The following is a 60948-nucleotide window of genomic DNA, read 5'->3' on the forward strand; positions in this document are numbered from 1 at the left end:
CTTGGCAAGAATGAAGACAGAGGACTAAGAGGGGCCACATACCTGAAAGAAGTCTATATAGATGTGTATGGTGTACGAATCACCCTTCAGAAAAACCAAGGAATCCTGGTAGGTGGTGGTGCTTTTTATTCTGGCAAGAAGTATCTCAAAATTAGTTTACTACAGTAGCTATAGGAAAGAGGATCTTCATGTTTCCTAAGGAATATGTGTGCATATGCTTGTGGGCTCAATGAACTGGGTATCATGGGGAAATATAATTTCTCACTAGTTGCCAAGGCTTCTGGTTTGGTTTTACTGTTCTATTGGCCATATCTTGGAGATGGAGCCCAGACCCTCCAGATCGGAGAATTGTTGCCTGAACTAAAGAATGGGGCTCCCCACTTCAATAGCTGTTGTCAACCTAATCACCTTTAGCTAGCTAAAAAGAGCAGAGGAAAAGCAAGTCATACTGTATTGGTCTAGAATAGCACGTGGCAGTACCAGAGGCAGGGAATCCTATGGGTGGGTGGGTGAGTAAGAGCTTGCTCACTACCAGGGATCTTTTGAGTTCCCCGTTAAAGGCACAGGCTATGAGTCCTGCCCAGCTCTCCTCAGCTAAAAGGCCGATTCCTGCAACCCATAGTTGGAATATGCAATAGCGGAGGAATAGTAAAGGAGCTAAAACTGTCATAGAGATATCTTCAACACTGCAAGGAATATAGATTGAGCAGAAAAGCTTTCATGGAAGAAAGTCCATACTGACAAATGACATGTCTCTCCAGTTGAACAATGAGAGAGTCTACACTCCAATGGAGAACCGGTTGCGAGGTGTGTCCATTGGAAACGTTGGCAGATTCATAGTAGTGGAAACTGACTTTGGTATGATAGTGAAATATGATGGCGATCACCATCTGGAAATCACCCTCCCACACTCTTACTTCTCAAAGGTAAGATTTAGCATGACTGTTTCAAAACCTCTGCTTTGTGCATTGACTTCTAATTTCTTTTAATCCTGTGTTTTGCTATTGCATCTTTCTTTGCAGCTGTGTAGTAACACAGGTAATTTTTTTCCTTTCTATTTTTTTCTCTTCACAGCAATTTCCTTGTGTTCCAAGAGGGTAGTTAGAGAAAATAACCTGGCTAGGGGAACACATCCAACTTATAGAATTAAATGCCTTGAAGCCTTAGGGAACCACAGATTTAGCGCAGTTTTTATTTTATTTCTCTATGGATACAGTCAGACACTAGTGAGCATGTCTGAAATTTCTGGTACAAGATTTGTTGGTGGTGGTGATTTGGTCACATCATTTCATAGGCAATGAATAAGAAGTTATTGGGGAAGCTGATGTAGAACAGATTGTGCTTAGAATATGGTTCTTCTTCATTTGCAGGTACAGGGCATGTGTGGTAACTTCAATGATAATCGTGAAGATGATCTGTCCTTGCCCAATGGTACGCTCGTCAGTGTTTCACAGTTTGGAAATAGCTGGAAAGTGGAGGAAGACAGTGATGAAGGGTAAATATAACTTCTTTTCTTACCTTCTGTTTTCCTTCAGTAAACAGTCTCCGTTCGATTGTTTTGACTGTTTGCTACTCTGTTACATATAAGCAGTGTATATGAGACTTTTCTCTTCCTCAATTTGAAGCTCAAGAAAAAGCCATCACCACAGGAAATTGGGGTGATTCACCACTTGGGGAATTAGGCTCTGGGGCAGTCTGGCATAGCCTCTGTTTATTTTACACTGAAGAAACCTGGAGCAGGACAATGGTGTTGGGGAACAGTGAGGGCCAGCTGCTCCCCAAGGGACAGGGAGCCAAGTGTGACAACACAGCCGAGGGAACAGTGGCCTCATCAGCCAGGGCCCATCCCACACTACCTGAGCAAGGCAAAGCAAGCCCAAGGTTGGAAGCCAGGGTCAGCAAAGAGTCCAGATCACCACACAAGTTTGCAGTGACAAGACAGTTCCGAGGTAAAGCTGAGAAGCCAGTCCTCTAGTCAGGGGAAGATCAGTGACAGTAACGAGGGTCAGATGCAGCATGGTGATTGGCAGGCAGGTCTAATTCTGCCTAATCTTTAACTCATAGACAGGAAGAAGACTAGTCTCTGGCATTATTTGTTTAATACCTTGCAGTAGAAACAACTTTTCAGTTTCGGTCTCCATCTTGTATATGCTTTTGAAACTTAAATGCAGCTATGTCTGTGTTTTCATGCAGCTGTTTATCAGACTTAAGAGAAGATGATGTTCCTCCTTGCACTGCAGAGAATAAACCAGTCATGGAAAGCCAGTGCAATGTCCTAAAATCGGACAAATTCAAAGCGTGTCATAATCTAGTCAAGCCTGAAGACTTCATACAGATCTGCATCTATGACATGTGCCGGTATGATGGCATGAAATCTGCCCTCTGCGACATAGTTCAATTCTATGTGGACACCTGCAGGAATCATGGAATCATCATTAAATGGAGGAATAGCACATTCTGCCGTAAGTGTCCAAGCAAGTGAAAACACCGAAAATTCGATGGCTGATAGCACGAAAACAAATTAGCAGTATTAGGTGTACAAGTTGTGTAAATGAAAATTAACCCCAAATTATCACAAAATGCAGTTCTATTATCATGACTTTATGACTTCATGTTGCACTGAACTGTGTTCAGGTTGAGCTAAACCCAGTGATAACTCAGGGCTAGACTAATTATGGGTAGTAGTGTGGAGTTAGAATTGCCTTTAGTAGCCAAATGAGTGCCATGAGTTATTGCAATGAGCCTAAAATGGAGAAATAATATAATCAGTAGACTAAACAAAGTGGGATACTGTGTTAGGACACAGGGCTCAATGCCACTCACAATGTTTTGAATGAGAACTGCTATTTTGGCCAGTTCCCTATTAAAGTCCACATTCTCGGATTAGTTTCTGGTGTATGTGCCTCACTCCACCCATTCAACAAAGCTACAAATTATGTAAAAATGAGTAAAGATCACATAGTGTGTTTCTTTTTGTTGTTTTGTTTGTTTGTTTTTTCACAACTTAGTATTACATTGTGGGATTAATTATCACATAATGTTGTGGAGGACAAGATAATTAACTGGTTAAAAACCAAGCCAGATGAACGTTGAATAGGTCCATCAGAAATTCCTAGTTGCCCCCTTGCCACAAGTGGAGGAAAATACTGGACAAATGAACCCTTTGTCCTGCTACCCTGTTTCTTGAACTGTCCCCTTGTGCAACTATAGTCATTGGCTGAAATAGGGTATAGAGCTAGAGGAATCTTCACTTTGAAAATGCATATCTTGTTCTTGCATGTGTTTATGCCTGTGATTAAGCTAGATATACACCTGTTTATCGTCACTGGAGGGTTGAACATTCTAAGGAATTTGCCCTAAAGATTCTCATTTCTAGCAGTGCCCATTTGCAGCTGAACTGGAACACTGAATCTGAATGCCAGCATACTTGTAGTAGAACTGAATGAGCAGCTCCAGAGAGGGTTCTCTGTTTTGTTTTTTAAAATAAAATATAAAAAATCAAAACTGGTTGATGATCAAAATCACCTATTAAAAGGCAATTCTATACTGACATTTTATAGCCCAAGTTGTAGCTTCCAGGTAGGCACATGTGTTTGCAGTGCACTTTCGAAATGTATTTAATAACACTGGTTCTATTCTCTTCACCCACACAGCATTGCCCTGTCCACCCCACAGCTATTACACGGACTGTGTCTCCACCTGCCCATCAACGTGCAATGACATTTTTGCCTCTTCCCTTTGTGAGAAGACAGAAGAGTGCACAGAGGGCTGTGAGTGTGATAATAACTATGTGCTCAGTAATGGCAAGTGTGTACCTCTGAGCAATTGTGGCTGCAGGGATGATGACAACAATTACTACAGTGTAAGTAGTTTGTCTGGGAAGCAAATCTCTGGCTGCAGAACTTGTAGAAAGTTGGTCCCCTGTCCATCTGAATGAGAGTGAGAGAGAGAGAAATCTTCACGGTCTACCTCTTAAATATCTTTTGGCTGATCAGTAAAAACTGCAGGCTCAGGTATTAGGAGCTTGGTACTTTGCACCTGAGGCCAAAATTGAGGTATATTCCAAACTAGTCAATTGATCAGAGTTATTCAGGCAGTCTGTCCTAGTCCTGCTTTGTGTTCACATTCTCATGTCAAAGACAGTAAGATAAATGGACTGAGATCCCCCCTCCCAGGCTCTTGGTGAGAATACTCCTGGATTGAGCAGTTGTGGAACTGCCAACTAGACAGGCTGCACCTAGCCAGCCCCCATACCCTTTGCTATTGAACTTCTATTGCACGGCAAAACTGAGCACTTTGGTAATGTATTATTAACACAACTTGCATCCAGGCTGGGGAGACATGGATAACTGCACACTGCACCAAAAGATGCCAGTGTCAGAAGAATGGTGTCATCAAATGTACGAGCTACAGCTGTGACTCTAAAGAAACCTGCGTGATCAAAAATGGAAAACACAAGTGCAATCCAACAGGTATGTGTAGGCAAGTCTTTGCCTGGTGAGGGATGGTGAAGGAGGAAGGATGTGGGTCTCCATTCTTTCTTCCACGGCACTTCCAGGATTTTCCACAGAAAAGAAGGAAGCTCTGACAGTGCTATTGATGACACATTATTGAACACAAAAAGGCCTCAGTTCTCAGAATTGAACGTTCCAGTACAAAACAAAATTTGTAGAGGGAAGTGGAACAAGAGTTTGAAAATTTACTTACATCTAGAAATTTGACAGCTCAGTCTGACTACTTTAAAGGAAAAAAAAAAAAAAGGAAAAAAGATTTGCACTGCATCTTCCAAAACCAAAACCCAGCTATATCTGTGAATCCTTTGGCAATGATCCTGTTTTTTCCATTGTATATTGATTTGAAATCAGAAAAAATAAAGGCAAAACAGGACAGAGCAAATCTGAACAGATACATAATAGGCCAGTCACAGAACCTTGGTTCCCATATTCTCTAGATAAGCTGGATTGTTTAGGAGGTAGCTTGTTGCCTAGTGACTCTACAGTTTTGAAGAGTGGTATGGCATAGGTCCTACTGTATTGATGATCAGTACAAGAGCATAATGCAAATCCAGCTTTCTCCTGCTCCATTTTGGCAAAATTGAATCATGGAATCATCGAATTGTCTAGGTTGGAAGGGACCTTTAAGATCACCAAGTGCAAGCATCAACCTAACATTGCCAAAACCACCACTAAACCATGTCCCCAAGCACCACATTTACCTGTCTTTTAAATACTTCTAGGGTTGGCGACTCCACCGCTTTCCCGGGCAGCCTGTTCTAATGCTTAACAACCCTTTCTGTGAAGAACTTTTTCCTACTATCCATCCTAAACCTACCCTGGCGTAACTTGAGGCCATTTCCTCTTGTCTTATCGCTCGTTACTAGCGAGACAAGGTTGACCCCCACCTCTACAACCTCCTATCAGGTAGTTGTAAAGAGCGATAAGGTCTCCCCTCAGCCTCCTCTTCTCCAGGTTAAATAACCCCAGTTCCCCCAGCTGCTCCTCATAAGACTTGTTCTCCAGACCCCTCACCAGCTTTGTTGCCCTTCTCTGGACACACTCCAGCACCTCTATGTCTTTCTTGTAGTGATACCACATCAGAGGCACCCAAGCAGTCTTAAGGAGAGCCTTGGTCCTGGGATGATGGTTTGCTCTGTGCTCAATGGTTAAGGAGAATACTTAAATGATAGTCATTGCATCTGATTGTTAGGTCTGGTGCACCCAATGATCAATTTAGTAACCTCAGAAGAAATCAGTATGACAGCAGTGAGCCAGCCAAAATTAGACATTGCATTTCCTGCTGCAATAATTTTGTAGTAACATGTTGCTGAGGATTATGAAACCGACGTCTTTAAGAGCCCACTGCAAGCCGTGCTGTGTGGCAGAGTCATTCCTCTGCAGAGGACCATTGTGCACAGCTTAGTCTCTATGAAGCCTATAAACCCTAATATTCTGCTTCAGTTCAGTTGGCTTGTGCTGGTTCCAGGCAGATGAATGAGTTTCTCTGGCTGACTCTCCATTTGAGTGCCAAATCACTAGGGTGATGCCTGAGCACCCAACTTTATTTTAAGAAACCTGCATGCTACCAGCAATCATTTTTATCTAACTTATGTTAAAGTGCTTGGGATCTGGCACATACGCATTCAGACTGGAGAGTAATGAAGCTCTTCTTCTTTAGGTTTTGGGAAATGCCGGGTCATGGGCGATCCACACTACATCACCTTCGATGGTCTGGTGCACCACTTTCAAGGGAAATACACGTATATTCTGACTCAGACCATCCCTGACCTACCTGATACTCTGACACAGTTCAGCATTGAAGGCATGAACTATCCTTTCCGTCGAAGTCGACGCATTACTTACCTGAAAGAGATTCTCATCAATGTTTACAATCACACAGTGCGATTCAGGCAGAACAAGCAGCTAGTGGTAAGTCTCTCACTGACTGCAGAGCACCGAGAAAGGCTCTCTGTTAGAGTAAAACACCTTTGAGTAATAAATGTCTGTTCTGAAGAATTTAAGAATTAAAGTTAACAGTTATTACAGCAGTGCTATGGAGTAACCACAAATATGATTTTCAGTTGTGTTGAGTCTTTTTTCTCTATAGCTATGAAGGATATAATTCTACTTCAAACAAATAAATGAAAAAATAGAGATTTAGCAATAAAACCCCAAATGTCCCAATATTTACAATAAAGCCATACAAATTGTTATCAGTGGTAGGGAAAAGAGGAGTGTGAATTATGCTAGGAAAACTTCATTTCCTTGCTCTTTATTGGTGCGTAAGAGTATACATAGCTCATATATACATTTTTAGCTCAGTAATAGAAATGCCTTAGGATGATATGAAAATACTGTGTCCAGATCACTTTCCTCAATGCATGATTTTGTTAAATTAAAAAATTTGAATACTGAGTTTTTTACCTGGCTAAATTATCTGATATATTTTTCATAAAACCAAAGAAGAGGAGTGTTCATTTGTAGCATTGACTTGTACTGAAGCCAGATTTTAATTTGGCCTATATGTTATGAATTTTAACTTATTCTTTCCCTATTAGTTGGATGGTGTGAGGGTGAGAACCCCTGCTCATCCTCATGAAGGTATTCGTATATATCAGAGGACAACAAGAATTTACCTGGAGACAGATTTTGGCTTATACGTGAGCTTTGATGGCAATCAAAATGCAGGTAAGTGATCCTAAGACAATGTACAGGAATATTTATGCACTGTCTCAAAAAATGTTCTCATTCCAAAGGAGGTCTAAACCCAAGGCAAAATTGGAAACCTTAACCCTTTGAGCCTATGGTCCTTTGTGATACGAACTTCCAGAAAATTCAAACAAAAAGTGTTTCCCAGGAATCAGAAAAAAACATAAAACTGTCATTTCTTTATCTGGATCCACCTGAACTTAGGAGAAATGAGATGTAGAGTCAGACTGTTCTACTTTTTTCATGTTAAGTATGGCCTGAGTGATAGAAATGAAAGCAAATCACTTAAAATTGCTGATCAGGATGATGTGGTGAAGTCTGGATCTGCCCCTTTGCCAGCTTCACTCAGTCATAGGACTGAGGTCTTCAAGCTATACAGCTGTGAATGCATCCCTTTCCATGCCTCCTCTCAAGCCTATTCCAGATAATCCCATTCTTTAGTATTTCTCAGGAGGACTCTTCTATCACATATACACAACTTACTCATGTTACTTCCTCTGTTCAAAGCAGAGTTACTTCTGATTTACAACTGAACATGGCCGTGTTATTTCTGAGTATATGGCAAAAGTGCCAGGCCATTTATACACGACCATCATTCCAAACCCTAAAATTCCAACTGCAGAAAGAAAAGGTCTATTTTATAGGACTTCGGTTTCTCAACAAGCAAGTGGATTGTAAGTGAAGGGCAAAAAGTCGGCGGTGCAGTCAGTTTGTTGCAGAGCAGTAAGCATTATGCACTGAGAGCACTCAGGTGGTGATGTCATATTATGTAATAACTTATTGGCTACAAGAAATTACTTTTTTTCATGATCTGTATTGCAGAGCACAGAAACAGTCCTGTGAATACATGTACGAACATGTACGTTCGGGGCTGTGTTCATACCCTGTGTATGAGGCCCCTGTCACATGACCAACTCCAGTCTGAATCGTGAAATGCAGTACTTGGCATTGCTTTCCACCTCTTCCATGCACTCAGAAGCAAAGATTTCTGTGTAATGGTTTGTGGTTTTTTTTTTCTTCTGAACTTCCCTAGATATAAAGCTGGCCAACACCTACAGAAACAGAGTGGAAGGATTGTGTGGTGACTTTGATGGGAGATATAGAAATGACTTCACAAAATCAGATGGTGTTTGGGTGAAGAATGTGAATGCATTTGGTGAGAGCTGGAAAGTTCCCCTAAAAAGAACAACTTCTCGTGTCAGGTACTTAATTTTCTACTTAATAACCATGGCAAGCACAGCCAGCGGAAGCAAGTGAATTAAGCCATAGTTAATATCCAGGAATAACTACAGTCTCTCATTTCTGGTCTGTCTTCATCCTTTGGTCCGTGCGTAGAGACTTTTCCTGTTCATCACTAAGGTGAACTATCCTTCTATCTAGCCAAGAGAGGCCTGAACTCTCCCTGCATTGCTCCAGTTCAGTATCCCTCTTTGGAATCACAGCCATTACAACTGCTAGGGCAGGGGAATGAATAAGATCTTTGGCAAGCTCATGGTTCCCATCAAAGATAAATACACCATGTTGTGCTGGATAGGCCTGAGGGAGAACAAATCCTGGTTCGGTGTCATCCCTCCCTCTGGAACATCAGGGTAGCTTTGAAATCCATCCAGATGAATTCACAATTCCTCACAGAACAGGTTCTGGGAGAGTCTGACTTCCTTACTTTCATGGCTATCTGGTGTTGTCTGCCAGTACACAAAAAGTAAGGACATTCTTTTGTGAATAAATAAACATGATATTTGTAATCAGGAAAATTCTGTGCTAATTAGTCCATACCAAACATTGAAACAGGTAGGGAAAGAGGTTTCCTTCCTTCCTTCCTTCTCCATTTGCTTTGAAAGACCTCTGGAGGTTGCTTAGCCACTAACAGAGAACAACTTCAACAAGTAAATGGAATTGTATTCTCTGTCAGGACATAATTTGGCTGCAAAAACTTGCCTGCCAGAATAGTAGAAAGCAGTATGTAGGCTAGTGTTGAGCATAAAGGGGCTCCAGAGGCTATGCCTACAGGATGATTCTGGCACTTCAGGCATGCAGTCAGCTGTTCAGTGAAAGTGAGCATACACCCCAGAAATAGCGGCCTATTCTGGCTGCATCATTCTTACTAACATTCAAGCTTTACTGAATAGACTGGATGAAGGAGGCATTGGATTAAGCCTGTGTCATGTAGAATTTCCAAAGAGATAATTACAGCTATCCATTCTGATTTAAACACCCATAAATCTCGGTAGGAAGAGACGGTAGGAAGTGTTCCAGTGCATCTTTGATTTGCTTCGTCTATGTCCTTCCCATTCAGGATAAATCATGAGTGAGAAATAAGCTTACACTTACACCACAAGGCAGAATTACTCTTGTGGTGTTACTTAGAGAGTAGTACCAGGAATGCTGGGTGTACAGAGAACCGATGGTTTCATAATGACTTTGTTTCCAGGCGAGATGTCAATTCAACAGATGAGACTGAGGAGGAACCAGATCCAGGGCTTTTCCAAGGCTGCAATGAAAATCAGCTGGGGCAAGAAAACAGAACTTCTAGATGTCAAATCCTGATTGACTCGAGTGGTCCTTTCGTAAATTGTCATTCTGTGGTCTCACCAAATTTCTATTTCACGTAAGTGTCTTCTGCAGACAGTTGTTCTCCCCATTTGCAAAAGCATTTTGGCGCTAGTTTCTGACAAGAACTTTGCATCTTCAGTCTCCAAGGTATTAACAGGAACTGAGGATAGGAAGTGCCTTTGGAGAACAGGGCCCAGTGATATATTGATATATTATTGATATATAATATTGATCTATTTAAATCCCTTTATTTTTTTTTAAATAATTGTGATGACCTATCCTTCCATCTATTTAGAGTTTGACTTTTCTGTTAGCTCTAGAAAGTAACTCTCCTCTTTTCCTACACAGAAAAAGCAGCAGTGTTAAGCATTATACTTGTAAGCTGGGATTTCCAGTGTGCTTACAGTTCTCATCCACATTCAGGGAGAAGTTGGTATCTGGCTCAGGTACCTTTTAGCAATTCTAGCTTCATAAAATCTAGCCTTCAGGCTATAGCCGCAAAGGCTGAAGCTGGCAGTGCCACTTCTTCAGTCTTTCATGGAGAAGTGCAAAAAACAGATTAGTGAAGAGTAACCCACTGTCTTCAAGAAAGTTCCCCCTGCTGTGTTTCAAAGCTGCTCTGGCCTCCTACATATACAATTCCTACACACCTCGGTTTGAGCTGTATGAAACCTGTTGATTTATCCCCACATTCACCATTCATCCATCATCAGTCACAAAATTGCCAAATAGCTGCCAGTTTTCTTTAGTCATATAGTTGTAACTAATGTTTAAATGTAGCTAATGCTCACTTCAAAGTCCCTCATAGCTGTGACAAGAGTGTGAAGCTATCTTAAGCCAAATAAACTGGACCAGTGGCTTCAATATATATATATCCTGATTCTTAATATACTTTTTGTCCTCACTCCAGAATTTGGTTGGGCAGCCTGTTTTACCTTTTTAGTAGGTTGCCTGTTTTTTCTGAGGTGCTGCATACTTGCAGATTCCGTTCGTCTCAGATCTCAATGCCTCTGAGAATCAGACCATGGATATTCAGATGATAAGCAAAGCTGAGATGGTACCACTGGTAAATAAAACACTGGGTAAAACAGAATTCCGTGTCAATATTCAAGGCATATGGACATGGCCAGGGCACTCATGTATTGAAAGAAGTGTGTAGTCCAGCTATAAGACGTAGCAGCACTAAGAAGTGCTCTATAAGCAAGATACAGCCAGGCTAGCCCAAACCAGGAGCAGACAGCAAAGAATAACTTACTGTGACGAGCAGTCAGGTACCTGTTTATTGCTTTTTCATATATGAATGCCTCGCGTGTTAGCAGCAGCTGCACAACAGACCACCTGATCTTCGCAATCACGTGGCTGGCTTCGGTGGTTTTTCTTTTTAGTCCTCTGTTTTCCTATCAGCAAGATACAGGAAAACGAAAGTAATTCAGAGTCAGGCAGAAAAGCAGCTGAAAATAATAACAAATGTGTTGGGAATGAACACTTTCTCATGTTGCACGTAGGAGCTGCCTGTTTGATATGTGCGTGGAAGGAGATGAGAATGCTACCTTATGTCACAGTCTGGAGGAATACGTGCTGGCTTGTCAGCAGCAAGGAGTCAATATGAAAGGCTGGAGGCAACAGACCCACTGTGGTAAGCGCAGGAAGAACCAGAAAGTATGGTTTCTGCCTAAAGCACTCTCAAAATCTGAGATTTGAGGCTTTTTCTAGACGCATCATGTAACAAAGCTTCTCAGGGAGTAGAAGCATGTTGATTCACGCTTCAATCACTGCTCACGCTTTAGCATGCACACTCACTTTTGCCCTTTCTTCTGTGTCCTATGCCAGCTTTTGCATTTAGACCCCCACTTAGAAAGCTACTTAGGAAAGCAGAGCAATCGGCTCCCCTGTCATCAGAAGGGTCCCCATTGCCAACTGGGCAAAAAAGTTAAAATTTTGGAGACCATCACAAGCCACAAATCTGAAGGAAAAACATTTCGTTTCAATCTCCTTTTAAATCTACAAAATATACTAATTCCTTTTTCTTTTTTGCCTGTGAAATTTCAAGATTAAAAAAGATTCAGCTGAAAACTCAAAATCTTTCAGACAAAAAGATGCTGAAATAAAGCTTATAATAATCTCAAACCATTTTTTACTAATTTTTTTTTTTTTTTTAAGTTGGGAGATTTGTCAAACCATACTTTCCCTGCGTCACCCATGGCACCCATGGTTAGATGGCTGTGTATTCCTGCTGAAACACAGTTCCCAGAGTTGTGAAACAGCTCTGGTACTTGCAGGGATGGCTACCCTGAATGAGATCAGTGAACATTGGGAATGAGAGCACAGCATACAAACAGCTTTGATGATGCATTTCCTAACTTTGGAGTGCTTTACTTACAATTTCCTCTGGTTATCAAAGGGCATTGTGTAAGTCAGTAAGTAAGTAAGACACAGTAGCCTGCTATAACTGGACTCTCCCTATTTTTACAGGTATGTCGTGTCCTGCCAACAGCAACTACAGCTCATGCATGTCTGCATGCCCAGCATCCTGCAACGACTTGACCAGCCCCTCTGAGTGTGAATCACCTTGTGTTGAAGGCTGTGAATGTCTCCCTGGCTATGTTCTTAGTGGTTTTGACTGCGTGCCTTACAAACAATGCGGCTGCACATACCTTAACAAATATTATGAGGTACAGTCTCTCTGTGGGTCAGACAGCTCCTGCAGCACCAAAAAATATTTTCTTCTGCTACTTCTTTTGAGGAGATCCTCATTCTTCTCAGCACGTAATTTTGCGTTAGAAACAAAGAGCAATTGTTTAATAAAATGTTGGTGTCTAGAGGAAGGGAAGAGAGAGCAGATCACTTGGTCTGCCTCTGAAACTCTGCCTGCCAGAACACTCAAGGCAGACACTTGGAGAAAGTATACAATTACACTCTGACATCCATGTTAATTCTTCGCCTTTATTACAATACAGAATAGCCTCATAGGCTCTAAAGTTTATAATGCATTAGTTACAGAGAAACTCTGTCAGTCACTGTGGTCCCTCTCCTCTCAGTGAAGAGTGGTATAAGCAGAGTTGAGAGTTTGTAGAGTTGGCTGTGACATGAAGACAGCCCAAGCAAGGCTGGATTCTGAGGAATGTGGAGAAACCTCTGTTGTCACTGCAGGATAGAACAGCTTCACAATCTCGTAGATTCTTGTTTTAGCACTAGAGATTTGGTACAGAAAAGGCCTAAGCCAGTAAAGATTGGTTTATGGGAGGGGGCAGACACTTGCTATAAACAGGTGGCACTTGCCAGAAAAATGACACATAGCCTTTCCACATTACCTTGGAGGCATGATGTGTTGCATGTGCCACTCTCTTCTCTCCAGCAACCGTTAAGACATTGTTGGCTGCGCACGTACCCTGACTTGGGGCTAGGATCTCATACCCCAAACTCTTCTTTTGCCTTCTTTCTTCCACCATCCTTGAGTTTCAAAGACCTGGATTAGTAAACTGCCCTGTTGCCATGCATCAGGAAGGCATCAGACAGAGTAACATGGGGCCCCAGCGCTCCACTCATGGTTTTTCTGGCTGATTTTAGTTGATACTTTTAAACATTTAACTGCTGTCTTCCAGGTTGGAGAAATATTTACCACTGATGACTGCTCTCAGAGATGCCAGTGCACAGAAAGCTCCACTGTCTCCTGCTCTAACATAGTGTGTGGATCTGGTGAAATCTGTGGCATTTCAAACTACAGTCGTGGATGCTACAGGAGTGAGTCAACCACTATCGCTTTGTCTTTGATGCTACAAAGTCTTGACTTACTGCTTATAGGACATCACTGGGTTGGGATAGCTGCAACAGAGTGTGTGCAGAAGAAAAGCATACCAGGGATCTTGCTCCGATGTTTCCTTGTAGAAACAGTGTTTCTTTCCCTTCTCCCTGTTGTCACGTACAAGTAACGTGCCTTACAATACAGGGAATGTCCAGCATTAGGAGTCAGTGTAATCTAAGCAAGAACAGTTCTCTCAGGGTGGGGTTATCAGATGGTCTGAAGTGTTTCTCTTTCCGTTTTGCTAGGTGGACCATGTATGCCAAGTCCTTGTAAGAATGATGGAGTTTGCTCTGAAATTATCAACAGCACCTCTCTCTCCTTCCACTGCGAGTGTTCAGAACTGTACACGGGACCCAGCTGCGAGGCTGAAAAGATAGGTAATAAAACTACTTTGGATTTCACTGTCTGCATTACGCTCATGGCTCTCAAAACCCGGTGTCATTGTGGAGAAGACTGAGCTTCCTCTTCATGTAAACTAGTAACTCAATGAGTAAGAGCCTGTGGTCATCCAAGCAGAAAGAGGTGGTCACGTGCCCCAGCGGCGAGGTGCTAGAAGGCATGACAGCAGGGCTGTCTAGAGAATACAGGACCTGGGTCCGAAACCCCTCCAGAAAGCTACGTTGAGCAGAGAGCACAGTATAAACCGAGCAGATAGGCAAGGGTTGAGGAAAAAAATTGTGTTCGTGGTATGGTTAGCTTTCACTGACAGGGCTCTCATTTCTTCTTCAGTTCAAGAACCTTCCGAAGAGAATTCTGAGGACCACACAGTTGCCATCGTTGTTGGAGTTGTGGCAGGCGTAGTTGTTATCGTCATTCTCATCTCCTCTGCAGTGTACCTGTACAGGTGAGGCTTTTCCCAGCTTTGCTCCGTTCCGCACAGTCAAGTCACATACACCCCTTTTTAGCACCTGTAAACCTCAGAACTCCCATTAGTCACACGCCTGCAGGGACAGAAAGGAACCACAGTGTTCAGCATCTCATTTGAAGAACTTTCTCTTGGAAACGAACATATGCCATTTCCTTTACACAGGGCATATGCATTCACGCTCACACCCTTGTTTGACCTCTCACTACAGACAGGAATAGATATGAAAAATGGTTGTTCTTTTTTTTCTCCATTGTACAGAAGGAAGGGAAAGACGAATACAGCTGTGATATCACGGGATTCTTCTCTGAAATGGTCCAGGGATGTATTGGATGACAGAGTACGTGAGCAAGATTATGGCTGCATCGTGAACACTGCATTTGATCAGAATTAATGCCAAAATACATACCTATACTTAGCAATACAATCCATTTGTATTACTTTCTGCTCTTTTATTTTAATAGTATTTCTTCTCAGAGTACTGGAAATACTAATTAATAAATCATTGCATTTGCTGAAAACCTTTGAAATTGTTCATCTCAAATCTCTTCCAGATCTCATGTTGTAGACTCAAATTGAAATATGTCCGAAGTCACATTAGAGACACTGTTGCCTTCAGAGGCTGTTTGAAAAACACAAAGTCGAGGCAGAATTTGCCAGCACAAGTGTGCTGCACACCATCCCATGCACACCTCTGGTAGGTCCACAACCCGGAGACTGATGAGATCAGAATTAACCATCGCATCCCAGGCAGGTGTTCATCAGATCACCTTACCCAAATCCTTCCAGGGGGAGGGGATCAGCTGGCTGAGCTGGACACAGCTCTTGCTCTTTTTCTGGCAAGGCATGTCCAGCTGGGGAGAGCAATACGTAAAACGACGCCGACCTCATTTGGTGACAGGTGTGGCAAAAAAGATGACCCTCATTGCCACCCTTGGGTGTGCTGGACTGAAAGAAGTGATTGTTTGAAGGAGAGCTGCCTCCTTGCTCTCAGGGTGGAGTGGACAAGAAGTAGGGTTGCCATCAGCCCCTGGCCTGTGGGTGCTAAGCAAGAGCATAACTCAACAGCAGCTTTCTGAAGAATGAGATCCTGTCATAAGCTCTCCTTGAGGTGTTTGCAAACTCTGAAGCTCCCACGTGGTGACGAACATGGGGAGGGGTCTGCGTTGCTCAGTCCCCGACTATGCTAAGGACGCCCCTACAGCAGCAGATCAAGGGCGATGGTGGCAAGGCCTGATAACATGCAGTGTGCGGGACACCCACCCCGTGACAGACCCCTCACAAGGCTCAGGGGAGCGAGGCACTGCCTGGGCCTTGTACAAACCCTGAATGAATTTCCAGTGCCACGAGTAAAGTTTTGAGACGTAAGGAATGCACCAGTAAGGTTTCTCTGGTGCTTTTCCAGTTCTTTGCAGGTTCACTTCTCATGACAGTGAGGAGCAGAGTGGGCTTCCCATTGTTGCTGCCATAATCCTGGTGATTATCTACTTACCTTTTCTCCTTTCCCTCGTATCCATAAACTCACGTGCACCGTTAGCCAAAAAAAGTATTTGTAACCTCCATGAACAGTTAGGTAGATAAAAGGCATTTTACTCTGGTCCATGCCAGCCGTCCATACGTGCACAGCACAGCTATTTTGGGGAGGATGTGAATGGAAGGGGGCTTTCAGCCTCGCTGCATAATGAAAATGAATCAGCGCGACAGACCTACTCGTGCGCAAATGAACTGTCAACCTTATGCTGGAATTTCACCGCAATTACAAAAGCGTTTTTCCTGGCTGTTCAGCGGGAGCTTCTTGTTGCGCTCCCGCGCTTGCCAACAGCACGGTGCTGTGAGCGTTGAGCGGTGCTGACCACGCTCACCTCCCCGTGCAGACGCTGGGACCACAGGCCGGTCCCTCCCCTGCAGGACCCCGGCCCGGGCTCTCCCAACCCACAGGGCTCAGCTGTGCCCAGATAAAGCAGATCTGTGCATTTCCATGTACACGCGCTTTTTTTTCTCCAGTGCCGCAAGAATTGCCTTGGTTTTCCACTGCAGAGCTTTGCAAATACTTGAGACTTGAAACGGGGGGGGGGATACAGAAAGCAGAACTGCAATTCAGTGCTCCACTGAATCAACTATTTCACATCAATAGAAGCCAGAAAGATGACAAATCTGCTGCTGCTCTAATCTTTTAAATCAACTGGCTTGCTCACCTGACACTTGAAGAGATGGGCTTTAAGTACACCGCTTAGTTCAACTCACCCAGAGGGCAGTTTTGCTGTTAGTGCACCTTTCTTCTTCAGCATACTGCAGTAGCCAGGGAGAGAGCCGTAACCTGCTCGCCTGCACTCAGGCTGCCTGTGCTGCCCACCCCTCAGCCCACAGGGCTCCTCTCGCGTCCTGAGTCATAGAGTCATAGAATTGCTGAGGTTGGAAGGGACCTTTAAGATCATCAAGTCCAGCCATTAGCCTACCCTGACAAAAACCACTTCTAAACCATGTCCCCAAGTACCACATTTACCCTTTGTTTAAACACCTCCAGGGATGGCGAATCCACCACCTCCCTGGGCAGCCTATTCCAATGTTTAATAACCCTTTCAGTGACAAAATGTTTCCTAAGATCCAATCTAAACCTCCCCTGACATAACTTGAACCCATTTCCTCTCGTCCTATCACTTCTCACCAGGGAGAACAGGTCAGCCCCCACCTCTCCACAACCTCCTTTCAGGTAGTTGTAGAGGCCGATAAGGTCTCCCCTCAGCCTCCTCTTCTCCAGGCTAAACAACCCCACTTCCCTCAGTCGTTCCTCGTAAGATTTGTCCTCCAGACCCCTCACCAGCTTTGTAGCCCTTCTCTGGACACGCTCCAACACCTCAATGTCTTTCGTGTAGCGAGGGGCCCAAAACTGAACGCAGTACTCGGGGTGGGGCCTCACCAGTGCCGAGTACAGGGGGACGATCACTTCCCTAGTCCTGCTCACCACACTATTCCTGATACCAGCCAGGATGCCGTTGGCCTTTTTGGCCACCTGGGCACACTGCCAGCTCATATTCAGCCGGCCGCCCACCAACACCCCCAGGTCCTTTTCTGCCAGGCAGCTTTCGAGCCACTCCGCCCCAATCCTGTAGCACTGCATGGGGTTCTTGTGACCCAAGTGCAGGACGCGGCACTTGGCCTTGTTGAACCTCATACCATTGGCCTCGGACCATTGGTCCAGCCTGTCCAGATCCCTCTGCAGAGCCATCCTACCCTCAAGCAGATCAACACGCCCGCCTAGCTTAGTGTCATCTGTGAACTTACAGAGGGGGCATTCCATCCCCTCATCCAGGTCATTGGTAAAGATATTAAAGAGAACTAGCCGTAGCACCGGGCCCTGGGGGACACCACTTGTGACCAGACACCAACTGGATTTAACTCCATTCACCACCACTCTCTGGGCACGGCCATCCAACCAGGTTTTTACCCAGCGAAGAGTACACCTGTGCAGGCCATGAGCAGCCAGTTGCTCCAGGAGAACGCTGTGGGAAACGGTGTCGAAAGCTCTGCAAAAATCCAGGGAGATAACATCCACAGCTTTTCCCTGAAGGAAACTCCTGGGCCACACCATGAAAAACCCGTGGAAAGCCCTCCTGGAAATCTCTTTGCCCTCAAACGGCCATTGGGATTTACCCTCAGCTCCACCTCCTGTGCTCCCCTTTGTCAGCAAAGAAGCGGAGCGGCGGCTCCGCGCTGCCCTTCGCTCAGGAAAGTTTCCCGGGGCGGGATGCCCGCCCGGGCAGGGCGGCTGCCCCCGCTCCGCTCCGCTCCGCTCCGCACCGCCGCGGCTCTCCCCCACCTCTCCCCCACCCGACGGCCCCTTTGGGCACCACCCTCTGGAGCGGGGCCTCCGCCGGCGGAGCACGACTGGCTGCTTGGCAGGCAGGGGCAGCCAGGGGGGCAGGCAAGGGGGCAGGGGCAGGCAAGGGAAGGCAGGCAGGCAGGGGCAGGCAGGAAGGGGCAGGCGGGGGAAGGCAGGCAGACAGGGGCGGGCAGGAGGGCAGGCGCTCCCCTCGGACCATGCAAGCACCGCCCGCTCCGCTATTTATAGCGGCCGGGAGAAGGCAGGAGCCACCCGAGTTTCCATCGTCGTCCCGCCGGAGCGGCAGCCGGTCCACAGCAGCAGCGGGACGGGCACCGGGGGTAAGCGGGCCGCTACGGGGAGCGGGCGGCTACCAGCGGGCCGCGGCCCCCTGCGGGGTGCCGGGGGCGGTGCGGTGCGGGGGAGTGCCGGCGGCGGGCGCGGGTTTGCCGAGCTGCCGGGAGCGCCCCCAGGGCCTGGGGAGGGGCTCGGCACCCCGGGTGCCCCCCCCCCACACCCCCGCCAGGGAGCTGCGACCGACCCTCCGGCGGAGCCGGTCCGCGGCCGGAAGGAGCGGAGCCCCGATAGGAGCCCGGGCGGGCGCGGGCTGCGAGGGACGGAGGGGGGTGGCGGGACGGCCGTATGGCCGCGGTGGCGCCAGCCTTGGCCGGCAGCGCTCGGCAGGAGGGGCGGCGATGTAATTTCTCACCCTGTGCCAGCACATGGGTAGCTGGAGGGACTGGGCACCCTGACCCGGGGCCCTGCAGAGAGGGGGACCACCAGCAGCAGTTGGGTGCCACTCGACGGTGCTCCACATGGCGTATGAGGGTGCCGGTGCCAGTGCCAGGCCCCGATGATCTCCCTGCGTGCTCTCCCCTAGCAGCTGCCCGGTGCACGTCCCAGACCTCCACTCTGCGCTGTGCCTTGTGTTGAGCCTGCCCTGACCTCACGCTCTCAAGATGTCAAACATCCACGGCAGACGTCAACCCCAGCCCGGGGACCTGATTGAGATCTCCCGGGTAACTTACCAGCACTGGGCCCTCTACCTGGGGGACGGGTACATCATCAACGTGGTGCCTCCAGGTAAGGCTGGTGCAGCCCAGCAAGATGCAGAGGGGGCCTTGAGGTGACCTGGGAGCCTTGTATCCCTCCATGCGTCATTTGGGGACCTTGTGTGTGTAGATGGCGTTTCCAGTGCCAAGTCGGTGTTCACTGGAAAGGCCTGGGTGAGGAAGCAGCTCCTGAAGGAAGCAGTGGGAAGCGACAAGTACCGTGTCAACAACAAGTATGATGCCACCTACACTCCCTTGCCGGTCAAGGACATCATCCGGCGTGCTGAGCGCTTCATCAACCGGGAGGTATGCTATGATGTGCTGACCAACAACTGCGAGCACTTTGTGACGATGCTCCGCTATGGCGAGGCTGTCTCCGACCAGGTAGGTAACATGGGGTAAGCCCTTGCATGCCTCCCAGTGCATCTCCTCGCTGCTCTGTGTTGGCCCCTGGACCAGGGCACAGCGTGCAAACTTCACAGGGACAGCAAAGCCCCAGGGCTGGAATGCAAAATGTCACTGTCTCTGGCCTCACCGGAGACCTTGGACTAGGAAGTTCACTACATGGTCTGTCTGCACCCTGACAGTGCCTTCTTAATGCCACAGCCTAAGGGTAAAATCCTGGGTGTTACCCTTTCTGCTTATGGGTCAGGTGTGTCTCATTCATTTAATTGCATCATTATTTCTGCCTGCTCTTCATTAGCATGCCTGGGGGTAAAAAAAAAAAAAAAAGCTCATCATGTTTCCAGCCTGTCTTTCACTTTTGCTTTGTAGGTCACCCGAGGGGTCACTGCTGTTAGTATTGTAACAGCTGTGGTTGGTGCCTTTGCCTTGCTGGGCTTGGCCTTGAGCAGACCCAGAGAGAGACACCACTGATGGGCCACATTGGAGCAGGAGCCAGGACAGTTTGTGGCCACAATTGCCACCGACGCTAACAACTGTCAGCCTTGCCGAGAACTAACTGTTTATCACATCTGCTTCTACTTAATTTCCTGTGATTTTTTTTTTGTGGTAGTCTGGGAGTACTTGCAAGCTCCATCCTGCACCCCTGGTGCTATGCTGAGGACTGGTGCAGCCTTTCTACGCACATCCTGGTTTTTATTGACCGCATGCTGTGAGCTCATTCTGTGAAGAACCTATTTTAATCTGCTTAAATAAATATTTTTAATTGGACATTACTTTTGGATTAAAAAAGAAAAAAAAAAAAGTAAAAAGTATTGCTGAGAGTTTATTGTGGGTCCTGTGGCTGAGAGCCCGTGCAAGGGGAAAGCCCTGGGTTCCCGGGCCGGGGGGGGGGGGGCAGATGAGGCACCCGCTCCATGTCGGTGCCTGTGCCTGAACTTGGCGGCTCCTGCGAGGGAGGGAGGCAGGAAGGAAGGGCAGGTCTTGCAGCCCACATTCCTCGGTGTTTTAAGCGAGTGCTGGGGTTTTGGTGTGACAGGGCTTTGCTCAGTTTTCTCCTGCCTGCAAAGCGTCCTTTTCCATGACCCCTCTGTTCCCCTTGGGGAGCAGCAGGCCCCCAGTTTGGGGAGGGGGGGGTCTTTTGTCTAGCCTATTCTGGTAGATGCCATTTATCATCTGCATTCGTTGTGCTGCTACTAATGTGTTCCTCCTATGTGAACTCCCAGCCCAGCTGCCTGGGCATTATGTATCCAATGTAACATATTCCTGACCAATTTGGGGGAAACCTTTGATAGGTGTTCTGCCCACAAATCCAATAATGCTCTTTAAGAGCCCAAGTCCCATTTTCAAATGGTCCTTTCCCTTTCTCATCCCCTTTTGGTTCATCCTTTTGGGCTCCCACATACCCAACAATTACTTAGATTGAAATTTCTTACTGTTTTCCTCCCCTAAGGCTACAAATTGGTTATCTTTTTGCTTGAGGGATCATTACAAGGCTCACCAATACAAAGGCTTGGCGTCTACTACGGTCTGGTACGGTTCTTTCTCCTGTCCCTCAATGCCTACTGGGTTGCTGCCAGCAGCAGAGGTAGTTTACAGATGGTGAATAAAGAAGCTGATCCAGTCTTGCCCTTAGCTTGACTGTTATTACAGAGCCTCCCCTCTTGTGCACAATAAATAACAGAAATCCATTTCTAGATCTTCCACAGATCTCCTCTACCAACACCCTTGATGATACCAGGAATATCCCGTTCCAGTGTCCCATTTGCTACTTCTATTACAATCTTTACCATTGATTTGGGGGTTGGACTAGATGATCTCCAGAGGTCCCTTCCAACCCTGACTATTCTGTGTGATTCTGTGATTACATAGGGATATGATGCCTTAAAATTCCCTTTAGATTGACTCCCTAAAATGAGAATCTCTTACCATTTACACATACACAATCCTGGACTTCTTGCCTTGCACTTTTACAAGTGTAAACACCGCTTACAAATTTGTCTCAGAATGATGTGATACCTTTCAAAGGTTTCCTTTAAGAGATTGAGTTATCCCCCGCAGATAATTTTTAAAATACACATCATTAATCTTGGGGATTGGTACACCTTCCTCTCTTCCCAAATATGGGAGACCAAACAACACTTCATACGGACACGCTCCTAAATCTTTAACAATGCTAGAGGCAAGCATTTGGTCCATGGCAGCTTGGTTTCTACCATCAGTTTGTGACCCTGCCAGAGGTTAAAGGATGCCAGGGGGTGTGGCGTATCCCCAAGGCTGTGCATATCATCTGCAATATCCTTAGGGTGAAGTGGGTTCCCCTATCACAATCTATCCTATTATCCCATATCAAGGGATAATTTGCTCTCTACATTGCATACGGTAATCCACGATTACTAATAAATATTTCCACTTTTGTACCTGTAATCTATCGGAATGCTCTGAAATGGCCTAAGGTTTAGCATTCGTCCTCCATCAGGAGCTTTTCTCATTACTTTCTTCCTTAATTTCTGGCAAATTAAACATCGGTCTGTTATCTGTTTAGCTACAGCATATACTCCCAAACATCCACAAATTTCTCAAAAATTGGTCACACAAAGCTTGAGTCCCCCAGTGAGTTTTGGAATGTACTCGAGACAGTATTTAACATTTGTCTCCCATCCCATGGGACCCACTCGCCTTCCTGGGTTTTTACACACCCCATCTTTTGGAGAGATTTAAAATTCGCATTTCAACATTTTTTTCTAGAGCCACTTCTTTTGCCTGTTCGTCAGCCAACCTATTACCTCTGGCTTCTAGAGTATTCCCCTTCTGGTGCCCGGCCACATGCACCACTGCAGTTTCTTCTGGACTAATTCTTTTTCCCTAGAAGAGACTAATCCTTGTCCCTTCCTTATTTTCTCAAAAATGTGAACCACCTCAAAGGCATACTTGGAATCTGTATATATTGTTCCATTCTCCCCTTCCAATAGAGCCTGTTTCAATACATATAGTTCACAAGTCTAGGCCGACCAGGAATTAAGGAGCCTTCCCTTTTCCATTACACTATTTTGTACCTGTTATGACACCTTCCACTTATGCACCAACGTGACACATCTATAAAGATCCTCTTTCCCTTGGGTAATGATCTTTCTTCTAAATCTTCTCGAACTTTAGTCTGGTATTCTATGACATCGAGGCAGTTGCGTTCTGGTGTTCCTTCCTTGGTTTCCCCATATATGGATTCAAGCTGGAACACAAGAGGTTCCACTTAAATTTGAGAAGAAACTTCTTCTCAGTGAGGGTGACAGAGCACTGGAACAGGCTGCCCAGGGAGGTTGTGGAGTCTCCTTCTCTGGAGACATTCAAAACTCGCCTGGACGCCTTCCTGTGCAACCTCATCTAGGTGTTCCTGCTCCGACAGGGGGATTGGACTAGATGATCTTTTGAGGTCCCTTCCAATCCCTAGCATACTGTGATACTGTGATACTGTGATATAAATATCATTTAATTTAAATAGATGCACCAGCATCTTCTTATCCTTTAGAACTACTCCAATCCCCAATGAAATTTGTAAATCCCTCCCCAATAGGTTCACTCCAGCCTCTGGTACCACTATTAAGTCGGTTGTAACTTTTTTGCTGTTCTCCTGGATCATTACTTGTACCGGGAACCCTTCCCCTTTTAATTCCAACTATGCTAATTGACTTGACCTCTCAGCTCCCGAGTCCACAAAAAAAATACATATTCCTCCTTCTGGGGTCCTAATTTTAAATTTGTCAAGGGGTCAAAATAATGAAGGTAGAGCCCCGACACCCCTATTCCTGCTCATTCCATCATCTGGAACACCCTACTCTCTTTTTGTCTCATTGGACATTCTCTTTTAAAATGTCCTTCCCTTCCACAACAGAAGCACCTCTTGGGGCCCACTTGCCACCCAGGTGGGGTCCCTCTTTGCCCTTGTTGGGTCCTAAAGCCCCCATGTCCCAGTCCATAACTGCGCCCCCTTCCACAATTTGGTAACCTCTCTTTTTTCTTTCTCTCTCTCCAGTTGCCACTTCATTACCTGTTCCACTGTGGCTACCATCAATTTGGTTTTAGCTTTTTGTTTCTCGTCATCCCTTCTGACATACACTTTTTGGGCCTCCTGCAACAGATCATTTAAATCCCGGTCATGGCAATCTTCCAACATTTCCAACTTTTTTCTTTATATCAGGTAACAAAATTGACTTTCAGCAGCTCTCACCCTGCATTGCTCCCAGGATCTACTCCTGCATATTTTGCATATTTTTCCTCAATCTCTCCAGCCGATCCGTAGAGGGGGTTCGTCCTTCTATCATTTACTTTCAAAAGCCTTATCGAAATTCTGCCCCTTTGGTACGGCCTCTCTTGGTCCCTTGATGGCTAATCTTCTGTAATCAGACATATTATTCCTTCCCTCAACATTGTTCTGATCCCAGGTAGACCTTGCTACAGGGAATTTCAGCTCCCCCAGAATCCCCCCTGAACATTGGGAGGATTTTCCTGCTCCCAGATTCTGATCCCGGCAGTTCAAATAATTTGTCTTCCCTCTGGTATAAACAGGGCTCCTAAAATAAACTGCATTTCATCCCAAGTGTAAAGATTGGGGTCCAATTGATTGAGTTCATCTCTCGCACCCCATCTCCAAATCTACAGAGCCCCACTAATCCCTTGTCACAAAGCTGACATATGCCTCGTTTTAGAAGAAAACTCTCTTGAAAAAGCGTGGTTTAGTACTCTCTACCAGGAGTATCTGGCTAGCACGTTTGGAATGAGGTTATTTGCAGACCACATGTAAGAACTTAAATCCTGTGTTGCTTTCAGCACAGGCAACTGCCTGGGCTGTAGGAAGAGATGAGAGCAGAACAGCTGTCTGTAAGAAGCTTGCTATTTTTGTCTGCTCTTAAAGGGAACAGAAGCTTTTATTAAACATCAGTTTTTTCAATGTTTGAAACAAAGCCACGGCTCCTGGTTGTGTTTTGTAGTGCCCTCTGTTATTACATTTAAATAAATTTCTTCTCTGTTAACATGGGGAAACATATTATAATAAAACAGCAACTGAAAGTCCTTTTTTGCTTCCTGCAAATGTGACCAAAAGTTCTTTCGTGGCTAAACTGATCAGGCGGTCGAACAACTTGAAGACGAAAGAGCAAGGGCAGAGGGGCTCAACTTCTTCTGCCTGACCAGCAGCCGTGTGCCAGAGCACGCTAAAACCCTCTTAAACGGAGTTAAAGCAGGACACAAGGGGTTAGCCCTGTGTTCTGCCACGTGACACCAAACCTCCGCCAGGATCCGGCAGCAGCAGAGCACAAATGGCGGTGTCACGTGCGTGTGTACAGTAGCTGAAGAGTCCTCTGCCTGTGGAAACTGAGATGGGGCATACCCCTGGCAGTGTTCTCAGCCTGGTCTTACAGCAGCCCTCCCACTTTAACCTTTCTTGGGCTAAGAGCACCGTGTCTGCAAAAGCTGGCAAGGGAGAGCTGGGCAAGGATAGCATGTGGGCCTTCTCACATCTGTCATCTGCTCCAGTGTAGTAAAACAGATGCAGTAAAACAGGGATGACCTCATTCAGGAAACTTTCTAGTGGTTCTCAGAAGCAGCAGCGTTTCTTGTAAGGAAGGATTTCGCAATTGCACGCACGCTCCTCTGCACAGCCAGGATTAGGTCACTTAATTTGGATTGGCCAGTGGGTGCATTGACAGGATTTGGTGGAGCAGTGGCTGAAATGGGGAGTGGGAGCGTGATGTGGAGCAGCAGAAGCCACCGCTTTGCCGTATTTGGTATTTTTGAGCCTCCGTAGGAGAAGTTGGCAAGGCCCAGGATCTGCTGTTGCCATGGAGTAAAGTCAAGGCTGTCATTTTAACAGCAGCTGAGGGAATAATCCTGGCCAGCGTGGGCCAGCCTGCCCCTGGATGGCCGGGTTTGTGAAGGGGTTTCAAACATCTGAATATGGTGCACATCAAAGGATGAAAACAGGGGCAGTTCAGTGCAAGTCGGGGAAGCCGCCAGCACAGTGCAGACCCACACTCCGCTGCAGGGTCTCGCCTACTCCTCATCATTGTGTTCATAGGTGGGGTTAATGTAAATCTCATCCACGCTTTTTGCTGCAAAGTCTTTTCCGTTTACAGGAGGCCAGTTGGGATCCCTCTGCAGCATCCTCTGCCATTTTCGGTACTGGCTCTTCGACTGGTACCCAAACCAGGCTTTAAGCAGCAGCCAGAGGCGCTTGTTCTGCAAGATAACTTCCTGCGGAGTGACACAGCGCGGGGTCAGTGCTGCTGCCCTTCACTGGGAGGAAGGACCACCTGGGGACAAAAGCCATCCCTCGCTGCACGTGCAGCCCGAGCCCTACAAGGTGCATGGTGCTGGGCGCCTGTGTGTGCTCCCCTTCAGCAACACAGCTGCCAGATGCCACTGTCCTCATCCACAGGAAGGCTCTGCGCAGTTACATCAGGACAACACTGATCTCAGTCTGTTTGGCTGAAGGGGATAATCAAGGAGCATGGTTTTCCATCTGGGGAGGTGGGATGACCGGGCACTGTTGCTGCTTGCCAGGACAAGACCCGGTGCTGGACGCAGCCCATGCCCCCACCAGGGGTGACACAGCCAGCCTTGACCCACAGAACGATTTAGGGCTTAGTCACTACCGCAACATCCAATGGCATAAGCCAGTGCAGGCTCTGGCCTGATGGCTTGTAGGGCAAGAGGGAAGCAGTTGTTTTAAAATCGCTGCCAAGCATGCGACCCGTGCTGTGGTCTGGTCCCCTGAGAGCCAGGGCAGCGCGCTGCTCCCGGGCAGCTGCACCTCAGCTCTCTCTCCCTCTCTAAAGGCTTAAGAGATGTGGTCTAAACAATCTCTTGCGCTGCATAAAATGGATTTGATTGATGCAGACTGAGTCTTACGGGGAAAGAAAAAAACAAAGCCTGAGGGTTTATGCTTCTGCAGGAGGAGAACATTGATGCAAATGAGGGTAGGAAGACCCGACCAAATGCTGCTCCTGTTCACCTCGGGGAACAGGCGGTAAGCAAATGCACTCACCTCCGTAAAAAAAGATACGCAAAAGGTGACCAAGAGCATCAGTAAGATGTAAACTCTCCAGATCACAGGAGTGCAAAGAAACTGTTGGAAAAGACATGAACAGCAATTAGGTTTAAATGCCTTGCCAAGACTTGCATCTGTTCCTAATGATTTGAGAGGCTGACTAACATTTTCCCAGTGGCAAGCATGGAGGAGGCAGTAGGAAGTGACAGTAATTCCTTGTCGCAGCAATCTTGGAAGGTTTGATGCCAGATTCCCCACGGCACGGAGCTGCCTAAATCATCCTGGCTACTTAACCTACTGCTAAAACCTGCAGATCAGGTGCTTGGGGCAGGATCTGCTGCCCAAATACTTCTGGGGAGCTGCAGCTAACACACAACGTGCAGCTCCTCCCCCTCTGTGTATGCTCGCTCTAATGCCAGGCCTCCACCCGTACCCAAGCCACGCAGGATGGCCGGGGACCAGCTCACAGGGCTCGGCCATTCCCGACGTTGGGCAGCAGGGCCGGAGGCAGCTGCCTGCGCTGTGCCCTGGCTGAGCGCCCGGGAGAGCCGCAGCCTCATGTGAGCTCATGCTGCTCCAGGAAGGGAGGGGGGCGGCAGCAATCCCTGCCCCCTCGCTTTTCCAGCCAGCGAGCCTCCTCGTACACGCGAAACCACAAACCACCCTATTGTGCTTTTCTGTTAAGAAGAAAAACTGAGCAAGCCCTAAGCACTTTTTCCTCTCCCTGTTGCCGCCCGGTCTTTAGAGGAGAGGAGGACTACCTCATTAATCAAGCCCTTGTCAGAGGGATGTTAGAGAAGTTTGAAAGGGCTGCCCAGGCAGCACAGTCCCAGATGACTGTAGCTGTAGCCTCTGCTCTGTACGCTTAGGTGAAGGGCCAGCAAAACACGTGGCATGAAAAGGAAATGAAAAGGAAATGCACATTCCGCTTGCACTTACCTGCATGCCACGGTACACAGCATCAATGTCGGCGAGGAAGAGGAAGAGGCAGACTGCAAGCTGGAGGGCCAGGAGGACTGAAAATACATCTGGGGAAAGAAGTGCATTTGTGGACCTGGGAGGAAGGGGGGTTGGCAACCAAACTCTGCGAAGATGCTGATAGGAGCCCCAAATGCCAATGCTGTAACACTGCCATCATGTAAAATGCCTCCCCACCCAAAAAAAAAAAAAAAAAAAAAAAAAAAGGCAGAGCTGTGGAATTGAAACTAGAGGAGCTACTCCCCAGCGGCATGTTGCAAACCTCACCACCCACACTGGTTTTTCTTGCACAAGTAATTTGGCACGTTCTGATTCTTATAAAACCACAGAAAACTGCCTCTAAAGGGCACTGCTGTGCGCCGCACCGGCACTCCTTCCCCTGCGCTCACTCCTCCACATGCTCGGCCGTACACCTGGACCGCAGGCAGCAGAGGAGGCTGCTTGTGCTCCTGGGCTGCCCTCCCAGGGAGGGCCAGGTGCTTCTGCAACCCACACGGTGCAAAGGTGGGCTATACCTGTGCTTTCCACAGGAAAAGTTTGTCTGGCTTTCCATCCTCTTCCAAAGGAGCAGGAGGCCACAGAGCGATGGCAAGTGGCTCAAACATCCTGAGGTGCCAAACTCCTGGCAATTACCAGGAGCTGGGTGTCTTAAAGCTAGCTGGTTAATTGGGTCAACAGCTCCCAAGGGCCTCCTGAGAACCTTCTCGCTGCCAGCGAGGAGAAGGGACAGGGCTGAGTGGGTGGCAAAACCAAGGGAATTGCCTTTTGCTTCCTCCTAGGGATTGTCCCCAAGCAGGGATAAAACACCAAGAAGCGTGTGCAGATTTCTGAGCCAACAGGGTCCTCTGCCCCGTCCCAGCCTGGCTGCTTGCAAGGCAGCTTCTTTCTGGTCTCCCCTGCCCGATCAGTGCTCTGTGAAATGGGTTTGGGATGTGCCTTTTAACAAAATACCTAACAAAATCCACTCTCCTGAGGTTAAGCAAAGTCCTGCCCTCATCCATGAGCTGCAATTGCAAAGGAGCTACCAGTTAACTGACAGCTAAGAAGGGCTAAATCACTTCAGCAAAACTCAAACAGAAAAAGAAAGGTTATTGTGAGAGGATTTTAACAGTGATATTATCATGGGCTTTTCTCTCTCATCTCTAGGAACCGAAGTCAGGCAAGGTAAGACTGAATCTCAGCGGAACTCCTTCTGATGCGTGTATTTCAAAACAAATACATCTGATGCTCATATACTCTCTGTGTTCACAGTAATACCCAGTTCTGTTCTAAATCCAGCCCATCATCTTCTGGAAAGCATACACTTTCCAAAACAAGATACAGGCTGCTTTTTCAGTTCTGCTGCTTCTTATCTCCAGGAAGAAGCTGACATAAGCAGTGCTCACTGAGCTTTTTTAGAAACGGAGCTCATATACACCAACAGTTATTTTACATCCCAGTCACTGCTGTGGGTACAGAAAAATCCACAGCGTCCCTTCCCTAGCAGCCTCTACTGCCAAGGTTATTTTGGGGCAGAAGTGAGAGTCTGTGGAGCACGTGTTACTCCAGCTCTACTCACAGTTGGTGTAGATGGGCTTCCGGAAGGGCTTTCCCTTGGAAAAGACGAAGGCCACAATGATGCAGTTGATAGAAGACAGCGGCCACAAGGTAGTGTCTTCGTAACTGAGGACAGTGCTCTGGTCACCGCTGCTGGTACCATTTCCCCCTGGGCTGGTGGGGGACATGGTCCCATTCCCTGGAGAGCAATGTCTGTAAGGTAACACCCAGCATTTTGTTCCTGCTTTCTCCAGCAACAGTAAGCTGCAAACAGCAATTGCCTTTTCTTTCTGTCCCAGCCTACTATAACCAGGTGTCACCCCCGGGAGTAAAACCCGCATGTATTAAAACAAAACAAACAAACAAAAAAGAAACCCCTCATCTTAATTTTCTGGTTTGTGCCAAAATCTTGGCTCTCAAATGGGCAATGGCAGCAGTGTTCAAGGCACATGGCTACAAAGGTACGTGCCCCAGCTGCCCGCACAGTGCTCCAGCACGCTTGCCCTGCGGGGCGCCCGCGCAGCCGCAGGGAGACGGCCCTGGCTGAGCCCTGGAGTCTGGGAGCATCCCCTCAGAAACGCCTCGACGGGACTCCTGCCCTGCCAGTTCATTTCTGCGTGATGGTATGCCGGTCATTAATGTATACATTAGGATATATGTTAGATAATATTATACATATATAATACAATTCGGCTCTGGAATATGGAGAGACTTTTTGCCTTTCACAAACGCGGAAACAAGCCGGCATCTGACCTCGCAACCCTTTTTTAAGCCAAGTTGGATTCCAGCAAAACCCGTCCCCAGGGCTGTTTATTTCCCAGGGCAGCCATGCGGCCGGACCCCAGGAGAGGGGAGCTGAGGAAAGGGGGGATTGAGGCCGGCCGCCCCAGCTGCTGCCCGGCTGCCCCGGTGATGGGTGCCCACCGCATTACGGTGCAGCCCCATGGCCCAGCACCACCGCTTCTCCTGCATCTCCAGCTGGGCAGCGCCCTGCCTGCTTCAGAGGAGGGTTTTGAAAAACACAGCCATTGGGATGGCCCTTTAGATTTGAGTGCGGCAGCTGCAGCAACTTAATTTTGTCTTGGCAACACTCTGCTGAGTACACACAGAGCTGGGGGGGGGGGGGGGAGGAGGGGGGGAAGGGGGGAAGAAATAGTCCCACTCGGGTCCCTCAGCGTGCATGGCTGCAGGCCACAAGAAGCTGGTGTGTCCCACACACACAGCAGCACCGTGATCTGCAAGTTGGGGATCAGAGATAAAAAGAGGGACTTACCTCTGGCTGGCCAGCGCGACATACCAGGGCTGCTGCTTCACCAGAAGGAAGCCACAGGTTTGCATGATGATGGTAAAGCACACGTTGAGGATGATGGAGAGCAGCAAGGGAGGCGAGATGAGCTGGCCGGGAGGGCGATACGGTGCCAGCTTTGGGTAGGCTTCAGTCAAGCTCACTGGGGAGAAAACGGAGACGTTTGCAGTCTGTGGCAGCCCAGCCCACCAGCATCCCTCTGCATTTGCTGGGCAAGCAGAGCCACACACAGACCCCCCATCCTCTCATCACAGGTGAAAGCTGCAAAGCCTGGCCCTAATAAGCAGGCAAGAAATGGCTTTGATCTCCACTGTTTTCCATCTGAACCTCTTCTGAATCCCCCCTCAGGAAAACACAGATAGAAGATGGGGAACATCACCCTCACTTGCAGGTGGGGATCTCCAGTGGAATCTAAAAGCTGTATGTACTGGGTCTCATGCCAGAAACACACAGGAGACCAGGAGCTGAATTTATACTGTCTGAGCCCCACTGACAGTCACCAGAGCAACGGATCCTCTTCCGGTTGAGTCTCACATCCAACCCCTATCGGTTACGTACAGAGTTCTGCAGCCATATTTGCAAAGGACTATAAGCCAAATCCCATACTCTGGGACCTGGGAATTGCTCTAGCATCAATGGTTATGATGTTACTGACAGCAGAACTTGGGTCCTCTTTTTAATCTTTATGGGGAAATGAAGTCAACTATTTAGACTCAGGCTCTTAAACAGACACAGCGGGTTTCCCTGAGCCACTTACTTGTTAGGCACACCAAAAGGGTAATGACGACGTCTTGTATCAAATACTGGTGAATCCCAAAGATTTGCAGTTGCTAGAACAAAAACAAAGGCAGGACCACCTGAGAACCAATATCAACTTTGGTGATACAAACTGTAGCATCGGATGTTATTTCAGAGCAATGTCATACCAGCAACAGCAACCTCACGGCCCTGATGCAGCCCCATGAGGATTAGCAAGCCCAGCTTGCTCGTTGTCAGCCAGGTTCCACTGAACGCCTTGCTAATTCATAGCACTTGTGGGTAACCCAACATTTGAACATGGCAGTTGAATATTTTTCCTCCCTTCTTCCAGCAGGTATCAATGCCCCTTGGACTGCTGCGATCAGGTCACACACTCCCAGCCTACAGTAATGGCAATGACAGCCAGAGTTTCACTTTGTGCTAGGTCTGAAATGTCTTTGGGTAGTGGGGACACGGACGAATTTGGTGTGCCCAGACTCATGGCTGGAGAAGCTGTCCCCATGTGGAGACCCACAAGCGCTCTCTGCCACCGAGGCTGGGCCATGCCTTGCAGGTCCACAGCAGCTCACTGCTTTCTGCCCTTCATCCTTGGGGAGACGGTGCACAGATGATGTGCATGAACGGTGGCAAGACAAGTGGCCCAGAGTAAATCCATACATGAATTTCCTTCACCGGTTTTCTTGTCATGTATCAACATTTTAGAGGATTCATCACATACTGGTGATACACAATGGTGCTTCTTCCTTAACTATCCTTGTCCATCTGCCTGAGACTCTTCTTTTTTGAGCTTTTTTTTTCGAGCAGAGAGAGGCAGCTGCTCTCCCAAAGCTCTCATTTTGCAGCAAGACCTGTTCCTGGACCTCTACCGCCCGGCTGGGCTTGGACTCGCCCCCCTTCTAATTCCCCTTTTTCTTTTGGAAGGGATGAAGTTCTATCACTGGGCTTTTCCCCTGATTTTGGGGGTCCCTACAACCAATCTACTCCCTGCCATTAATTATCCAGCTTTTCACATCTTTGTTATTCCTTGAAGCCCTGTGTGCCTTTTCTTCCCTGCTGAGTAATACCACTAAAGATAGAAACCTACAGGGAGCACAGCAAACTGATAAAAGATTGGCATGAAATACTTACCCAAAACAGCAGAGCAGTACCGACAAACTGAATCAGGCCGTAAAGGGTCAGGTATTTAACCACAGCGAAGGAAGCGACCAAAGCAGCTCGACCTTCCCTGCTCAAAACACAAAGCAAAGCTAACCCCCCCCCTTACAACTACAGCACTGTGAGTTCAGTGCTACAGATGGTTTCTGCTTCTCAGGAGGACAACTCCTTTTGTTTAGGATCTCTAAGAAGAATAGAAAACAGTTCAAATTCCACAGACGAATATTTTGGCCTTAAGATACTACAGAGCCGCTTAACTACCCTTCATCTGCAGCGCTTTTTTTCTTTGGTTTTATTCTGCAGCTACAATTTTAATACCTGGATTATGCTGCGGTCGCTTTTTCATTACTAATTTGCTCAACAGTTCTGGGAGCCAAGCAGATGTCTACACAAACAAATAATTGTCTTTGCATACATTTGGTTAAATGGCATTAGTACTGGCTGCTCCGTGACTGTATGCAGCATACAGATATCATTACTTTAAAGTAATGACACCCAATTCTATTCTGCGGTCACAGTTACGCCTGCCCTTTCATGCCACTCTTGTGCTGCACCTGTTCCAAAAATAGCAGCAATCATGGGCAATGCTCTCCTAAAGCCAGAAAAATCCTCCCAGCACTGGAATCGGAGGATCAAAACCCCCACTGCTGTATTTTATATGGTTCCTGAGGAATTAGGTTTGGTTTAACAGTGTGTTTGAGGGTAGTGCGTGCCCACTCGTGACCCCCCCCCTGCTGAGCTGAGAGCAGGCGGCGGCACCCTGACACTGCCCCAGGGCGGCACCCACAAACTCACCTGATCAGCTCTGGCACACACTGGATGTTGGGGATTTGGGAGGTGAAAGGCGAGGCCACGGATGCCTCCTGCTCTGACAGCGATATCCCTGCATGGGCCATTTTCAAAGCCTGAAATCCACAGGAGTAAAAGAAGATGGAGAGACATCCACCCCTCCCACCCCCAGTATGTTTACTGGTGCTTTACAAGTTTTGCTTCAAGTGTCTTTTGTAATTGATCTCCCGCTATTCTGTGGCTCAGCCGATCTCATTTTCCAGACATCTTCCCTTCACTCGAGCTTAAATATTTCTTTTGTTCACTTAATCCCATTATACCTATTTACAATCCTTTGAACTACCCTGTATGCTGTTTCCTGCCCTGGAGTTTGTGCATACCTCTCCTGTTAAACAGTCTCCTAAAGTATTTAAATTAACATTTTATCCTCTTTCTATTCCTTTCAATCTCCTGTTCATATTTCTTTTATTGCTGTTTTACAAGCTCCTTGTCACCTCTGGTTTAGTGCTCAGGTGTAGGCTATGGACAACTTTTTCAAAGCAAGCTAATGCTTTATTATAAAATTATATTATGATAACATTATTATAATAATATAATAGGTATCGATTGGGTTTTTTATGGCTAAGACCCTCAAATTTACAATTGGAAATTTGTACAAATGTGTAAGAAAAAGTCCCTTGCCCCTATTTCGGGGGTTTGAGGGAAATCAAATCAATAATCCTCTATTATCGTATATGTTAGTATAAAAAAAAAAGCAAAAAAAAGCATGTAGATAGTGTTTTACAGGGATGCACCGACCGAGTGTCCCCATGGGCTACTTCAGGAAATGCTAGTGACAAGTGGTGTCGGGCAGCTTCTTGTCACAGCACTCCTTAGGTTGAAAGAGGTGAAATTTAACAAGGGGAGATGAGCTCCTACATACCCCGCAGTCGTTGGCGCCATCACCACACATACCCACGTAGTAACTGGTGGAGGAAGAAGAAGGAAAACACATAAATCTCTCATGTAGCTGTTTGATCCCGTGGTGGAGCACCCGCTGGCTTAGCACTTGTGGGGCATCAGAGCAGGGACTCATGTTGGCCCTGGAGCAGGCAGCGGCTGTTTCCAGAGGACAACTTGTATATGGGGAGAGGCTGGGGCAGAGTGCGCAGAGCAAAATTAGGATGAAGTTTCGAAAGAGGCTGTAATAGGAAAGGGAACACAGCCACTTTATTCTAGTGTTTTCCCCTTGGTACCAGGGGCCATGGAAAGGGAGCAGGGTGTGCATGTTTGCAGCAGCTCCTGCGGCTGTAGCTTGGCTTTTACCAGCATTTTCTCCTTGACGGTTTTTGTAGACACAAAGACACAGGAATGCCTGAAAAAATACACTAGCTCCCAAACCACCACACGCAATGTCCCTCTGAGAAGACAGGGAACTTCATCCCCAGAGGAAGCACCTCATAACTGATAATTAACTTTTCTTTTTCAGAAAGGTATCATGCCTTGTTTACAGAATCACAGAATTTTCAGAGTTGGAAGGGACCTCTAGAGATCATCTAGTCCAACTCCCCTGCTAAAGCAGGATTGCCCAGATGGCAGCACGGCCCTCTGGGGTGTCAGCCACCCCACCCAGTTTGGTATCATCAGCAAACTTGCTGAGGATACACTCTGTCCCCTCATCCAGGTCATTAATGAATATATTAAACAAAATTGGACTGAGTATTGACCCCTGGGGGACACCACTGGTTACAGGCCTCCAACTAGACTCTGTGATGCTGATCACAACCCTCTGAGTTCTGTCCCGTAGCCAACTCTCAATCCACCTCACTGCCACCTCAGTGACAGTGCAGCTTAGCAAGCGATAGCTATAGTTAGCGCAAGTCCTGTTTGGAGGAGGAAACATTCCTTTGGGGGACATGAAGGAGCATCTGTCAGGTCAAACTCCCAACTGTGGCAGGTTGGTTTCAGCCAGGACTGCACCAGCAGCCTTGTGGGAGTTGCTGGCGCTGGGGGCTATTTGTACATGTCGGGGCTTGCCACTGTATTTTTATCTCAGCCTCCTTTAACACCACCTTCTGTACTGCACCCGTGAGAAGCAGTGGCTAAGTCTGGGTGAGGGGTGCGGGTACTCCCGATGCAGAGGGATCCCCATAGGGTAACTGGGAGGAAGACGGCTACAAAGGATGCAAATAGGAATTGCATGGGGAGGGAGCGAGGGTCAGAGCAGAGCTAGCTGAGATGATATCACTTCAAAGAAAACATGTTATTGGTTTGGTCCAAAAAGAGAACAAAAGAGAACCTTACTTGAGTTTCTGAAACTCTTCAACAAGGCTGGACTTCTGGCCAGGAGACATCCTAGCAAAGACAGTCGCGTTCACCAGTATCTGCAAGGAAGAGCAATGGGCTGCCTCAGGCAGGCATTTGTGCCTCCATCGCAGCAGGATCAGGCCTCCCAGACAGGTGCCTGACACTTGTGAAACCCTCTAATCCCATCTCCCATATCCTACCATGGTTTTGCTACCCTTAGGGTTCAGATTTCCTCCAACACCAGATTGATCCTGCTCTGTTTTCTGCCTTGCCTGCTCCGTAGGAGGTGCTGGGAAGCCAGCGATCACCGCATGCTCTGCGGCAGCCTTTAGAGCAGCAAGGCGTTGTAAGTGTTTCCCAAGTGCAGAACAGATGGCTGATGACAGCAGCGATAATACTGCTCAGCCTGAGGTTTCTCCTACCTGAAAATCTGGCCAGAGAGTATCAAAAAATCCATCCCAGCACCAGCTATTTGATGGACTGGGTGACAGGAGTGGAAGATTTCTGCTGCTAGATGTGCGTATTTCATGTTCCTGATGCCCCTGCTGAGCAGAGGCCATTGCCAGATATGGTAGTGGCACATGGGAATGGGGTTGACGTTTTTAATTAAACTGAAATTGAGAAGGTGACCATGGACTAACTCCACTGCGCAGCTGCTCACAGCACCACAGCCACCCCTGTCATTTGAGGTCTTAGAAGATGCTGAAAGCAAGCTGTTTAGGTTAAACCTGAGGCATGGTGGGATGCTGCCCAGAGCTGTCAAAACGTGAAGTGACAACACTACAGCTACTGACAGAAAACCACCTTTCTCCAGCTGGAACACCACTGCCACTTTATAAAACAGGGAGGGCAACTAAGCGCTTTGTTTCCTCTGAACTTACTTTTGGCAGCAAGCTGTAGAAGTGCTTTATAATAACCTGATAGGACTTTCCATTCATTGCAAAATGGTAGTTGCAGGTTTCTCCTTCCACAGTGATCTTTTCCTCGGAATTAGCACATACCGCCTAGAAATGAGACAGCATTTATTGTCAGACTGAGGTCATAATATGCCATCTTACTTCCACCTCGTCAGCCTCCCACCAGGCAAGCAGGGACACAGCCTTCCGCAGTGTCCTTTTGTAAAACTTTACACCTGGCAGGACTTGATTTTCTAGCTGTGTTTCCACACATGACTAATCCCTGTTAGCCACAGGCTGCTAGTTTAGAGACTGAAGTTTGGGCCAGCAAATAGTCACACGGACCGGTATGTATAATTGCATTAATTCTGCACACTTCAAGTGTGATTGAAGCAGCCACTGTATCTGCAGAGCCTTGCCAGTTATCTGTGTAGTTTTTTCGCAAGTTGCCCTGAGCAAAGAGCCACTATATTAATTATTTCTCCCTAATAGGTGCATGGTCCATACCACACCTCCATATACCATATACCCCATATACCCTGGGGTAGAGAGATACAAAGTAGCTTTCAGGTTTCTTCTGTTCCTCATCCTTAGCAAGAAGTCCAGGCCTAAGGAGCCTGGACATTAGACGTTAATTAGACATTAAAAGCTTTGTGAATTCCCCCTGGGACCTGAAAGCAACTATGCCTGGCTGTGCTTACATGGGGAGCAGCTGTGTTTGCTTTGCTCTCTTCTGCCAATCTCCAGGCCATGGAAGCTGGAGCGGAGCCCTCCGGCTCATTTGCTTCGATGAGGATGACTTTGCTGCCTGTGTGAATCATACCCGCATTCCTGGCCACCGTGACAGCTGTCTGTAGGTTGTCTCCTGCAAGGATAGCAGAGAGGCAGGCTCCTCACTTCTGCCATAGCACGGTGGCAGCCCAGGTAGAGACCATGGACGTGCAATGGAAAATGCTGGAGGAGTGAATCTCTCTCCTATGTGCCCCACAGCAGCCTGGGGGCATTTACCTGTGACCATGACACTCCTGATGCGGGCAGCAGCCAGCTCTTGTAGCACAGGCTTTGTCTCCTGCTTCAGGCGGTTCTCCATCACCAGGAGGCCCAGGAACGCCAGCCCAGACTCTGCCTCCTCTCTTGGAGCAAGGACAGAAAAACACGTGCTGTTTCCCAGGGAGGGCACAGGGACTGAGACTCTCCCTGAGGCTTTTGTTCAACAGGAGAGCCATGCTGGGTGAGAAACACGCTTGCTCCGCAGGGAAACACAACTGCTATGAGTTCAGGACAAGCAGTCCTCAGCGAGTGCCAACATTTCTGCAGCCTCAGCCAAGCTGCTGATCCGCTGCATTACTGTATCTAGGAAGGAGCAACACAGCAGAGGTGTGTGTGCAGAGAGAGGGACAGGGATTTGCAGGAACTGGCTGGCTGAAACCCACAGATTATGGCACACAGAGTTTATATCGCAGTCCCAATCCATTGCCGTATAGAAGCACAATAACCAGCCATCATTACCCTTTGATAACAGAGTCTGAAATTCAGCTCAGTGAGCCTTGCGTAGTAAAGCAGGCAATTAACAGTGTAATCAGCATCTGCTGGGGGAAAGTGGTACATTGTGCAATTTCCCAATAGGCTCCCTTTGGCGGGAGAGGAGGGGAAGGTTTGGGGCAGGGCACGTTGTAACAAGTAGATGGGAAAGCAACCCCACAGCGATACTCACGGCTCATCAGCACGCCTTACCTCTGCACGTTGCTCACGTCTACATCCTTTCCTAGGTTTAGCACTTTATGGGCCAGGGCAATGACTCTGAAGCCTTGGCTTGTGTACGTCTTGAGCTCCTTTAAGAAATCAGCTGGGACTGTTTACAGGAAAAAAGGTTTCATGGTTAGAATATTCCAGCCTTGCTGACTGCTTTTCTAGGGTTAAATGCCTGTCCCTTAAACTGCTTCGTAGCCTGAGTTACAGCACTGTGGCCTCCCATAGAGGTCAGCTGGTTTGTACCAAGGCTGTGTAACTGACTGTTGTGATCTATGCATCTGGTTTACATTTTTTAAAATGCATGTTAATGTGCAGGTAGATAAGGTGAATTACTGGGCAGAGGACAAATGAGTGACTTCATAAGTCAAAAGGACTTCTGTCCTAAGCTTTCCTGCATACATGCTGAGTGACTAAGGAAATTGGTTGTGTGTTTATGCCTTAATGTGAGAATTCTCCCAAATCCTAAATTTTCAATTCTCTGATCATTCCTGTGACTCTAAAAGCAAAAAGTTCCTTTTAACTGTGCAGTATTTTGTACTCACTACGTACTGCAATCACAGCTTTACAGTGCAGTACCTAATTATTCATTAAGCTGCAATCAATGTAGAAACAATCAAGACAGGATAAGAGTAGCTATTTAGAAACCCGAGAAAGAGGAACATAATTTTGAAGACATTTTTTCTTGCTGATGTTGACTTGTTTGGAGCCTTGTGTCATTAGATCTGAGGTGGTTCTAAACAAAATCTTTCCTTTGTCCCTCAAAACCGTTTTCCCCTATTTTCAGGTCAGTGCCACCTGAAATAACAAACCAAAAAGCCACAGACCATTGGTACTGTGTTTGCCTGTCAACCTTCTGAAGTATTCAGTGAATGTCACCCAACTTTCAAGTCTGCAGACAAATTTGAGTATAAGCCTATAATGTTGTTCAGATACAAAAAAGAAAAGCCTATGTTTACTTGCAGAGAGAGTACAGAAGTCTTGGCTCAAGTATTAATACCAATTATCCTTAATAACAGTAATTTGCACGTCCACAGCAAGTTTCCCATTGCTGAGATTTAAAGCCTTTGCAAGCTGGGTCAGTAACTCAACGCTGAATTTACAGGGCAATAAATTAGCAGAAAATTTAAGAACTTGTACAGCACAACACACTTGCTGTGGCACATGCCGTTACCATGAGCCTGCATCTGCTCTGGGTATTTTGACATATCAACATTATTTATGCGCTGTATCTTCTGTTGATGCAAGTCAGCTAAGGGATGTACAGGGGCTGGACCTCAGGCTGTGCATCCCACTAGCTGTTGGGCTGTCTGCATCTTTAACTTACAAACAAGCAAGGAAAACTTGTTTGTAGTGTTAACTAGTGACAACAAGCTTGCTTGTGGAGAGAGTCACAGGCACGGAGTTGCGGTATGGCCAGTGGGAAGAGTGAGCGCTGCAAACCTTTTAGGATTAAAGCCCCAACATAAATTCTGGTTTGGATTAAGTCCAAATAAACGCTGTAAAGCTGTAAAGTTGCCCTTTCCCAATTCTGTACCAGTTTCTGGTCTACAAAAGCTGGACACTATTTCTGGTGCTCCTTTCATGTACAGGTCGTACTGTTCTTCTCCGATCTTCTGTGAAACAACAGACATCCTCTGCAGCCCAGATGAAAATGGGAATTGATGTAGGATTGCTATTCCTTCCATGGGAGCCTGGAGAAGTCAGGAAAGCAAGATGCTGAGTCATTGATTATGCAATGCAAATCCGTTCTGAACTTCAGCTCATTTGAAGCTTTCTTGCTAAGGAGATTTATTATTAATAGGAGATTATGTCACTTTTGTTGCCTTCTGGCTATGGGATCAGATTGCTGTAGTTTAGGAACTACAGTCTCAACAAGTCTGTCTTCCCAGTGTAATTCCCAGGAACCTCAATGGTTTTCTTTATATATGTCTTTCCAGGCTTTGTCCCATCCTTTCTCTTAATCACCAAGTATTAATGTAATATTCCTACATTTACCGGCCTGGGAACTGATATTTGATGTGTTACAGTGACATTATCACGGGAACAGAGCAATCATAGGAACAAGATTGATTTCCCCGTTGCCACAGCGCTGTCTTCCTAGTATTGCTAGCAGAAATCACATTCCTTCCACTGGGAGGATGCTGTCTGGTTCAACATTTGGACTGGAAACACAACAATTTTTAACTGTCAAAACTTGGAGCTTCCCAAGTGTACTTTTAAAAGGAAGAGTGAAGCAAATAACACCGTGCTTTGGGGTGATGCTGATAAATCTGCTAGTGGTGTTGCTTGACCATTACCAGCAGAACTCATGGACCCACATGCACACTTCTAGATGAAACGTTTTGCCTCCTCAACTCACGTTGCTTCCTCCTGCAGATGAACTCATGCCTTAGACATTTATTCTGTTTACACAGCTTCTCTGCATTATTTTCCACTTAAACCGAGTGTGTAGTTTCATTTTGCCAGCAGCTTTACAGGGTGAGGACTCAGAGAAGTCTGTATCTTTTATTAGCATAAATAGCAGGGTTGGAAACGTGGGGCTTTCAAGGCCCATGAAGTGCTTTAGATGCCACTTCAGAGCACCATATCCACTTTAATCAGAATTTGCTTTACTGGTCCTGCACTTCCAAGGTGTTTTGGGGGAAGATGCAACACAGTACCAAGAGTGGTTGAAAGGCATTTTGCAACCGCTAGCCCAGGTAAATGAATAGCGCACATGCTAGGAGTTTGCATATGCTGCAGGTTGAAAACACACAATATTCATTCTCAGAAAGAACTGGACTTACACTGCTGGCCTTCGGCCCCGGTCTAACAACGCAGGTGTGGAGAGCACCAGCCCCATCCTGAGCTGTGCTGGAGTCATCTATCTCCTGTACAAAGAAAAGTGTTATTTCTGATAGTTTTTGTTTGGCTTCACACCTGTCTGTTAAAGCAGGGCAGCAGCACATGGGAGATTGTTTCCCCCTTACTGTTGGCACCGAGTTGCAAAGTGTTTTGTTATGATCTAATAGGTCTTCCTATCCATCATCAGCGACAGCCTCCCTGCAGCCGTGTCCTTAGCAGAAGCCTATGTGGCCCTGCGTCTTTTGACTTGATGAGAATAAAAACCTCTGTCAAATTTTGTGGTTTCTCTAAACTCAAGGTCCATATAAATTTAATGCCACATTAAAGATGAAGGGAAAGAGAAATAATTATCCTTATCTAGTTGGTTTTATCTTCCAGACTCTTGCTTTTAAAAGACTCTCACTGATGTTCTGTGCAGAAACAGGTTGGTAGTTTTCAGCATAGGATGCTGTTAGACCTGCAGCTCTGTTATTTTATGTGCCACTAAGGCTCATTCACCCTCATAGTCACCTTCTGCTGTCATGGGGCTCTGCCGCTGCCTGCTCTTCCACAGGGGCGAGCACCAGCCTGATGCCTTCCTGCAGTGCTGCTGAAAGAGCTGCCATCTGTTTTACTTATTAATCTCTCTTGAGCAAAAGGTTGAAGGAGAAAAGACGTCAAGGCAGTTGACTGCAGAGACCCAGAACCCCTCCGGGTTAGGACATGTCAGGGAGAAGAGCAGCCCTTTTCCTTCTCTTGCCTCTTCCCATCCTGCTCCCACCCGAGAAACTCTCCATCCCCACAGATGAGCCCCGAGGCTCAATCTCTCTTCCCCCGGCCTCTCCGAGACTTGCTGTTCGCTCAGCTGGAGGCTCCAGCCTTGTTTTCTCCATAGGGATGTCCCCTTGCTAATCAGAGATAACAGACTCTTGCGTAGGGGCATAAAATCCCCCTCTGCTTCCTCACACTCCAGGGCTTCCAAATCAAATTCAGAGAGCAAATGCAGGCAGCCCCAAGGAAAATGACTGCTGGACTGTCAAAAAAGCAGCTGCAGTGCTGCAAATCTCTCATGAGGTTAGGAGAAATAACAGAGCAAATTCCAGCTGTTATGACCAGGACTGCTAAGGATTTTCCCCCACGGTACGTATTTGAGCTTGACTGGTGAGTATACCCCATGGGCCGGGCTGAGGGTGTCTGTGCTTTGGATGTGTGCAGAGTGTGAGTTACATACCCAGTGTGTGCCCTCAAACATTTTCACGTCCAGTGGATCTCCCTGAATCTTCTTATCCAAAACCACCAGTGAATGACAGCTTGCCATGGCTCCGCACACAGGTCCCCAGGGCAGAGGAGTGCTGGATGGGAACTTATGGATTTTCTGAAACCTGATTAAAAGCAGAAGGTTAGTGAGACTGCTTTTAAGAGGGATGCAGGGACACAAGTCCTCAGCTAATGCATACAGGTGCTGCTGTGCTGCATTTAGTGGAGCTGAGCCAAATAACTGCAAGCAACACGCTGTCCTACTCATCCTTCGGGTAACAGATTGGATTCATTCAGGAGGCCAAAAATTACCCAATAATTGGCACAAGTTCAACTTGGTATGATGTAACTGAGGTGGTAAAACACTAGGGGACAGTTGTTGTTTGGTGTTAGACAACCTGAACAGGCTGGAGAGCTGGGCAGAGAAGAACCTAATGAGGTTCAACAAAAGCAAGTGCAAGGTCCTGCAGCTGGGGAGGAAGAATGCTAGGCACCAGTATAGGTTAGGGGCGGACCTGCTGGGAAGTAGCTCAGAGGAGAAGGATCTGGGGGTCGTGGTAGACAGTAAATTATCCATGGCCCAGCAATGTGCCCTTGTTGCCAAAAAGGCCAATGGAATCCTGGGCTGCATAGGGAAGAGTGTGGCCAGTAGGTCGAGGGAGGTCATTCTCCCCCTCCACTCTGCACTGGTGAGGCCACAACTGGAATACTGTGTCCAGTTTTGGGCTCCCCAGTTCAAGAGGGACAGGGAACTGCTGGAGCGAGTCCAGCGAAGGGCAACTAAGATGATTGCGGGATTGGAGCATCTGCCTTATGAGGAAAGGCTGAGAGAGCTGGGACTCTTTAGCCTGGAGGAGGGAAGGCTGAGGGGAGACCTTATTATGGCGTACAAGTATCTAAAGGGTGGGTTGAAGGAGGATGGAGCCAGGCTCTTTTCAATGGTTCCAAGTGACAGGACGAGGGGCAATGGGCACAAGTTAGAACACAGGAAGTTCCGTTCAAATACACGGAAAAACTTCTTTCGGTTCGGGTGACAGAGCACTGGCACAGGCTGCCCAGGGAGGTTGTGGAGTCCCCTTCCCTGGAGATTTTCAAGACCCGCCTGGATGCAGTCCTGAGTAATGTGCTCCAGGCAATCCTGCCTTAGCAGGGGAGTTGGACTAGATGATCTCTAGAGGTCCCTTCCAACTCTGAAAATTCTGTGATTCTGTGAAAGCAGAGAAGACACTGTTGGAAAGGAAACCACTTGCAGCAGGAATCGCACAGAAGTTTGGCAATGTGCCCTAGGAGATTTGTGAACCTGCAGTCTGGAAAGGGGGTTCATCTGCTTGGGCTGGTGCTGTATGCCTACCAGGGTGGATAAGCACCATCAGCCCACTCTCAGCACCCCTGGAAGGGCCACAAGGAGCCCGACCTTCACTTCCAGCTGTAGACTTTGCATCTGCGTAGCCACAGACGCCAGAGGATTGTCCCTCACACCTTGCTTTTAAAAATGGGTAAGTTGATTGACTCCTATTGAGTTACACCAAGGCACCCTGTCAAAGATCCATGCCCCAGTTTCTTTCTGTGGAAAGCCTTGAGGTTTATTCCCTCCTTGGCCCTGCAGTACAGGCTGAACACGTGCGAGGCTGGGCTGGCTGAAGGCTCTATACTTTCATTATGGAAGTTATTTCTCAGAGTCCTCTCTTCTTACACATGTGTTTTTCCGCCCTAAGAAACGGGCTGGCTGACAAGCTGTGTCTGCCAAACCACAACACAGCTCATTACTATTTAGTCTGGCATGTTACAGATAAATTTAAATAGTTTTTATTTACATTCAATCACCACTAGCTTCCCCAGTTACTGACACAGGCGCAGTGAAACGCATCTGGAACCGAGCAGCATGAAGGCTCACAGCCCTATTAAAAGGAACAATGAATCCAAGACCTGTTGTCCCTCTGGGCAATCAAAGTCTGTTCTGTTTCCAGCAAATTACACCTTGTTCTCAGCCTGGTCATAATTGGCTTATTAATTAATTAATACTTGAGAGACACCGTGAAACTGCTAAACACTACACAAAACCAACAAACATTTATATCTTGTTAAATGTACAATAGGATATTTGCAAGATAAATGAAATCCCTTTACTGTCATTGCCTCGCAATATTCAGCTTAGCTGACAGCCAGTCTTATAATATGTTTAAAACTGTGAACATTTAAGAAAGCGTAATTATGCAAATAGGCTAATAAGATCAATGCAGACAGCAATAGCTCCTCCTTGCGTTTTGGCAAGCACCAGCACTGGTTCCCAGCTGGGTGCAGACTGCACATGCCTGCAGAGACAGCCTTATGTTTTGATAACTTGCAGAGGTTTGTTTTTTTGTTTGGTTTTTTTTGTTTGTTTGGTTTGGTTTTGTTTGTTTGGGGTTTTTTTGTTTGGTTGTTTTTTTATGACATGACTATACACATCCAGTTTTGTTCCGCTGCTCCAGTGAGCAGACACTCCCAGCAAGGCTACCTTGATGGAAATCGTCCTGGCACTACCATGAGCTGTCTGCCTTTGGTGGGCTCCGAGCCCATTCAACACAGAGTGATTCAGTGTGGCCTGCCTGCTGGACTGGACGGGGGCCAAGGAGACACTGTGCTGCGTGCCAGCGGTTTGCTCCCACTGGAAGAGTATTTTATTGGTCGACACTTATTAATTTCTTCCCATTAATTTGGATCAGATAGTAATTTTCTCTCTGTCCTTTGAGGAAGTATTGGGAATGTGATTCTACTCCTCTCACAATGAATTAATCCTTTCATTCATTATGGCATAATTATCTCTGTGGTGTTGAAGTATCTGATATATTAACAACTACTAATGAAACCTGGGAGCTGATATGGGATGTGTGATTTGTCCTGGCCACTGCAAAAGATTAATATTTTGAGTTTGGCAAAGCACGCACTGCAGAGCTAAAGTCTGTTATTTTATTACAGTAATATGAATTAAATAGTAAAATTATGGATATAGACAATTTAATGTTTACATAGCAGTTATTTCTCCAGGATTTCAATGGTCTTTGGGCTTGGAATTGAGATGGAACCTGCCATGGGTTTGAGGGAGTCCCTAAGAACACCTGAGCTTTAAAGGCCTGATCTTTGGTCTCATGGACTTATTTTCATGGCATTTACAGAAGGTAGGTGAGATTTGACAGGCACCAAAGCCAGCAACACTTAATTTCAACAGAAGGAGCGTTATCCTAACATTTAAGTGATGCAAGGTTTATTGACTAGATTAAGAATATTTATTGAACTGTGCTAAGAATGAGATAATTGATAAGCTCTCTGCGTATTCTCCAGACCCCCCTCAGGGTAATTAAAAGCACTCATGCTGCTGCTGACTTCTGTTTGCCTTGAATTAGCAGCGACCTTTACAGCTACGCCTGCCACAGCAGCGCCCAAATCCCCCCCTTCAAGGGAAGGAGCTGAGCAGAGAGCAGGGACACCCATTGCACTCTGCCTCCCCAAACGCACCCGAACATCTCTTGCTGCATGCTATTTGCTGTCTCTCCATATCCTATGCAACTGCCTTCCTCCTAACTAGGCATTTGGGCAGTACATTCACACCGGAGATCAGTTCTTGCTAAATTAAATCCTTCCTTACCGGCTTCCCTCTGAAGGGATGATGCCCCACAGGTCCAGTCCATCTTCTGTCAGCGTGCCTGTCTAAATTTAAATAAATATCTAGTTACCCCGCTATTGCCCACCCCTTCCTCCTTCCACGTCCCCAGAAGTCCTTCCCCAGCTCCTGGGCAGGGTAAGGAAAGCCTCCTGCTGCAGCGTGACCCTGCTGTCTGGCATTTTTCCCCAGGGTTAGATCAGGGCAGATAGGGTGGGGGAAAAAAAAAAAAAAAAATCTCATGTTCCTAGCAGCCCCCAGCATCTTCCAGCGCCCCAGGAAGCACCTTACTTTGTCAAAGCAAACAAGGTTGATCTGTCCGCAGATATTAATCCTCTGTGGGCTGATGCAGAAAATCTTCTTTTTCTTCAGTCTCCTTTGCGCATAAACAGTGCCTGTTGTCAAGGCAGCGGGGATAGTGGGAGGCACAGCCACGGTGAGGAGGAGGAGGGCCATAGCCACCACGTCTGCCACCGGCTTCTGCAAACAGTGAGAGCAACAGGGGCGGTGGGGTGGGAACCACCACTCTCTGGGTGTCCGATCCTCCTGCCCAGCAGCAATGCACCCCAAGCTCTGTCCCTGGGGACAACAGATTAATTCTGCTTTGTTCTGTCCATCTCCTCCTCCCCCCTATTTTTGGCATCTGAAAATCAGATTACAGAAGTGAACAATGTTCCAACAAGGGACCGAGGGCTTAGAGATGGCGCCCACAGCGTGGAGGCATCCCTCGTACTTACCTTGTGGGACACAAACACACACACGGTGTAGATGAGTCCAAACACACCAATGGCAGAGAGGCCTACGATGAACTTGAAGGCATCTCTGTAGAGTTTGAAGTTCACTGGCTTGGGGTAGAGGATGGATCTCACCAAGTCACCTTTAGCCGTATTGAACCCTGCACGAAAACACGTGCCATACAATGCATACATGACATAGCGGTGTCATACCGCGTCGGTGCTGTTCAAAGACAGATAACATTGCACAAGCCTTAGCCATCAGGTGGCAACAAGCACTTGTTGGGGACAGTAGATCTGTGCTGGACTTGGACTACAATGAGAAACCAGCTCTCCTACCAGCCTCTTGGGCTGCCACTTTCCCTCTGTTGGTTGGCAAACAATAAAAGAAATACCGGTTTGCAGCACGACAGCTCTTGCTGGCCCTCTGCCCGTCACCTTCATCTGTATGACTTCTGTCCCGCAGAAGAGGACGTGTCTCCGATAGTCCTCCATGCTGTGGGTTTTCCAGGGCATTGGACTCTCCGCAAGGGGCAAGGGGGTTTTAGTCACCGGAATGCTTTCACCTAAGAACAGCAGCATGCAGCTTCACTTAAATGGGACTTAAACATCTATCAGATTCTGCATATTAGAAAGTGACAGCACCCTTTAGGTGCTCAAGTTTGCCTGACTAATTAGCTTGCTTACATACTTGCACGTGTGGATTTATTGTGACAGCCATTATAGTGGTAGTTGCAAAGTACATCAAATGGCTTCGGCCAAATTTTGCCCTTGACCCAAGCTCGTGCCCTGTAGTTTTCAATGTTTACATATAACAGTGACCCCTGTGCTCATACATTGCCCTCTTGAATAGAACTGCTCCAAGATCAGAATCCAAAACCTCAATACGTATTCAGTGCATGTGAGTAGTTTCACTTTCTACTTCTGACAGTATATTAATCCTACTTGTTTTCAATGTGGATAAGAAATGCATATTACACAATGGCAGCGTTCAAAAGTCCAAGACAAATGTGAATTATTCAAGCTGCAGTTTTTCTACCTCCTGCTGTAAACTATTCTAATAAATAGTAAACAATTTGCTGTCAGAACAAATAGAGACATCTCCCTGACAGACAGTCTGCACAAGGTGTTGGCATCTCAAACTCCAAGGCTGCACCTGTGAGCATCCCTTCATTCACAACGCAGCTTCCATCAATCAGCACAGCATCACATGGGAGAGACAGCTTTTTTCCATCTAAAAGAAACATGTCTCCAGGGACTAAATAACGAGACTCCAGCTCTTTACAACCTGTAGAACAATACAAAAATGAACTTTACTCATGCACAAATTCTGGGCAATTAAAAAAAAAAGTCTCAAGGCTCACACATCATCACCAAACTTCTACACTGCATGATTTAGGGCCAGCACTTCTTGGAAATAATACTGACTGCAGAGCAACAGCACAAAGATTGGCTCATGTCTAAGCATCTCCCTCCAAGTGGTTGTCTTCAGTTTTATTTGCATAGTTTCTGGCCAAGAAAACCTACCCAAGGCCTTTACGTGTCCCATCACCCTAACAATTGCCCATCTCAACATCTTCAGGAGGCAAAAATAGCTATAAGCCTGATTTTACGGCAAGGAACTGAGATACGGGAAAGAAAGCACACACCTCAGTGAGAGCCATATATCTAGACTCCTTGAAAACCATTCACAAACTACTTGACAAGATTGTGAAAGTAGCCTATAGCAGGGCAGGGAAGCAGGTCTCGGAAGGCCAGAGTTGTTATCTGGTTGCTTGTTTGTGAAATTAAATTTTCCAAGCCGATCTCAACTCTTAACACAAATTACTAGGTTCACCTGTATCATTACAGATGCTGCAGATACAGATGCATCATTACCAGACCACATAGGCTGGGCCCACAGTTCTCACTGCCCTGCCCAGCACACCTCCCTCTGCCCCATTCTCCCTGCGGCTTGCCCTTCATGTTTCAGCTGTAGAAATCAAGAGGAGCTACGCAATTCTGGATACATTTCAACATGTTAGTTAATTACACGGGCTGGGGAGGAAAAAGGAGAGGCAGATGACTCACCTTCGCTCTTCGTGCAGACTGTAACCTGGACTTTGTTATATTCCTCAACGAGGTCGTGCAGCTTGGTAGACTGCTGTTGATGGGAAAGCAATTGCAGTGTTGAAACACCAACACTGAAGTGCAGCAGTAGGTTACAATTCAGTGATCATGCTAACATCACTGAAACTGAACTCTGCTGAGTTATCCAGGGGAGGTTTCACATCGCTTGTTAGAGGTCAGGTTGCGAGTTCATTGAGTTAACCTAGAACAAGTTGTCGTGGGAATATGGAGCTAATTTTCTCTTTTGCTTCTGATTCACGCCATTGTATCTCCCTCAGCCTTCAAGGAGCTATTCCTGCTTCATGGCAGAGTAAGTCTCCTTAGCTGCAACATTGCTATCTGCAGTTCCTTACTAGAGGGTTTCTTCATGCTCAACAGTTTTATCCTTGCTAGAAGGCTATCAACAGGACAACCAACTTGTAAAGACTATTGTTACAAAACTGCCATTGCAAGAAGAAAAACAGAACTTTTTATTTAGCTGGGTGGCTGTGCTTTGCCAGTTTTGCAATCTAATTCAATTACATGTCCTGAGTTAATGATGAAGTCAGCTGTCATTGCAAGGCCAGAGAGAATGCCTTATCTTGATTTAAAAGTTGCAATTGAAAAAAACTAATCCCCGAGTGTGGATTTCTTCATTAGCATTGTTCATGTGAAGATGTCAAGACAGTTTGAAGAATATGTGGAGGCCCAAACGTTGCAATTCTTCCTGCCAAAATTATCAGTCACACAACAAAACCAGCCTTGCCAAAGAAAGGCTGTACTTTGTTCTCTGTTCTTTGTTCTCTGCGGTAGTAGGACAGACACCAACACTTTAAGTACAAAGGTGCGCTCAAAGAGATGCGAGTGCTTGTTCAGCATGGGAGTGTTAGTCACCCTACAGGTATTAGTCAGAGATACAAAAACGTGATGCACAGCCAACACACCTGTGGCTGGCAAAAGGCCCAGCTATTCGCAAAGTCCCAGCTGAGATCAGTGCGAGGGCTGGAACAGGGCAGCGGGTGCACAGGAGCACCTCGTCAGCACCTTGAGCATGTACTGCCCCAAGCCCCGCCAGCCTGGAGGCCCGAGACCGACACAGGGCATGTGATGTTTGCCTCTCCCAGCCCAGGGAAAAGCAGAGTCGATTCAAACAGAAGCCAGTTCCTGGAAGGGCACATTATTGCCTTCTCCTGGGCAGCACTTCCCAGAGCACTTTGCTATACCACCTTCACAAGGAACCTTTCAAAGAGCTGAATCATGCCCTTCCCCGGTAATTCCATGCAGGAACAAAGATTTTAGCAGCGAATTTGGAGGCAACGTGAGCTGTGCCTGGCTCTGAAGCAGCACGAGCATGACAGTCAGGCCAGTGCACCCCAGAGCTGCCATCCCTTCACCCTGCCACCACCTCTAATCTCATCACGCTGTCTGCAGGAACTGTAATACGCAATGCTGTCCTCTAACCCTTGCATTTTGCCTGAAGATTAACAAAACATTTACCAGAACTCAGGAATCCCCTGTTTGTTTTTGCTTTTAAATCTTGACAATGCAGAGGAACGCAATACCTAAAAATCCAGACCCACAAGACTAAAACATTGCCTGCCAGCCTCCTGTTCCTATCACTCTTTCCCATCCATACTTTCATTCACATAGCTTCTATTTTTTCCCCTATTATATCCTTTCTCCATGTGATTTTTGCCTTCCCTGTGTGTTTAAGTGGGCTCAGAAATCAAAGAAATGTTTTCCCAGCACCCAGAGAGAATGTTCTGTGTTTCCAGCAGGAAGCATGAGGGAGCTCATCTGGCTGCTTGAGGAAACCCAATTGCAGGCAAACGATGCCTAGGGCTCAGCTCCATCTATTTGCCTTTGCCATAGATACTGAAGGTTTCAGGTTTATCACAGGTGAATGCTTTAGGTCAAAAAGTGAATGAGCTGAGACTATTAGAAAATCCTTCCCAGCAGCTGTATCCATGACAGAAGAGTTGAACAAATTTGAGAAATAAAAAGTCGTGTTCCATTTTGCTGTTAAGACCTGTCATTTAGCAAACCTTAAGAGGAGTGAATCCTCATGGAATGACAGTAGGAACCAGACTCATCGTATAGTCCGCCTTCATAAAGTCTTACAAACCCCAGGTATCAAACTTCAATCTTCTTTGATTCTTGGGAATTTCAAGACCCAGATATGACCCTTTTAACTCTTCTATAGCAATAAATCTGTGGTAATACAGCAGAATACACAGCAATAAAGAATAACCAGAAAGAGCACATAAATAGCTACTTGGGTCTGTGATAGATGAAATTGTGAGCAGCGTGCGGGATGGGGAGGTGGCAGGCTGCGCGGCAGACTCACCTGTCTGAGGTCGTACACGGTTAAGCCAACAGAAATGATTGACAGGATTATGATGGCCACCGAATATTCAATGTAGCCTTGGCTCAGCCACAGCGTGAGGGTGAAGGCTTGGAACACATAGAAAGGGTTTAAAATCTGCAAACGCAAATGTAACACACATCAGGGGATGGACATAACACACGTCGGGAGAGATCGAGTGTGGGAAGAGGTGAGAACATTTCATTACAGTGTCCAGGAGTCTTAAACACCAATTTAAAGGGTTGTTTTGACATCCCAAGGCGGTATTCTTTCATGGCTGTTTTAGAGTGTTAATAGCCTCCAGCTCTGAGCTTACCAGCTCACACGTAGCTCATGGTGTTTGTAATTAAAAGCTGTTGCTAACCAGTTACTATGCAGCAGCAGCTATGCTAGCAGCTTCAAGTCAGACTTAAGGGAGTTTAAGTTGGTTGGTTTCCCACCAAAGCCATCTAACAAAGGTGACCTTAACATTTCTGATGCTAAGTAATTGCTACACAGGAGACACTACCCAAATGTGGAAAAAAACAGACTGAATTACCGTAAAAGTCTTTGATATTTTGTGGTTTAAAGAAAGTCACTGTGAATATGATATTTATTTGGGAAAAGAAAAATGGTAAAGAAGAACTTACGGTCTGTGGGGATGTCAGTAATCAGTCTTGGACTACAGCTAAAATGAAGGCTTGATTTCCCCGTACTTCCATACTTTTAGCTACTCTGCATTGTGTCAACCTTACGATACCAGTCATCGCCCACCTTAACGTGTCATGCTCAAAAAGGCCACAAGCCCCACTGAAGTCTGAGAATATAATTTTGGTTATTGTGTTATCTAACTAACAACAAAAGAATTGGAGGAAGTTTTTCAGCCATTTGCCCACCACTTGGCATGTCTGAAGGAGTGACAGACTTTTCTGTAGAACTGGTATAACTAAAATAGCCACTGAAAGAGCTTTCTGCATAAAGATTGGAACTGAAATGAATTATTCATCTGACAAATTTGGTCCCTCGATGAAAATTTAATACTTTCTTCGACATTCACTAGGACAAAGAGACAGACATTAAATCAGGGTGCCAGCCTTCAGACACTGAAGCTGTATCTGGACTGAAATACCCCAAGCTTATGAGGACCAGTCTGCCTCCAGGCACCACCATTAATATTTCAAACATGAAGCTTCAGCCTTGGATGGAAGTGCAAAGTTCAAATTACATAAACTTTTTAGAGGGCTACACTGGAGTTCTCTTCAAAACCATCTCCAGGGGGCACTGAAAGGTTGGTAACATCAAATCAACCAATTTCAGGAGCCCTGGAGCTTTAAATGTATTTTGTAGGGTTTCAAACAAACTCCGCTTAAAGTTCAGACACATGCTGGCTTGGAGTCCCAGCATTCATAGCTGTTCTCCATTTTAAAGACATTCATGTAGCATCCATAATGCTCTAACATGAACACAGATGACACGGCAGTATCCTGTATGTAAAGCCTCTGATTACAGGTTGGCAAAATTATATGTCCATCATTTCTATATGCAAACTCAGCAAGTAACCATCCATGTGTCTCTCCTCTTATCCACAAGATGTGTTTGTTTCATCCCCTGTAGAGGAAGAACAGTCTCGCAGTATGTCCTTATTTATGCAGGAAAAAAGTTGCCTTCTGTCTATGTCATAGGAGAAAAGGAAGTTACTAGGTGAAAAAGGCAATTGTAAAATAGGAATTTTGCAAATGTTTTCCTGCATTCTCAAGCGCACTCCCAATTTATACTGCTGTTAGGCCACAAGCAAGCTTGTACAATGCTTTGTACAACATTTGGACTACTAAACCAAGGCTATTAAAGAGGAACAAGTATGCCTTAGTTGTACCAGTAAAATTTTCACTGCAGATCATTATCCAGACCCTACATGAAAGGAGAGTTACTGATGTGTCTATGGTCAGTCCTAGCAGTTGCAGGAAACACAAGCGCTCCAGGTGCATGTCACTGCTCAGTCACGAGGCAAAATGTCCCAGCACATAGAAGATGTTCAGTCAGGAATAAAGGGCCTACAGCAGAGGAGGAGGACATCAGTCCTTCCCACTACTGCTCTCCAAGAGGGGACACAGTCATCATAAGGGAAACATTTAGCTGTTATAAGTATGCAGCACCAAGCATCCTCTTAGCTTTGTATTCTGCCCTGTAACCTTCTGCCAGGAACGTGTGCTAATAGCCGCAAAGGAGGTTCACCAACTTTCCTCCGTGGCTTACACTCATGAAGCAACAATCACCCCATCCCACTGTGCCCAGGTAAAGTCTTTAAAACACTTCAAACTTGTCCCACCATGTGCTAGTCAGACTTACAGACCTCTTTAAAAAGTAACTTCCAAATAGGACGAATTTCAACTTCAATGGCATTAGGCCCACACACCAGCTGCCTGTAGGAGGGGAGAGAAGAGTTCCCGGTTAGTCACGTGGAGCAAGGCTTGGTGTGGAAAACCGTGCGCCCATTAACTTTAACACTTATCTAAAAAAGTAAGTCCTGGGGGCACCATAGGGCTGAGCAGGACAAATAAACCTGTTCAGAAGCTATTGTATCCAAGATGACTTTACACAGAGGCAGAATTTTACTGTTTCCTTGCTGAAAAGATCGTCAGCTTGCTGCTAAACCTTGTGATGAATTTTCCAGAGGGGTTTTAAGGAGATGATAGGAAAGGAAGCCAGTCACAGCTTGCTACTCCCTGAACCCCAGGTGGAACCGGTGGCTTTTTCCCCAGATTTAGCCTGGCATGACTGAGAAGATAATGAGCTCAATAGAGTGTAAGGGATAATGATTTTGCACCTTTCACAATATCACCCACGCAGTCTGCACTGCCTCACGACTAAGGTGAGAAGCAAGAAGCTCACATGAATTTGAAAGGAAGAATTAATAGGTCACACTGTCACAATTAGCTCATACGTCTACTCATATGCAGACTGTACCTGATCTTCTGTTCTTCCCTTGTGAGGCCAGCTCCAAACTTGTGGTGTAAGCTGTGACATGTGTTGCTGTCTTCTAATGATCTAGGGTAACAGTAGAAAGTTCAGACAAGGGAGTCCCCTGCCACAAAGAGTTTTGTAACAGGCTGTTGACACTCACCCAACTTTCTTGAATTCTTTTACAGAAAAGTCCCAAATATAACGGATTTTCTGCACCTGGATACATCTCATCTGCAAGACCAAATAGCAAAAATTCCATTTGCAATTCAAGGGAAAACCATCTCACTGTTACAGAAATGCTTCACCATGTTTTAGGAGAAAACCTGAGCTTAAGTAAACAGAATTTGCAGGAAGATGCTGACAGAGCACTCTCAGGAGCCTCCAGGTACCTCAATTCTTGTTTTCGCCCACCTCCTCCCTGCCACCTTTCTTCTCCGTTTTATAGATGGCTTACCTTTAACTGTGGCTTCATTACAGCTCTGTTTATGACAGAGTCTTTATCAGCTACGAGATGACCATCTGAATTACTACCCACAGGTAGTGCCAATGTGGCCAAATCTATCCAGGTCACTTTCTTCCGGGTGTATCTCTGAAACTCATCCTAGAGAAAGAGTGCAGTTCAGTGACAAGTCCAAAATGTTGCCTGTGATAATGTTTCCTGACTCTGGGAACTATATATGAGATTCACAGAGAACTACAGTACTGTGGTATCATTGCAATCAGAGCAAATGTAAGCCCATAGTGACAGGGATGTTGCTATCAATGTTTAAGTACCAATCAGGAAAGCTCTTCAAAGTCAATCTCACAATCATCTCCATTTGCTTTGGTTCATGCTGTAGAGCAATTTCAGAGAAGATGAAGCTAAACCTGAAGATGTGCTTCAATAGCTACTGGATGGATATTCAGTCTACGGGATCAGACTAGAGCTAGTTGGAAGTAAAAGCTTTCTGAAATACTTCTAGTGGTGGACATTGAGTCCTCAGCAACAGCTATTTTGCCGTGTTACTTGCTATACGTCCATAGCCAAAAGCAACTCAGCTTTACTGCTGTACATGCATTTGTCAGACTGAATTGTCCTTTAATCAGTTTAGTCTAATGTAACTAGTTACAATGAGCAATAGATTACTCATTTAGTGGTTTGAGTGCATTTATTTTAAGAATCTCTGCAATGTTGAGCGTTAAGTGTCTTAAGCATTTGCTCTGCTAGAATTGTGTTGAGTTTTAATTTATAGTCATGGAGTCTTAGACTATAACTAATGCCTGAAATCTCACTCTCTAAAACCCATTTCCTAGACATTCTCCAATAACTTTAAAGCAGAAAGGCTACTAACAGCCACAGCTTCTGAAGATGATCCCTCTGCTGAAGCTGATGATCAGCTGCGCCCCATGCAGATAAAGGAAGGGAAGAGGCAGAGCTGTTTTATGGAACATGTCATTGGTGGAGGGCAACTGCTGGAGCCTGTGGATGGGCAGCAGCAATGCCTGAAGTCTGCTTGGTGCCCAGCCCTCAGGCAGAGTAGCTGTGCTCTTATTAGCATAAACATGGTCTTTTACACAGTATTTCCAACTCTGCAAATAAAAATGAAGCTTGATGCATCCCTGCTGCTCCACTTCCAAAAGTGGAAAGTGTTATTAACCTACCTCATAGAAAGACAGACAGTCTGCCCTATGTGTGAAAAGGGTAGGTTCTGCATGTAACAATGAGGTAGGAGGGTTCACCTACTGTTGCTCTGAGCAGAACAACATCTGCTTCTTCCAAGCTGCAACGGGTGCAGTTTGCCCACACATCCCACTCGGGCTTCCAGTAAAACAGCAGCAGCAGAGCCCCACAGGACAAGATGTATCCAGCAATGCACAAGGACTTTCGGCAGCCTTGAGTTTTGTAGCCAAAAATCTCCTGTACAGCAAAGAAAATGCATTCTTTGTTAACAAGTTTGACCTTGGTGTTTGTTCATCAGGAAGTGCAAGCTTATTGAAAAGAAAGGCTGATGACTGAAGCCCTCCCTCATAACTGCTCAAGGTCATTTTTAGAAATGAGAGTTTGCTGATTGATAAGACACAGTTAAGAATACAGCAGAGCTGCTGAAAAGAGGATGCTGCTGGGCTGCTGCCAGCAGAGAACTGTACTCACATCAGCTCTCCCAGGATTAATGAAGAATTAACTCCAGTCTGGAGCTTTTACCATCAAGACTGCAGCTGGCCTATCAAGGTAACACTTCTCTCTCTGCAGTGCTAGCACCAAAGAGCCTTGCCTGCCACCAAGGAGGATGTCTCCATGCCAACTTAGTGCTGACCACTGAAATCTACCTTGCAGCAGAGGCACAGAGTCTGCCTCAGGTAAAGAAAACTACCAAGTCCCACACAACTCCTTTTGGGTACCAGGTACCTTATTATGGCGTTTTATCCCCCACCACGTACACTTTATCTTGAAAGCAAATATGGAAGGGCTCTTTTTGCTCTGTACACTCTTGTCCTCCAACTTATTGCCCAGATTGTCTGTTAACTTCCCTACTTGCCCTTTCATTTGCATAGCCCCATAGTCATATATTCAGTGATGCTCCATTGTCTGTGAAGTAGATTGTTAAATCCATAGCTTTAGATTTTCCCCTTGAAAAAAACTTTGGATTTTTGTACCCTTTGGTTTGCTTTAAACCTGCCCATGGGGCTAACAATAGCTTTAATGCTGTAGCGCACCTGGATCCCTCTTTACATGCTGGGCGCTTTCCCAGCCCTCTCAGCACCCTGCAGAGCATGAAGGAAGGGGGGAGATGCTCCATCCACAGCTGGTGGCTCACAGCACCCAGGGATGCCAGCCCTTTCGACACGTCACCCGCATCCAGCCTGGCCACAACTCTCACAGCAGGGAGACAGCAGCCTTGGTAGGTGCCACCCTGGCCCTGCAGCCCTACATCTACGCCCTCAGCAGCCACATGTCTGTCCCTTTCTACTTCTCCACAGGCACCAAGGCAGGAACCGAGGCAGCTCCCACAGTGGGGCTCTCTTTGTACCACCCATGCTACAACAGACTGAATCAAAGTTTATTTGGGAAAAAGCTTATTTGAGAGAGTTGGGGTTGTTCAGCCTGGAGGAGAGAAGGCTCCAGGGAGACCTTATAGCAGCCTTCCAGTACTTAAAGGGGGCTTACAGGAAAGAAAGATGGGGAGGGACTCTATCAGGGAGTGGAGTGATAGGTTGAGGGGTAACTGTTTTAAACAGAGAGGGTAGATTTAAATTAGATATTACAAACAAAGACTTTTTTTTTTTTTTTTACTATCAGGGTAGTGAGACACTGGGACAGGTTGCCCAGAGTTGTGGATGCCCCATCCCTGGAGGCACCTGAGGAGGTATCAAGTGACCCTGCAGAAGCAGGCAGAGGTGGTGAGCAAAAAGAAATGTTCTTGTACATCTACTTGTGACTACACTGAATGTTCTTCCAGAATAGCTGGATAACCAAGTACACAATGTGGTGGGATACTGTAACTTACTGACACAGCTTATGTAGTTGAGAGGAGGGGGAGGAAATGGTGTTTTCAATTATAAAAAAAAAAAGAATAAGAATGAGGAAGTCCCACATCTGATATATATATATATATATATATATATCTCAGAGAAATGCCAGAAGGATAACAGGTGCTTTACAGGATAGAGTTTGCAACAAAGCAAAATTCCTTGGAGAGGGCTTGTACAAACAATTGTATTAGTTCAACTTCAAATCTAATTTTCAAGTGATTTAAAGGCAGTGCAGTAAGCACCTATTTAGGTTTAAGAGAGCAATTAACTTGATTTATCTGAACTCTGATCATAATCAACAAACTAAGCTGAAATCAATGCAGCTCAACTGAAATAAAGATAATCATGCAGTCCTTATACCAGGTTAGCAAAATCCATTTCAAACCAGCTCTGTAGTTTTCAGATGTGCAGCCCTGCTGTATACAAAATATTCCTTCAGAGGCCAGAGAAGTTTAAAATCAATAACTACAAATGGTGTTTTCAGGGTGGGAGAACAAGCTAGTGTCCACAACAAATGAAATTCAAGGAGGTTCATTTGCTTGCCTTTTCATAGCAGGATTTTCATAAATATACTCCAAATGCAGGCCGGGAAAACAAGGAGCTTGTGATGGGGGCAGCTGGCGTGGGACAGGAGGTGTGTGGGACCATGACTCATCCATCACCCCACAGGGACAGGAGAGTATCAAATTTGCAGCCAAAGGTGGAGGGAAGGCTGGGGAAGACCTGTGGCGTTCAGGCTGGGTGAGTGCATGGCCAGGAGCTGCCCAGTGAGAGCATTCGGGGTTTTCTAGCATGAGCCAAACACGGGCTGTTGCCAGCAAGTGAGGCTCTAGCACACAGCTATATGCTAAGCACAGTCACTGAGGAACCCAAAAATGCATCAGACATGATGGAAGATAATCAACGGAAGTACACTGTACACATCTAAAAGGGATAGTTTAAATCAGTGGAGGGGTGCTGTGAGCTCCTGACACCCAGGGTGCTGGGGAGGTGCCCCTTCCCACAGGCTGTGGGACCCCAGCACAGGTGGGTCTTGGCAGGTGCTCACCACTGTTGCGGCACAGGGCCAGGCAGGAGCCCAGTGCTGCTGTTACAGGCAGGAGCCCAAATCCCCTGGGGGCAAAGAGAGGTCCTGGCTGGTGTTGTCACTCCCCTTACGGCTGCAACACGTGGCTGATCAACTGCATCTCCCTGCAGAGGCGAGGTACAAAGGCAGCCTGTACTCAGAGGGTACACACCGGGCATTCACACGGTACCTGGGAGGAAGCACTGAAACAAGAGCTGAGGGAACCCGTGTTCACGGCTGATTTACCCCACTGAGCCTGTCTGCACCGAGACTTTTCCAAGAAGAGCAGTACCTGGAATCAAGGCTGTGCCAGCAAACAGGACTGCAGGAAGATGTATTGTGAAAAACACCACTCAGCCTGACGTACACAACCTTGCACAAGGCAGGCTGTGCCAGCAGCACCCAGGGCAGGGCTAGGGCCCTCCTCTGCCAGCAGGGTTGCAGCCACAGGCTGGATGGGCAAGAAAAGTGTCTCCTGGAAGTGGGTGCAGCTCATCTGGGGTGCACAGGCTCCCAGCTAAACACAACAGCCTCACTTCAACCCACCTGTCCTGGCCCTCCATCCTCATCAGGGAGTTGGCATCCCTATTGCTTCTTATGCAAGTAGAGGCAGGCACTGAAGCCCATATCCACACACCATCTAGTGATCCCCTGAAGAGCACCATCTGTAGCAATCAGCATGACACAGACGATCCCTAGCTGAATCCTTACCTGTCTCCCACAGCAGATTTTTCATTTTATGCTGGATCCAGGCTGCTGCAACTGGCCCAGGCTCCCCAGCCTGAAACAAGCTCACATGAGCAGCAGTCAGAGCCCAGCAGAAATTTGCTGAATGCAACCAGGGAAACTGATGCCCCACTGCTATTAGTAGCCCCACAAGCAATCCTGATACAGAGGTGCAGGTGTGATCAGCAGCGCAGGATCTCTCCCACCTGTCCATGCCCTAAGCACCTGCATCCCCACGATGGAGGCACTTTCCCAGTCTCTAAGGCTGGGCAAACAGTGACACTGGAGATGCTGGGAAGCACCTGGTAACAGCCACTGCTTGCAGAGGACAGACACTCCTGCCCTGGGGGAACATGCTGCTGTGCTTCCAGTGAATGCAGCACATATATATCTCTAGCAAATACAGGAGTGATGGGACTATATTTTACACCTGTGCAGAGGCATCTACTTTTGTGCCCACTCTGTGCACTGGAAATATCTGGATTCCCGTTGCTCCCTGCACAAAACGTCAGAGGAGAAAGTCTTACTCCCACCCTCCCCAGGCTGTGTAATCACTCCATGCCAGCAGGTAGAGGAAGAGTTTCCAACTCGTGTTTGCAAAGCTCTTGTTTAATGAAGACCTTTCAGGCTGCTGCACATAATCAATAATCAATCACAATCAAAGACGGAAAGTAGATTCAATTAACATTAATAAAAAACCCTTGCAAGGACAGAGCACCTCTGTAAAAGCTGCTGTAAAAGACTGTGAAACAAGGGATTCCTGCCATGACAGCTGCAGCAGACTTTGGTCATCTGCCCAATCTTCCTAGACCTGGTAAGCAGCAAAGACCCTTACATTTCAGGGGAGGTGATTTAATCACTACTTCAGACAATTGTCCAGTATAAAACTCATTTGTAGGCACTTTCCCTATGACTTGCTTTCTGATACATGATGACCCAGTGAGGGAAAGTGTACCCAACAGTAAAGATGCTCACAATTAGGATGGGAAAGAAAATGGAACATACAGCAGGGAAAGGGACACTGCTCCCTGGCCAGACAACTGGTGAGCAGAGGTCTCTTCCATCGTATGTGCCTCTGGACTAGTATGTTCCTCACTTAACCCTTACTCTGCAAAAATCAATCTCAAAGTCAGCAAGGACTGATCCGGGGTTTTGCCTTCAGCCTGGCTACGTTGAAGAGGCAGTGCCCGAATGAGGAATGAAGGTGAAGAAGCAGCAGAGGCAAATTCAAAAAGGGCATGTAGGAAAAGAGACACACAAGGAAAATAAAACCCAGTGCCATCCCCCATTCCTTACCAGCTCATTTTCTTCATCCTTGTTGAGGAGCGCACAATGATCCTTCCAAAACTTTTCCTCCATCTGATCACTTTGTTTTCACAATGTTGTTAGTGGTGGCGTCAAGCAATGTTGAAGGCAGTTACTGACTTGCATTCAGGCCAGTGTTAAAGTCAGCTCTCACCATAGTCCTATCTGCTGCCTTTGAAAGCCTCCCAGTGCACATGCTTTTTATAAGGCTCCCAGAAGAGGGAGGAAAATCCACCCTCACGTGTAAAGCCCTTAAATGCCTGGCTTATGTAAGATGTGTATTTCACTGCCTCCTG

General features: G+C 46.6%; 2 protein-coding genes and 1 long non-coding RNA gene across 5 annotated transcripts; 2 read left to right on the forward strand and 1 right to left on the reverse strand.

The window, feature by feature from the left end:
- Positions 1-12342: 12342 nt before the first annotated feature.
- On the forward strand, positions 12343-13827 carry LOC309674969. Its single transcript, XR_014269441.1, has 3 exons — positions 12343-12430; positions 13361-13499; positions 13806-13827. It is a non-coding gene; the product is annotated as an uncharacterized lncRNA (long non-coding RNA).
- Positions 13828-18483: 4656 nt separating this feature from the next.
- Positions 18484-20475, forward strand: PLAAT1 (phospholipase A and acyltransferase 1). Of its 3 annotated transcripts, none has more exons than XM_082487086.1 (4): positions 18484-18586; positions 19126-19328; positions 19428-19681; positions 20072-20475. In XM_082487086.1, exons 2-4 carry the CDS (start codon positions 19205-19207, stop codon positions 20171-20173), a joined length of 480 nt encoding a protein of 159 aa, XP_082343212.1. In that variant the 5' UTR covers positions 18484-18586; positions 19126-19204; the 3' UTR covers positions 20174-20475. The 3 variants fall into 3 exon arrangements, with proteins under 3 accessions (XP_082343212.1, XP_082343214.1, XP_082343213.1); XM_082487088.1 differs by having other exon boundaries at positions 19428-19603; XM_082487087.1 differs by having other exon boundaries at positions 18501-18586; positions 19129-19328.
- Positions 20476-30524: 10049 nt separating this feature from the next.
- LOC309674939 (putative cation-transporting ATPase 13A5) lies at positions 30525-60706 on the reverse strand (the record flags this gene model as incomplete). The annotated part of the gene is made up of 26 exons (XM_082487129.1): positions 30525-30703; positions 31319-31391; positions 32449-32545; positions 33271-33380; positions 34187-34229; positions 35548-35627; positions 36432-36554; positions 37148-37311; positions 37455-37606; positions 38181-38298; positions 39733-39889; positions 40985-41068; positions 42253-42403; positions 45904-45965; positions 46210-46398; positions 46656-46813; positions 47048-47218; positions 47809-47940; positions 48723-48795; positions 51088-51222; positions 53435-53504; positions 54049-54129; positions 54206-54276; positions 54500-54646; positions 55769-55942; positions 60644-60706. 26 exons carry the CDS (start codon positions 60704-60706, stop codon positions 30525-30527), a joined length of 3057 nt encoding a protein of 1018 aa, XP_082343255.1.
- Positions 60707-60948: the final 242 nt, after the last annotated feature.

Source organism: Vanellus vanellus (genome assembly GCF_965231255.1).
Source record: "Vanellus vanellus genome assembly, chromosome: 8".
Lineage (NCBI taxonomy): Eukaryota > Metazoa > Chordata > Aves > Charadriiformes > Charadriidae > Vanellus > Vanellus vanellus.

Coding starts and splice junctions, on each gene's coding strand:
- PLAAT1 (XM_082487086.1), top strand. CDS start 19,205: ATGTCAAACATCCACGGCAGACGTCAACCCCAGCCCGGGGACCTGATT. Junction 19,329..19,427: donor CATCAACGTGGTGCCTCCAG/GTAAGGCTGGTG, acceptor TTGTGTGTGTAG/ATGGCGTTTCCAGTGCCAAG. Junction 19,682..20,071: donor GCGAGGCTGTCTCCGACCAG/GTAGGTAACATG, acceptor TTTGCTTTGTAG/GTCACCCGAGGGGTCACTGC.